General features: G+C 49.9%; 7 protein-coding genes across 7 annotated transcripts; 2 read left to right on the forward strand and 5 right to left on the reverse strand.

The window, feature by feature from the left end:
- Positions 1 to 17017: 17017 nt before the first annotated feature.
- LOC128729224 (neutral alpha-glucosidase AB) lies at positions 17018 to 20137 on the reverse strand. The gene is made up of 3 exons (XM_053822881.1): positions 20031 to 20137; positions 17458 to 19959; positions 17018 to 17387 (listed from the first exon to the last, which is right to left on the reverse strand). Exons 1-3 carry the CDS (start codon positions 20135 to 20137, stop codon positions 17171 to 17173), a joined length of 2826 nt encoding a protein of 941 aa, XP_053678856.1. The 3' UTR covers positions 17018 to 17170.
- Positions 20138 to 21156: 1019 nt separating this feature from the next.
- On the forward strand, positions 21157 to 24147 carry LOC128728480 (pyridoxal-dependent decarboxylase domain-containing protein 1). Its single transcript, XM_053822106.1, has 7 exons — positions 21157 to 21264; positions 21356 to 22246; positions 22306 to 22581; positions 22652 to 22720; positions 22777 to 23396; positions 23466 to 23780; positions 23859 to 24147. Exons 1-7 carry the CDS (start codon positions 21157 to 21159, stop codon positions 24145 to 24147), a joined length of 2568 nt encoding a protein of 855 aa, XP_053678081.1.
- Positions 24148 to 29492: 5345 nt separating this feature from the next.
- Positions 29493 to 30662, reverse strand: LOC128728481 (uncharacterized). The gene has a single exon (XM_053822107.1). The coding sequence runs from the start codon at positions 30660 to 30662 to the stop codon at positions 29493 to 29495; it is 1170 nt and encodes a 389-aa protein (XP_053678082.1).
- Positions 30663 to 30755: 93 nt separating this feature from the next.
- LOC128729225 (protein tweety-like) lies at positions 30756 to 33445 on the reverse strand. Its single transcript, XM_053822882.1, has 6 exons — positions 33302 to 33445; positions 32110 to 32595; positions 31657 to 32039; positions 31314 to 31586; positions 31146 to 31250; positions 30756 to 31068 (listed from the first exon to the last, which is right to left on the reverse strand). Exons 1-6 carry the CDS (start codon positions 33443 to 33445, stop codon positions 30756 to 30758), a joined length of 1704 nt encoding a protein of 567 aa, XP_053678857.1.
- LOC128729226 (segmentation protein paired-like) lies at positions 31871 to 40799 on the forward strand. Its single transcript, XM_053822883.1, has 3 exons — positions 31871 to 31904; positions 38641 to 38668; positions 39107 to 40799. Exons 1-3 carry the CDS (start codon positions 31880 to 31882, stop codon positions 40797 to 40799), a joined length of 1746 nt encoding a protein of 581 aa, XP_053678858.1. The 5' UTR covers positions 31871 to 31879.
- Positions 36124 to 37112, reverse strand: LOC128729227 (uncharacterized). The gene is made up of 3 exons (XM_053822884.1): positions 37101 to 37112; positions 36523 to 37023; positions 36124 to 36446 (listed from the first exon to the last, which is right to left on the reverse strand). The coding sequence occupies exons 1-3, from the start codon at positions 37110 to 37112 to the stop codon at positions 36183 to 36185; spliced, it is 777 nt and encodes a 258-aa protein (XP_053678859.1). The 3' UTR covers positions 36124 to 36182.
- Positions 40800 to 43127: 2328 nt separating the features above from the next.
- LOC128729327 (protein singed) lies at positions 43128 to 45729 on the reverse strand. The gene is made up of 5 exons (XM_053822999.1): positions 45528 to 45729; positions 44420 to 44676; positions 44184 to 44347; positions 43410 to 44116; positions 43128 to 43333 (listed from the first exon to the last, which is right to left on the reverse strand). Exons 1-5 carry the CDS (start codon positions 45727 to 45729, stop codon positions 43128 to 43130), a joined length of 1536 nt encoding a protein of 511 aa, XP_053678974.1.
- Positions 45730 to 69679: the final 23950 nt, after the last annotated feature.

Below are 69679 nucleotides of genomic sequence, written 5' to 3' on the forward strand. Positions count from 1 at the left end.
CACATGTGTGTGTGTGTGTGTGTGTGTGTGTGAGTGTGTCTTCCCGAAAGACGTCCCGAAATTCTTCCAGATGCGAATAAAAGGGCCTGCAAGTACTTCAAGCGCAATGAGAGGGCGAAAAAAAGCGACACACACTCGATGTGGAAATTGTATTCCTTTTCCACACCCTCTGCCGGCATCTTTCGCTTATTGCAGCAACACTGGAGAACATCGTAAAGCTGCATGATGAGGTCGCCAAGTGCCGAATCGCGGGGGCGAGTGATAAATTTCCACTCAAGCAGAAGCAGGAAAAACTCCAACCCATCGGCTGAAGCTCGTGAGTTCTGATTTTGCTTGTTTATTTTTTCGCTTTGTTATTTTATTGTTCAAACGATGCGACTCCACCGCTGATTGAAGTGGGAGACGGATGGGATGTAAGTGGAAAAACAAAGCTACACCGGGCCGGAAAAATCGGCCACTACCAAACCATCTGCCTCGAGCGGCTCGTGGAAAAGCCCGGGAGCTTGGAAAAACGCCCACACGGATGGATACGGAGCTGGTGAGCGTTGGTGGCATCGAGGTGAATGATTTCAAAGTTTTCATCCCCTGCCCACCCACCCACCCCTCAGCGGGACTAAGCGACGAGAGACACATTCGGTTTCGACCTCGGGATGGATGGAGACAATAAAATATTCAATTCCACACCTGGCCTTGTCTGCCTGCCGATTTCACGGGAACTCTGCGGCCAGCGGAAAAACTGAGCGCGGGAAAGAGGGCGGGAAAAAATAACCCCACGAGCACACATACAATCACACATACACGTGGCAGGATGAAAGCGATCCGGTTTCACATTCCAGCCCGACGAAGAATGATTGCCACCGGAAAGCCGAAGCCGGGATGCATACCAATAGAAGATTATGTTTTGATGGTTGAACTTTCACCAACCCCACCCCCATCCCGCCCCCCAGTGGATGGCATTTTCCAGCCCACGTGGCGGGGTGCCGGGGAGTAATTGACTCGACGGTGGGACGATCGAAACGCTGTTACAATCGTCAAAATCGACTCCTCGCGACCGGTGAACATCAGATGGCACCGTTAGGGGTGGGCGCAAAATGAATGCATGAATAACAAACAGGACTCGTGGGTGGGAACGGTTCCGCAACCCCCCCCCCCCCCCCCCTCTTGCACGCGGTGCGCTTGATGGGGTAGTTATTTTTTCATCGCCACCCACTTAACGCCTGTTTCGTGTCTGATTTTGGTTCCGATTGTCGGCGCGTCTGATCAATCGCGGGAAGCGAATCTCCGACGCTGGGAAAGTGAGTCTTAGGGGTGGGGAGAGGGAGGGGGATAGTAAAGGTGGGTGGTAGGACGAGGAGGATGAAGATTTTCCCGACGATTGGTCTGCGTGCGTTGTCTCGCCGTGACCGTTTTGAGCCGTTTTGTGGTTCTAAAATTCGAGAAAGGACCAGCTGATTTTTTGAACAGATTTTCCTCCCTAGTGCGTTGACCTTTGATTGGTTAAATCTGAATTTTATACGTTACTAAAGCGTGCTTTTATAACAAAACAAACATCGAGAAAATACGAAATATCGTATCATTACACAATTTAACAATCTGAGCGTCTAACGAATGATAAATTTAATGTATAAAAGTGTCAAGACCAAAAACAAAGCCAGAAATGTGCAGGAAATATGGGTCATTGTTGTTAAAGCATCGCAAATCAAAATGAAACCCCGCCAAACACGTGCGAGTTTATAAATCAGCACTCTCTCCCCTTGCTGCCGTTTGTCTGGACATAGTTACGATACGGAAATATATGAATCTAAATCATCTTCGTCGATACCAGCATTACTGGAGCACGGAATGGATGTCAATAGTTCAGTAGAGCCGCGATAGGACGCGTTCAACGGTTGCTCAACGGCTGGGCCCAATGATCCACATTCCATTCCCCGGAGAGAAGTTGCTCACTGGAGGCAAGAGGCTTCAGCTTTTCCCCTTTCTAGAAGAAAGCAAACAAACATACACCATCACCTACCTAGACGACCCACTGAAAACTGCTGCTCGGGCTGGTCCATCGCTTTCTAATCTACCCCAATTGATTCTACTCACGCAGCGTCCATAAAACGGGCCCGAACGATTGCCCCGTTGAAATATTTCAGAACCCCCCTGTCTGGGCCTCCTCTGCACGTTCGTTGAACTTCCCAGGATATGAGGCAGCCGAATGGTTCGATTATTTTCGCAAAAACCCAAACCCGAGAAGGTAGCGAACTGCTGCCCTTCTACCAGGGCACAATCACATGGAGAAAGGCCAAATATGTCGCGCCTTCTTCACAGTACACCGGAAGGACGCAAACGAGGCGTTGTCATGCTTTGGCAGTCCGTTTGGTCGAGGTTTTGGAGCTGTCAAACGTGGCGTCAAACGCGGTCCTGAACGTTGTACGAACGAATGGAGTTTGGTGGAACGAGATCGAACCAAGAGGGACTAATAATGATTGTATTAGCAGTGGAGCTCGTTTCCAGTGAGCCTGATTTCATTTGTCACCGACCAATGTGATTGTTTTGTGTGTTCTGATGTGATCCTAAAACGTCAAGTGAAACAGACATCCTCGATTTGGGGACAAACATATTCCTTCTATCGCCCGTACGAGCAATGTTGCGGTCATGTACCCGCTAGAGACGATGGAATCTCAAAGTTCGTCCTGTTTGGAGAGTCAACTTTAACGCCGTTTGACAGTTGGCTCCTCCAGAGAAGAAGAAAAAAAACTAAACAAAAATCAAGATAATCGGCGCGCGTGTGAGGCCAAGAAAAGCCACGAAACGCGGCGCAGCAGGTCTTGATTTACGATCGGGTAGGGGGTGAACCTGGTCAGCCCGAGGCTTACCGAAGGGTGCCGAGGGTGAGCATCCCCTAAACACCCGGCCAAGGATACCACCCTTGTTGCCAGGAGTAGATAATGACCGACGTGCAAACGGGACGAGGAAATGCTGATGACGTGATGACGCCAACGACCACGATCTGGCCGCACGATGGTGCGGTTTTTATCTGCTAGCTGGCCCAGAGTGGCTTTGTCAATTTTGGACTCCCTTCTCTGCTTCCCTCTGCCCTCATTTGTTCCTCTCCCGAGCCGGCGAATCCGTGACTTTATTATTATTTTCCCATGCGCCGGAAACCAAAGGCTGGCCGATTGTGGAGCGCATTTTTTCTTCGTTCTTTCCCGGCCCTTCAAGATTGCGGATCTGAAGCATCCGTAAATGGGCACAAGGGAGACAAAATCAACACATCCACACACAAACCCACACACACATATACAGCATCGACAACGAAATCTCGACCGAAGCGGAAAAACTCGTCACCAGGCGACGTGCCAAGCGGGCGAATCGCTGCCCTCTCTTCCAACAGTCCACTATCCTTTTGGTGTGTGTGTGTGTGTGTGTGGGTGGTTTTTTAGAAGGCCTGGGAACAACCCTCCTCCTCCCCCCCACCCCCAACCCCCTTCCTGTAGCATACCCGGCCCGAGGGACATGATACCAGGGATCTACTTTCCTGTTTGACTTCTGTCGTTACCGCTTTCATGCTTCCAGCTCATCGCGTTTGCCCTTTTTTTTCTCTCTCTCTTTTGTATCGTCCCAGCCGCCATCCTCGCACCCACCCATCCCCACCCCATCCTACTCAGGGGCGAAGTCGGTAGTCACTTCCGGCACCAAGTGGGGCCAATAAAATATATTGTTGTTGTATCAATTCAGCTTCCCAGCGATCCGTTTCAAATTCCGTATGTGAGAAAGCCCTAGGATACGGGGAAGAAGAAGAAGAAGGAAGAGGAGACACGAGGGGGGAGGGGAGGGAGAGGGGGAAAGCGTGAGGTGCTGCTATTTTTCCGCTCTTTTCGTTTGAGCGTTCTATGCTGGATGTGTTTTTCTTTTTTGGCCGTGTGAGTACGTATGTGTACGTGTTTTTTTTTTTGTTATTCATCCGGATTCTTGTATGCCCCCCGACTCCATACCCGTCTCACTTTTCCTCCCTCCACCCACACACACACATACACACAAGGTTTTCCTTTTAGTTCGCCTCCCATTCCAGCTCGGGCGAACGTTTTATGATACCACGCACGTATCCGCATCCCTCCCCAGAGATTGTGTGGAGCGAGAGGTGGGTGCGAGGTGCCACGAAAAACGGAGTGTCAATGAAAGGGGCGCACCAGGCTCGAGAGTGAGAAATGATTGCGCGAGGGCGGTTAGCTTCCGGTTGGAGTTCGCGCGAGCTCCACCAGAACGCCGATGGGCAAACAATCGAGGGGTGAACGCGCGAGAGGGACGATGGAAAGGGGTGAGGGGTGCGTCGTTCGTTAGGGGTGTTTTCGATTGGCATTCGGGCGCCCCATTCCCTCCCACCAACCCCCAATCCCGCTGATTGTTGCTCCGATTCACATAACGAGCGCCGGATCGGATTCTCTAAACGGATTCCTCTCCGCCATATATTGCCACCCTGTTTTTTTTCTTCTCTTACTTCTTTTTTTTTTTGGCCACCCTCTTAGTGCTCCGTCTCGGGGGTTTCCTTTTTTGTTTGCCATTCCCCTTCGCCCTCCACAGCGTGCCGCTCGCTGTCAGGATGCCTTACATTCCCCTGTCGGTTATCCGCTTTACAGAAGGATTATCGGTTCGATCAGCCACGACGCTGGCTTTTGGGGGGGAAGGAAATGTTCAAACGTGAGAAAATATTTGATTTTCCGATCCCAGTGACCCGCCCCCGATACGTTTACACCACGTTCCGTACGAGTGGGAGCCCTTTCCCCACCAGCCATTTGGCTTTTCTTCGGAAAACCCACCATGTGCTCGAGCTTGACGCGTAATTGTTGACTACCGAACTGTCAAACCCGGTTACGTCAATCAGCTGGACGTTTGCCGTTCACGGACTTTGAGCTCGAAATGTGGTATTGATTAAAATATTGCTATTATAATTCCTATTCCTCGGCTTTGTTTTATCTCGCCCTTCTTTCGCCCGAGCACGGTAAAGGGATTTGAGCACGAGTCGGAAAATGAAATCGACCATAAAACGCTACAGTGATGCTCAGCAGGCGCAACGGCAGTCTGATCACGTGTCGGGTTCTGTTCCGTTCCCCAAGGGGGGAAGTACGTCATAGCAACAACAACAAAAACTCAACCTTGACGTAGCTCTTGATGGCGTATGTACGCCTTCTGGAACGGTACATCCGGCAGATCGCTGTGGAAAGATAAAGATTCAATCGAAACCTACCCGAGCTGGTCGCTTGAGGGCTTCTACACCGGAAACAAGCCGCCAACAAACATTTCGCAACATTAACTCGTCCCCGCTCCGATTGATGCTTTAATGTCTGCTCGGTTTCTCTACTTTTTCAGGTTAACCCTCGCTGGCTTTTCCTTCGCCTTGGTCCATTTCTTAGGAAAAAGGGCAACCACGAACACGTCTTGGCCAAGCATTCGTCCTCAACCTACGCCCTTTTCCACGCGCCAAGCGACACGTGGAGGACGTCCGATGCGCCATTCACCACCGAACACCGTCGGCGAAACGGCACCCGGGACTGAAACACATTCCAGCACCCAACTGACAATGGTGCCAGGCGCCAGGAAAATGGATCGCTTGGGCTCACACCACGCGAAACGCGTGGCTTCTTTTACATGCAACCTCAACCTACGGCCCTTTTCGAAGCCGCCAAGTTTACTCGTTTATCTACCCACGCCCGGGGCGGACGATCGCGCGACGAAACCGGACGAGCCAGTAATTCCGCCGAATGGAGTTACCAGCGAGTTTTACGGATTTTAATTTTCCAAACCATCGTGGATTACAAAGTTGTGGAATTTCTGGTAGCTCCAGAGGGGGGTGGATAGGTAGATGGGTGGGTGAGAAGCGCTACCGAAAGCCGCGAAAGTCGATTCACCGAGAATGAGAATGGAATGGGGCTCGGTAAAATGGCGCTGGTCGGGCGTTTGACAGCTGCAGAAGTGCGCCATCTCACGTCAAGTGTGCTGCAACTTTACACGACCTTAAGATGTTCTGAAAAGCGCCGTTGAGCTTAACACCTTAGAAAATTTACCTCGTTTCTTCGGAAAAATGAAACGTTTGTTTCTGCTCACATTGTCAACGTCACCATGGGCAATACTACCACGAATGTCAAACCGTTAGTATCACTTCTTTTCACTCAATTTCACTGCACACTGACCGCAACAAAGTTCTAGAACTCGTTACGTGCAGCTGCGACCGGAACCGGGGGCGCATTTTCCAATTAGCCCCACCCAAGACGTGTCTCAGTTCCACCGGTGTCCTCGGGAAGCTTCACCCTGCACATTAATGAAGTGGGTAGAAGACAACTCGCTAATCCAGATTGGAACGTTCAAGTTAAATCGATCAAATGAACCGATTCCAAAGGGATGGAAACGTGAAACCACGTGGCCGCGTCGTCTTCCAGATGCAACGGCGTTCCAATCTCATTGCAAACTCCATCCTCTAGCTCAGGCAGCGGCTGGAAGATGACGTGCCATGGGCAGAATGTTACGGTGGGTGGTCGCGGGCGAAGTAATAAATAACTTGCGGAGATTAAATTTCCCTTCAAAGGCGCCAAGGCTGGACTATTAGCTCCGTGGATGGGGGCGAGTTTAGCTTGGGTTTTCTTCCCGAAACGTCGATGTTGCAACGTTCACGGCTCTAGTCCTTGCACACCACGTCGAAGACCACGAACGAGATGTCTATTCGCGAGGCTTAGCCGTGCTGCTGAGTGATGAATTTATGTTGCGGAATTTTGCACGAATTATCCCCACGGCACTCGGGACCTGAGTGGGCTGGCTGTTTATTTGCGTATTGTTTTTTGGTCCTTCATTCTTCCCGCGCGCGCGCGTGTGTGTGGGAGGATATCTTTTTTTGTCGCTCCTCCTTGTATTACTTCATCTTCGTACCATGGTTTACCAAATTTTACGACCAAACCACTCCGCCTGAGCAGAAGAATGCCCGGTCCGTTTGAGGTACCGATTACACGCCCAGGCTCTTCACTTAATTCCACCAATATAGGATTCCGTCCGTGCGTTTTTCTCCTCTCTCACCGATCGTTGCCTCACTTACGCAACCGTTGAAGTTACCACGTCACGCTCGGAAGGGCAGCGAACATCTTCAGGATCCTGCGTGATGCTGCAGCTGGACGATCATCCTGTTCCGGACGCCTTCCATCCTGTCTTGTTCGCCAAAAAAGGCCTCAGCACTGGCACTGTATCAATACGGCCGGTCACCCGGACTTCCGGCGGAAAAGCGGCCCAAGAGGGCCTGAAAAGTGGTACGAGGGGTTGGGAAAAATTTCCTCAAGCCCACTAAAAGAATTCAGTTTATTAAATTCTTGTAAAAATGCGCCCAAACCCGGCCCGTTTTCCATTCTTTCTTTGCGTGAGCCGACCGAACGTTCGCGGGATGCGGCTGCTAAAAGGGGCGCGCGGCGTGAAGGGAGAGTAATGAAATGGCAACGAGAAGGGAGCGGAATGTTTGCGTTTTAGCTAGGGATCGTTGATCTTTCGGTGGGGCGAAAAACAGGGGCAGAAAAAAAGGGCAACATCCATCGGTGGGAAGAAACCACGCCACTGTGGAGGCTGGAAAACGCAGCGAAAATGCCGAATGAAGGCGGATAAGGGCGAGCACAGTGAGGCGGGGGAAAAAGTACACATTCTTTGGTTGTATTAGGCGAGCACGAGGAGCGGCAGAAACAACAACAAAATATTAAAAAGCAACACAACCACGGAAAAGCCAACGCGGCCAGTTCGAAAAGAGTGGAAAATGAACGAGTCCTTTTTCGCGGTGGGTTAAGGGCTCGCAGGATGGCGGGTATTTCGAGCTGATGAGGAGTTGAGGCTGGACGCCGAGTTGAACTTGAATCCGTTATGGTCGTGGGGAAAACCGCCCGTCAAAGCAATCAGCAAACGAGAACCGGCTGCCTAGCTGGTTGCATACATTAAGCGGCTCAGTTTCATAGTGCCGGGAGTTTGACGGCTCAAACGGACTGTTACGTGGGAAGGATTCACCGGGGAAGTGTAATTACCATTGGATGCTAGTCTGGGCTATGAACCGACTGCTGAAAATATTTTTCTGCACCTCACTGACACACATAAAGGATGGAGATTGTGTAGCATTTGGAAATCTAGGAAGGATGTGCAGTTAGGTGTAAAGACGAGAGTTTACCACCATCTTTATTGGAAAACCTACCCAAAGAGCGCTATTCGAGCGTTTCTAAACGACATGTATACCCCAAGATCACGGTTCTTCATCATGCAGGTCATACGCTAAGTGCTTACACATTTTACAACCATCCACAAACCTACACGCGACCCTCAGATCGATTCGAATATGCAGCGGGCTAAGTTTGCCGCTCCATTTACGAAAACGCACGCGAACGGAATGGAATGCTCTTTTTGGCAACCGTGTTCCAATCGTTTCTCGCGAGATAAACCCTCCACCGGATCTGGTTGCACTTAATCCGCCGGAAGTGGTCAGATCCGGGACGGCGTACCCAGCAGAACATATGCTGAACCGGCCGGGAAGCTTCCGTGCTCGTCGGCTACAAATCGCCTTCAAAAACGGTTTCCGTTCTATCGAATTGCCTACCCCAAAAGGGCTGCTGCTTGTCCATTTTAGCTACAAGGTTAAGTGGAATGGTGTGATTTACTATTCATTCACCCGCGAGAGCTGTGCGGCCGAGAATGGTAATGAAAATCGCAAAAAACCGCTCAAACAAAACTACCAATTAACCATAAAACTACACCACAATTCTTCATCGAACATTGGTTGCTGTTTGCCACTGGAAATAGTAGCAATTAGATAATACTTTCCACTATCATGAACACCCCCAGAAGGCTCAAATGGCCCAAAATAAAACCTCCATCAATTACGATAAATGCCTGGAAGGTTGCATTCTTTCCGACGCAGTGAAATGAAGAAATAAAAATCGCTCCCAGCTGAAACCACGCACGCACGCATGCCACCGTCGTTTGGCCGTTTTGGGAAACCCACCCACAACAATGGTGAAAAGCGTGGGTGTGAAATGGAAAATGGAAAATGGAAGAAGCAATTTCCAGCCGCTCGCGAAACCGAACACGAAGATGAAAACGTGGACAGCGTTTCCAGCGAACCTGCCCAACCTGGACCACAATGTCTCGGGCGTCAGGGTTGGGTAGGATGGGAAACAATTTATCACCCCTTGCCTTTCGCGCTCCCCTCTCTCAAACCCCTTTTTCCACCCCAATTCCACTACGTCACACCGCTGCACCTTTCAATTTCATCAGCGAAATTAGTGTGCGTCCGAAGCAGGAGCAGACAAAAAAAAACCACCAGGACCCAGGAAATCGCCCAAAACCGATGGGCTTTTCGCGCACACCGGGCTTTGGGTGGCGCTCACCCCACCAAGGGGTGCCAAAGGGAACAAAAAGGGATGAAAACGGGCCGCGTGAAAGAACGCACGAGACAATACTATGTAACAATCGGTACAATCGGCACACGCGTGCAGAGGAAAACCCCGACGGGCTTGGTAGCGCCCGAAATGAGAGGGGCAGGGGGGGGGGAAGGGGGAGTGGTAGGGTGGGGGGTTGGGGCTTTTCATCGCATCGACACCCGGGCCGGGGTGAGAGCATAAATGAAAATTAATTACCGCTCAGCCGTGGAACGGAGATATGTGTGATAGCACACAACACCCACCCTGTGTTATGTGGGTTGGGGGGGGGGGGGGAAAGCGAGGAGGGCATTTGGTAGTGGAACGGACCGAAGGGGGGCAATCGGTTTTGATGGCTTTATTTGTTTGCCCGCCAGGCCGGTGTATGGAGCTGGTGTGAGAGGCTTTTGCGTCTGTTTTTGCTGTCGGAACCATTCTTCAGGACCCCGTCACTTTCAGCCGAGGCGTTCGTCTGCTCGCAGGATGTTACAGGATCGCTTGTTTCGTTCGTTTTTCCGAGGTCCTGTGAATGGATTCCCAAGCTGAGGAGCTTCCCTGTCCACTGCTGCACTGTGATTCCGAGCGATGGTTGCAGTCGGCAACTGGGGCTTTTTTTGGCGAAGAATTAAATCCTCTGTTCAAACTTAAAGCCCTGAACGGGTGACGACACCAGCGGGTCCTTCGAGGAGCGTTTATAGTGTGAAGTTTGCCACTCGACACCAACGGGAACACCCTATCGAAGCCTCTTCAGCTTGGAAACACGTTGAAACGACGCTTTCCGGGTGCCACACGGAGCTACATCACCTTCATGCTCACCTACGTCCGGTAGAAGGCGACCCATCACCCGAAAACCATAACAATAATCTCTTAATCCCCCAGACAAGACGCCAACCGACAACATCCGACTGCTCAACAGCCCACTTAGAGCCACCAACGTCCTCGAACGTTGGGATCTGCCTGTTCGCCTGTTATTGCAAACCATCCGGCAGGTTCGCTTCCCAAACGCCCGAGTGCAAATGGAGCACCGAGAGCTGTTCACTCTGAACGAGCACTTCAGCGAAAGCCTCGCACACCTGTGGAGGTGTGGTGAAGTTCTCCACCGGCACACGAAAGACGCCAATCATCGGAAGAAGCAGTGGCAAACGACATACACACACGTGCTCTAAAGCAAAAAAAACACAAGCAAGTCAAGGATCCGCACGTCCTTCAGGGCGATTATTTCCTGGTTGCAAATGCGTGGAGCAAGCAGGAGGACCTCTGAACACCTGGAACACCTGGAAGCCTGTTGCGGTCGCCAAACACCGGTGGCGTGTGGGTGGTAATAATGGCTGTCAGTGGGCGCCATTAGTGGATCGGGTTGCGACATCACACGCATTGTCGGTTTCCGTGTGCGTTCAGAGAGAACCGCGTTGCCTGAGGTATCAAAGTAACCACAAAAACCTGACGTACAATGTGTGTGTGTGTGTGTGTCACCAGCTTCAGAAGATAGCGAAAGTTGACAGCACTTTTACGCCCCAAAGGACGATGAGTACCCACGCGCCAAGACAGGCTCGGATGTTGGCGCGCTATTTGTAATTGGCGAAATTAAAAGCACCACTTAGGCGTGGTGCCAGCGCCATCTTGTTTCTCGGTCGGCTGCCAAGCGGAAGCACCATTACACGCAGCACGTGCCGAAGCAATCGATGTGTCGATTTCAATTCAATTATCGCTGCCGGGCGGCCACGCTGGCAAATGGTTCGGGTCGCTTCGGGATGAATGGATTTTAATGCGCTTAATTACCCGTGTCAGATGGGGACGCTTCATGTGGGGAGGGGAGAGGGGGATGGCTGGCTCTCTGATTGAATTATTCGCAGGCGGTCGAGCACCCTGTGGCGTGGTACGTCAGATCTTGCACGGCAGCAGGCGAACTTTAAAAATAGACATAATCGGGCAGTAATATGCCTCGCTAAAAGGGCACCAACACACACACACACACACACACACACACGTGCACAGCACTAGATGGGGCTTTTATTTCCCACCAATCCCTGGCAGGCTTCATTTCATTAGCTGCTAATAACTTCATAGCCTTTGCAAACAATTACTCGGCGCACAAATTGAACGCCGGGATCCCGAACGCGTGGGATAATTTATTTATGCCTCCATCAACAAGGCTCATTATGCTCGTATTAATATCATTAGATATTTGTGCGCGCATGATTTTTTATTTCACCTGCCCATTCCCTGCAGCAGGGCAAAAACAAAACGACAAAGCCCCAGTTGAGGGCGGCTCGCACGTATCCTGATTTTCCCGCCCCCCGGGTGGGCTTGCAGGCGGGCTCGCTTACAGTTGGATTTCGGAAGGTGTTCGGCAAAGGAAAAAAACAACGCAAAAAAGCCATCAAGGGCTACTGCTGCGTTTTTCAACCGGAATAATATTTGGCTGGCAAATGCCAAACATTTGCATCCGTACACGTGCGCTCGCGCTCGCAACCATAACCTCAACATTGGTTTCGCGAGGATGTGAAAGTGATGACGGGGAGGGGGGTGCGGGGGGGGGAGGTGAAAATCCTCACCCACCCGCTGCCCTTATTGTGGCGTGCTTTGTCCGGTTTTTCCGATGCCGGAAGCAAACACTGGCACCTTTCCCCATTTTCATCTCACGCGCTCTACGTTTGACGGTTTTAAAATTTGAATTTCATGAAAATTGTTCAAATTAAATTTAATTCCAGCCCAAACCTCCCTGGCCCAACAATGGAAGGATGCGGAAGTAGGGGAGAGAGCTGGCAGCCGAGAATTGGCAACATCATATTAAGGGTTGGCTCAGTCATCGCTGCCTCAAAAAGCCAGAGGCCTCAGTGGGGGTTGTTGCATTATCTTCTCACCTTCACGATATCGTTATTTTTTATTAATTCTCACTTTTTTTTTGATTTCATGCTTTATTGGCTTTTTACTGCTGGAAACCTCTACAGTCAAGTTGGGAGTTTGTAAGGCTATTTTACGCCAATTTAATAACATTCAATGTTATGGTGTTTAAATTTCATTTAATTTCGCACCATTTCTCAATTAAAACGTTGTTTAAAACAGTAAAACATATTTTAGATAGACAAAAAACTCATAGAAATTACACCATTTGATCGTGAAAAACGATCTCACTCTGCTCACGTATTTGCTTCTCATAACGCTCCTAGTGAGAAGTAAATATCATCAATTTTTTGTTTATTTACAACATTTACACAACACACACAGTAATGGAGCAGCACTTCCTTCCCGTAATGCATCATAAAACATTTAAAAAGAGTACATTGCGAGTGCCGCTGGTGATTTATCACAAATTTGAGTCGTCTCGTCTCACTTCTCGCAATTCTACGATTCACCATGGCTGAGAGACGAAGCGTCAGCCTTCAAAGGACACGAAAACGGGACGAAAAAAGCCCAATCTTACAGGGCAGCTCGAAAAAGCTCGCACGGAAAATCTTGAGAACGAAAAAAAAATAGCGAGCCTTTACATGCTGTAGTGATTTCCGTCGAAGTGGATGAGAAAAGAAAACCTCCTCAGCTGCTCTTCTGCAGATGGCTGGGGACACCAGATGTGCTGCGGGGATGTTCCCACGCTCGACAGGAATTAGGTCGATGGTGTTTTTTTTTTCTTCATTCAACACATCCCTTGCACCCGTGCTCCTTGACTTGAAAACCCCAAATGTCGCCGGAAGAAATGTGCGAAGTCGTCGAAGGAAAATTTATCAGCCCACCGCAATGCTGGCCGTCTCAGCCGTTTTTCCGATGGTTTTCCACCGCAAACGACGCGCAGCGAAAGATCGCAACAGAGGCTAAAAAAAAAGGACGAAAACCCGTAAACAACCGAATGGAAATGGAAAATGATCCATCTTCGCCGGAAATAGTGTGTGACACCGGGCGGTGGGATGGCGCAAAGGGTGACTATCTTCAAAAGAAACGCGTCACTGACATCCTTGGCATGTACCCCACCCAGCAAATGTTGGCTTTCCCACCCCTCAGTCCACCCTCCGATTTTCCTCCGGCCCTTTCTGGCCACGGGCGCGATTTCAGTAAAGTGCAGAAAGCGTATAATTTATGATCATGGAATTACGACAGTTTTTGTCCGCTGCTGCTGGTGGTGGATCTGTTTCTTTTTTGCCGCAGTAGTTCCACGACGGCGAGGTGTGCTCTTGCTGGTGCTGTTTGTTTGTTTGTTCCCACCCCAACTGCTGCCTTCGAGCCTCCACTAAACGGCCAGGCCGAACTGGCACCACTCGACAGGGCTATTCATACCGTTTTACGGTCCTTTAGCTTCTCCTTTTTTTTTCTTCAGCTGTCTCATTTCTCGAGGTTGACTTTCTGGTGGCGGTTCTTAGCCGGGTCGTTAGCTCTGTCCAAACTAAAGCCGCGCTCGAGTTCATTTTCCGGCCCTCGGCTCCGAACCCGAACAGCATCGCGCGGTTTTTCCACCGACTTTTCATCTACCTTCTGGCAGAACTGGCTCTCTACAATCGCAAGCTTCTCGAAGCGGCAGGGGATCCTTTTATTTGCGGTAAGTATCTCTCGCGCGCGCACAACCGGAACCGGAAGCGTTCAACAACCGAACATGTGTACCGAGCTCGTTTTGGGAGTTTTGGGAAAACCCCTCTACTTTTTCCTCTTCGTTTGCTCCTAGCCTTTCAAGCTCATAGGAACGGGTAAGAGAAGCACTGGAACATATGTAAACGGGGCTCCAGTTGCCAAGGACGAAACCGACAACTCGCGTCCACATGTTCCCGCGATACGGTTCATATCCCGCTGCGTAGAATTAGAACTAATTTACTGTAATCAAGCGTAAATCATTGGATTTAGGGTTTTTTATTGCATGACATCTTTTTTTGGACTGATTGTTCCTGTTGGATTCATTTTCAATAGCTTTAATTGTAGTGTTGTCGATTTATTGCAAGAGGATGACAACTGCTGACATGAGGAAGCTGTGTTGGTTCGATTGAAATTGAAATCGATTGGATTTAATTGAGAAACGCTGCATTGGGTTCTTGTTTTCTCTTGACCTACTCTAAATATATTTGCATTGCAGTCAACTTTTTTTATTTTATGAATACGTTTATTTTATTTTTCATATAGTGTCGGCCAAAATACTTCAGCCACTGCAGGAATAAAACGTCCATCATTTCAAAATTCAAAAACAACCGACACATGATCCAACTGTATCTTGTAAGGCATAAGTTTTATCCTATGCATACTAATGTTTAGTGAATCTGCCTTTAATTGTTTTATCTCTGCTTTGTGCAAACGAATGATCAAAAGTCGGGACCATTCCAAACGACACCAAGCCCCTGTAAGGTCAACTACTGCGGCCACAACCTCCTGATTTGAGCCCCACAAGAAACTATTGGCAATAAATTACTCAACGCTCGATAGGTTCGCTTTTCTTTGCCCTTCGAAGCTCAGCTGTCAGGAGATTGTTTTACAAGCGACATCAACAACTTGCGCAGTAAACATTTTACAGCACTTCCCATAAACGACTTCCACCGGTCCGTGTGTCAACTCCACACGATAAGTATTAGCCGTGAAGTTTCGCATACACCGATCGGATTTCGGTTTTATTCGCCACAATTATAATGCCTTTTTGATGTGCGTTTTATTGATCAGTGCCATTTGGTTGTTGGTGTTTTTTTTTTTCGGCCAGTGATGGCACGCCTTAATAAACCGTAACCGTAAACCTGTATCCTTTGGGTAGGAGTTGTTGAAGAAGAATGTTACTGAGCGGACATATTTCAAGCTGAAGGCAGTTATGGTTCGCAATGGTAACGACCCATGTCTATATAGAGCTATATAGCGCTTGATCCTGGATGACGAGGACCTTCCGTCCTGGAAGAACCTTTATACAACATTCAACAGAATCGCCCATGATCGCAAAACCTGATATTCCTCTTGCTGACTGTCTGTAATTAAGTGAATGAAACGCAAACGAATGAGTCCATTAGTTTATTCCACCAGGCAACATTGATCATGCGTCCGGTTTTTTCATATCTTCCTCGCTTAACAAACTTATTGTTTTCGTAAACGAGCCCAACCGCGAGTGTGCCGAAATAAATGATAATAAAACCATATCGTACCAGGTTTATCCGAGCTGCGTGGCACTCGAGCATTTTTTTATACGTATTTCCAACGCACCAAAGCTCTACAGGTCAACATGGTGACAGTTTTCCACTTCCCACCCAAGCGAGCAAAAGCACCAAAAGCACACGAAAGAGCGAGTGAAAGAGATAGAGAGAGAGTGAGCAAAAAGCATCATTACGAAGTGATTTATCGGTCCCGAATGAGTTATTAATGAGGAAAATTGATTTATAGCTAGACTGTTGCGAGACATCCATGGCATCGGGCTTGCAAAAATCCACCAAATGCCCGTCCGTTCGTGGCCAAAACCGGCACCAGCGGCAAGGACGAACCCGGGAGGACTCGCGGATAGGTGCAGTAAATTTATTGTCAATCACAAAACACCGTCAAAGCTGGGGGAGGTCGAAGCTGGCAGAGAATACTAATAAAAATGGGCCCACTTCCAGCACCAGCAGCGTGAAGGATAGGAGCGTTATGCGGTACCGACATGTATGTAATCATATCGAAGGGTCGACGTACTATTTTGAGAGGCGTACATCCCTGAAATGAGGTTAGGCTTAGAAAGGAGCGATTTCTATTGCTTTATAGGCCATGCACCCCCAGCTAGGCGAATGGTCGGGGTGCAAAAGGACCCCATCGGGGGGTTATTCGCCCCGGCTGTATGTTTGTACTCCTTCATTGAATGATTGGCTCGGTACGGGTCACAGACACGATTTTGGAGACGCGCCTAGATTGTGAACTGTCAGCGGAAAACTTATCGTCAAATAATTGCCCCACATTTCGATCCGCATCAGAATCCGCGAAATTATTGCCACGATAAAGCACGCGCCATCGGTGCCAACAAACGACGGAGAGGACATTAAAATACCATTGCTTTGAATTCGATCGATTCGAACCTGAATGTGAAGATTGATCATCATGTTGCAGGTCTGGGAATTGTTTTACTGACTGCTGATTACAAAAAATCACAGAAAAAACGTTATATTGTATCTGCGAATCTCTCCTCTAGAGCTCAAGTTGTCGTCAGATGCTTGCCATGCCACTGTCTTATATCTCTTAACAAATACAACTTTGAATAATACTTTTGACAATATCGACATCCAAGCGAGTTGTTTTGTGTAGACATATTAAAGTGGCGATAATATTATCTTGTGTTTTTTCGATCTACGTACAGACACTCCCATCTTCTGATGCGCATTCAAACGAACTCTATCTAGCAGCGATCCTCTATTGAAACCGAGTGGATTCCATAAAACGCAAATAACAAACGCGTCAATCATGGCATCTGAGACTTGATGCACCTTGAGTTGATTAGATAAGCGTTATCAGAGGAAGCTACTTGCAGTTCTAGTCATAATCAACCGCATACATAATGTAATTCCATGCAAGCTCACACAGATAACGGACAATCAATCAAACGATGAAGATTCACCTTCTTTCAACGATTCTCCTTTCGGACGTCTTTCTCCTCTTCCAGCTGAACCTTGATCACATTGATTGGGTGTATTTTTAGATGGAAATCGGTTGTTTTATTGAATGTCTACCGTGTTTATGTGCCTATCGAGCAACAATGGCTCGAAAACATGGCCGTGCCACTATTTATCTATTTTTTCGCCTGGTGCTGGAGTGCGTTGTTCGCAAAGATGAGTACACCTGCTACGGCCCTAAAACTCGAGCTTGATGGACCAGGCATCCAGCATGGAAACGCCCGGTTTGCGCACCGTGACGACCTCACCGGCACGATCCAACTCCAACCGGCCACCGGAAGCCCCAGAGGCATCGATGTAAACCGTCGCAGCTGATGGTGACTTGGCCAGGCCCACAATGACGACGCGCTCAAGCCAGCTGGTGGTTTGGTAGCTTGCTGTGTTGTCGATTTTCCTGTGAAAAAACAACCAATTCAAAATTAGCAAGGACTAGAAAAGGGGGACAAACGTGTGGTGCTACCTACCGGCTGCTAAGCACACCATCACGATACTCAAACTCGAGGTACAGATATTGACCCCGCCGGTACTCGTAGCTCGTCTCATCGTCGATGTAAAGCGTACCCTTAGCGCGTCCGTTTCGATCAAGCGCCACCGTCAGCGTGTACGGATCATGCCGCATGAGAGTCGACGCACGGCGCACTCGCTCCTTCGTCGGCAGGATTGTGCCACCTCGCTGGAACACCGGGATCTTGTAGCTATCGACGGGGATCGTCTCAACACCGGTGCCGGTGTGCTTACGGTAGGTATCACGATCGTACCACCAATCTCCTTCACCATCAGCGCGCACTGGGAAGTACACATCCCGGCGCGATTGCTGCTTCTGATCCAGCACCGGCGCAACCAGCAGCTGATCCCCAAGCATGTACTGGTGATCGATAGCATATGCATTCACATCAGTCGGGTAATGTGCCAGCAACGGTCGCATAATCGGTAGACCACTGCGCTCATGTTCATAGAACAGCGTGTACCAAAACGGCAACAACTGGTAGCGCTTACGGATCGCATCCCGAATCACCAACTTCACGTCCTCCGGGAACAGCCACGGTTCGCGTCGCTTCGTATCGATGTGGGCGTGCGAACGGAAGAATGGCTGGAATGCGCCGGTTTGATACCAACGCGCGAAAAGCTCGCCATCCGGATTACCAAAGAATCCACCAACATCCGCACCACAGAAGCTAATACCGGACACGGCCAGCGAGAGGCACATCTTGATCGATGCCTGCAAGTGACCCCATTCCGCCATATTATCGCCAGTCCAGACAGCGGCATATCGTTGGCTTCCGGCGAAGTGTGAGCGCGTTAGTATGAACGGACGTAGCTTTCCAGCGCCTCGTCGCAACAAACCGTCGAAAGTCGCGATCAGCTGCATGTGGCCGTACAGGTTGTGGACGTCCCGGTGTTCTAACCCTCCATGGTGCACGTTATCCTTCAGCATCGTCACCTCAGGTCCATTGAACACCGACGGTTCGTTCATGTCGTTCCAAATGCCAACCGTTTCCGCCTGCTCTCGGAAGTTCTCCAGTAAGTACTGGTCGGCGTAGTGCCGGCGCGCTTCCGGCTTGAAAAAATCCACATAACTGGCCGATCCGGGCCAGCACCAGCCCTCGTAATCGCCACCATCCTTGTTCTTCACGTACAGACCACGATCGGTGCACTCATTGTGGAAGAAGTAGCCACTATCGCGCTTGATGTGTGGATCAATGATGATCGTCAGATGCCGGCCAAGTTCGGTTAGGTTCTTGATCATCTCGACCGGATGCGGGAACTTATGGTGATCCCAGGTGAAGTAGCGCTTGCCATCCGTGTATTCGATATCGAGCCACATCGTGTCCATCGGGATGTCGTGTTCGTCGAACTTGGCGGATACCATCTCGACGTCGCGCTCATCGTTGTAATTCCATCGGCACTGGTGGTACGCGATGGCGTACAGCTGTGGAAGCGGTCCATGCCCGGTTAGGTCGGTGTACTGACGGAACGCATCGATCGGTGTGGGTCCGAGCAGTACGAAGACGTCCATGATACCGCTTTCGGAGATGAAATTGGCCGCCGGTGGTTCCGCTTGGCTGTTCCACGAGACCAGGTTTACCAGCGATGATACCACATCCGTTTCGCGGTTCGCGCTGAAAATGTCCACCCACGTTTCGGCCGCGTTCAACCAGAACACGCCCGTGGTCGAAGTCTCGCCGTGTCCGTACAGGACCGGTATCGATCCGTAAAGTGCCATGCCGTTGTTGAGCTCGTACTCGAACACATCCAAGTTGTACAGCCGGTACGGATCGGTGCCCTTAGTGGCTGTGTGGCGCAGTGCGAATGAATCAGCATGCTCCGGGATACCGAACAGGACCTTTGCCTGTGGGAAAGTGAAATCGAGCGCCAACCCCTCAGGTCCTTTTGGCTTCGAGTCGTGATGGGATTTGAAATTTTCCTCCCACGCACCGGGATCTTCCGATGGAGCTGATGCCGGTTCGACCTCGTTGGCCGCTTCATCGCCCTCCTTGTGCTCAGCCTGTTCCGGTTGCTGTTGTTCCTCTTCCGGTTGTTGCTCGGACTGTTGCTTCTTGCGCAGGTGCTCAAACCGCATCATGCCCTTCGCATTCGTCGACACCACCAACTTGCCGTCCTGGAAGAAGTCCACTTTGAATGGTGCCACCTGCACCGCGGCCTTTGCCTCGCCTTCTCCGCACGCCACCATGATCAACGTGGCCGAGGTACTTTCCACCTTCGTCGGGCCATACTGCGGCTCACGGACGAGCGCATCCTGGACGCGGTAGCGCACACTCAATGGTTGTTTTTCGTCCACCTGGAAGTGCATCATGCCACCTCCTTTGAGGCAGGCCAGCTTCAGCGTGTACTCATGCTTTGTGCGCTGGTGCACAAGCGTGAGCGTGATATATTGCTTGAACTGCTGCAGTGTCTGCGGAAGTACCTCAAATTCGCTTGTTTGTGGCTCAAGTGACCGGAGTCGACTGAAATTAGTGTAAGAGAAAGGAATGTAAGTGCCCATGGACAACAAACCGCTTCCTACTTATTCACTTACCGGCAAAAACTACTTTGATCGCAAGTTTTGAAATTGTTCCGATCTACAGCAGCCGCTATCGCAAACAGGAAGCATAGCGCAACCAGCAACTTACCTCCCGCTGCCATCATCCTGTGCGTTTAAATGCGCCGTAAAACTTCAGCACGTTTGCTTAGATTAAGCGTTGCCGTATTAATCACAACGCACCTATCACTGCAATGCCACTGCGAATAATGTTGATGGATGCCTCTGATCGATATTTTCTTGCTTCTCGCATACGCCGAGCCCTCGCAAGAGCGATGGCGAAACCGGAGTAGGCTGTAATGTCGACTAAAGCTCCAACAACCTTTGGTACACGTCAGATTCGAAGAACCGCTCGTCGGTTTATACCACCATTATACCAACTTGCCCTTCAAGGTCTTTGACCTCTGTAATTTTTGCAAAAATCGCCTATCAAAGAAAAAGCGGTCGCATTAATTCATAAAATGTTTAGTATTACTCTTAAAAGTTTCGTTGAACAAATGTGTGCTTTATATAGCCGATGCATTTTGCAGGATTTTGTGCATGTTGTTTAAAAGTGACATATTTCGATAGAATCGCTTTCTCGCTCTGGCCTACACATTATAGGCTTATATGAAAGAAAACAGCTGATGTCTGCTGCTTGCTATCTTAACGACGGTAAACGCCCAGTGAAAAGGCTATCATAATCATACGAAATTGGCTGTCGTCGGAGTAATTCAAACTAGTTTTTCTAACATTTCACCATGCTGTAAAATGAATATTACGTGTGAAAAAAATTCAAAATTATTACTTAATGAAAATTGATTGTCTAAATGCGCTACTTTCAATCATTGATCCTCATATTTTCGCTACACCTCGATGTAAACAATCTGCTATGTGAACGTACCACTGTTTGGAAGTCCACGTCAAACTGTTTTGCAGTAAGCCATCTCACTTACGCTTCCCTGCACAGTCTCTCTTTCTCATTCGCACTGCCTCACCCATCGTCGCATAGGATGACGTTTTTGCCACATAATAAATAATGCCCATCATCCGTTAAGTACTCGCCCGTTCAGAGAGCGGATTCAGTGGGAAAAAAAACTTCGACGTAGCGTCAGAATTTAACAGAAAAACAACCCCAGCAACGATGAACGAAGCGGACGTGGACAGTGGCGGTCCCGAGAAACCGCAGGACGCCCCGGTACAGGCGACACGGGAAGTGCAAGCACAGCAGACGGAAATAGCGGCCTCCATCGTAAGCGTCCTCCGGTCTCAGGATACTTCCAAGTGTCCGTAACATTATTATCAGCATAGTGTGCTAAAACGTGTAACGTTTCTGCTTTCAGGTCCGCTCCAGCTTGGCCGAAATCGAGACGCAAGCGTCAGCGATGCTGAACCAGCTTGAATACGTGCGAGCTTCTACAGCCGCGCCACAGCAAAAACATCAGGTGCCGCAATACCGAGATTCATCGGACGTGACACCACCTGCGTCACCACAACCGCCAGCTGCTAGCAGCACCACGGCGGAACCGAATAAAAAAACATCCGCCGAAGTGATGACCACACTCGAGTTTCTACTCGCGGAAGAGCTCACCGACGACGAGCAGGAATTCGTGTTGCCCTCGCTCGACGAAACGTCCCACCTGGCGGTGTTGCAACACTCGACTGCAGCCTATATGGGCTCACTCGAGAGACACCAGCTGACACGGGTTGTATCGCGTCTCGCTTCGCAAACGGCCGGCTGGCTCGGTAGTCTGTTTAAGTTCAATAACTACCAAACGAGCTACTGCCGGGACGATGCAGAGTGCACGTTGCAGGTAATTCGGCTCGCGCTTGTCCACCAGCACCTCGAGGCCAGGCAGGAGGCGCGCCCACCGGCGTCCTCACCTACCATCTACATCGCCGAGCTGAGCCAGCTCTTTACGGTGCAGAGTGCGTGCCGTTACCTCGGGCTACCGCTGACTTGCATACGCGTGGTACCGTGTCAGCGGCCAGACACTGCCGTCGAAGGCATCGTCAACTGTATGGACATGCAGGAGTTCGAGAACATGCTAGAGAAGGACGTGGTAGCCGGTCGAGAGCCGCTGCTACTGATTACCACCGTTGGGAGCCCACTGACGGGTGTATCGGACGATTTACACGTGCTTAGCGACATTTGCGCCTCACACCGCATGTGGTTGCATGCTCAAGGACTTGGTTTAGCCGCTCTCGCGCTTACCAAAAGCTGGATGTTTAAGGTACGTTTGAGAGTTTGAGTCGACAAGAGTACCGCGTACTAATAACCTCACATTTTCAGCCGAAACGACTGCCGAACTCGATGACACTCAGTCTCGGCTGCTGGCTTGGATTGACCGGTGTTCCCTCTGTGCTGGTGCACAAAACGAACACGAACATTCCGAAGACCGTTTTCGACAGCGATCCGATCCTTTCGAACCGTGTCGCCTGCTTGAGCGTTTGGTCGGTGCTGCAGGTCCTTGGAGCCGATGGCGTCATTGAGCGTCTTTTCAACGCTTTCAATTCGTGCCAGACGATGACAAAAATTCTGCTCCAGTATGAAGGCATCAACGTGCTGGTGAGTACGACTGAATGTCCGCTTCCTTCGCTTTCACTTATCGCACTTATTCGTTTTTATCTCCCTTCAGAGCAAGATGGCATTTCAGGATTCGACCGAGCAGTATCGCTACGCGCTAGAAGGGATCCACAGCTACAACGTAAATATCGAAGAATCCGGCCACTAAGGGCACCGACTAACTCTATTCCATTGCAGATGCTGTTCGAACTAGGCGTACCGACGGTGCTATTCCAGTTCGATGGACGTACGAGCGGCCGAAATGGCTCGAAATCGGATCCCAACCCGTCGACGGATACCGAAGCAGCTCAATCCGAGCAGGAAGGAGACGGCACCGAAAAAAACCCATCCAACGCGCAGTACTATGAGCGGCTGAACAGCTGGCTCGGCCAGATTCTGCTGCGGGACTGCAGCCCGCTCAGTCTGGAAATGATCGAACACGAACAGCACGGCATTTGCATCCGGTACTGCCCGTTCGTACCCGGATATGGCGAACAACTGGCCACTCGGGGTCCCGCCATGCTGGACGCGTTTGCCAGCTGCATCGAGACGCAGATTGAAATTCTCCACTCGACCATCCGGCATCGGGCCCGTTTTCAGCAGCTTGTCGCCGAGAGTGGCGTGTTGCGGTTGATCGAACTGCACGATTGGGCCGGACTCGGTGGGGTTTACTACGTTCCCGAGGGCTGGGAAACGCTGCTCACCGAGCAAGCCAAGGGTGAGCTGAACAAGCTCAATTCGGCGCTGGTCGAGGCGCTACAAGCGACCGATAGTGCATTTTCCCACGCCGTAAGCAGCGATGGACTGATCTGTGTCAGGTAAGCATATGGGGAAAGCTGTTGGGTTGGCGTAACGTGGTAATAATTTCGGCTTTTTCAAACGCACAGATTCGGAATGGTGACGAGTGAAACGGACGTCGAGGAGCTGCTTGAGTTGGTTGTCCAGACGGCACGTGTGGTGCAGGAGAACTCGAAGATCCTCGACACGATGTCCGAGATCTTGAAGAAGGGAATCGAGGCGGCCATGATCGATCTGCAGCGCGAGGCGGATGAGAAGCTATGGCAAGAAGGTATCCTGCGACAGGTTCCGTTGGTCGGGCGGGTCGTAAACTGGTGGTCTCCACCGGCCAAGGAAACCGGCATGAAAGGCCGTAGCCTCAACCTCACACAGGGTGTTGTCGAGAGCACGGAGAACATCTACAAGTGAGTACCATACCGCTCTTACCCGTTACCGGAAGTTGATTAATTAATTTTCTTTTTATCGCTCTCGCATTCACGCAGGTACCACATGCAAATGACACCGAAGACGTCACATCAGCTGCCCGGAAATAAGGGTCCACCGGCACCGCTCGTGCAGAAGGCCCTCAGCACCGAAGCAGAAAGATCCGTACAGCACTCGCGTAACGCCAGCTCGAGCAGTGAGCTGTCGGGAGGTACGGGAACTAATGCACCGGGTACCCGTGCCAGTCTGGCCGCACCCGCAAAACCACCACCGACCGAGCCTTCCACGCCTCCGGCCTCGGAACCGCAAGTTGCGAGCTCATCAGACGCCACTGGCACCGAACCGTAACCCGTTCGAGCATCCGCTGTCCGTGCCACGGATGTCCCACATTCCGGGGGCGCCGGAACCAAGCGTGCTCACGTCTACCAAAGTCCTTTAACGTTTTAAGTTTGCACCAGCCAGTTGTTTGCGGTTCCCCCCCATCCCTGTGGACCGCTTTTTGTCACACCCACCCTGGGAGCACCATTCCACTCGTAGTTTGATCGACCGGATGCCGGACAAAGCACCGTGTCATGGGGCTAGTTTTACTGGATAATACTTTTCTTTATTTCTTCACACGATGTGGGATGTCAATTGTATAATCTTTTAAAAAATAGTTGAGCGAAGTTATTAGAATCCGGACATACGCTATTAGTTGTGGCATGTATTACTATTATTACTACCGACACATCCCGCGTTCCAATAACTATTAAATTCCTTGCGGTGAACTATTAAAAAGTAAGCTTCCCTGGGGTACACTCTATTCAGCACCAACTGCTCTGGCCGGCTGTACAAACTTCCCGGAAATGGCACTTAGAGGAGCACACAGGACGAACCAATCCTTTCATTGCCGTCTCAATTCTCGATGGCACAAAGAATGGCTGCTCGAAAGCATTTCCGGGAACTTTACCGGCAGACCAGTTGGTAAGTAGGAAAGAAACAGAAAACACATGACGCTATACATATATCTATCTCTCAACCACCCGCTCGGGACGTGCCCAATTATCCCTTTAAAGTATACCGTACTTTCGGTTATCTTGCGAATTCATGCGGATCGCACCAGTATTTTATTGGTATTATTAATGTTGGCGTAAGGCAGCACCGCAGCACGTGTTGCATTGCTTCGGAGTGTGCCGTAAGGATTGGATTGGGTAGAAATATAGCGTAAGGACTGTAGGGCTAAATGCCTTCACTATCCCGTTTGTCATCGCCCTACGCACAGCACCCCAAGGCACAGCTCTAGCGGCATAGTAAATGGTGCAAAAGTTAGCAAACAAACAAAAAAGGATACGTCGTTTTTCGCGGTAGACGGAACAACAAAAGCAATACACTAAACATGTAGGAAGGGGTTGCACCTTATGTTGCCTCTCTTAAGCTCCCACATCAACCATCTTAAGCTCTTTCCAGTTGGTTGGTGACTATTTGATTTGGAAAAAGAAAAACAAACAAACACAATTCCGATAGTTGTTACTAACCGGCCGTTAGGTTAGCAGTGCGTCCTCCACGTGCACCCTGTTGGAGGATTTTCTTCGCCCTTTAACGCCGTAGGACTAACGATCCGCTATACTTATTATACCCCCTTTCTCCCTCACAAGCAGTTGTTTGTTATACGGTATTTGTAAATAAACGAATTGAGATGATAAAATCACCTACATTTCATTTGTTTCGGCTGAATTTCATTTTCCGCTGCTTTCGATATCTCCTTCACAAAAAAACGTAACCGCTCGCTTTTGCTGAGTTGTCTTTCTTTTTTATTGAAATCATTATGCTTTTCCCCCTTTTGCCGACGAAATCCCTTTCGATCATTAATTCCCATCTACGCTCGCTCGCAATATTGGTTTTTCTTCACATTATCTGCTCGTGGCATTTTAATTAACTGTTTATTGACTTGCCGGGTACAAGGGTTCGCATATTGGAGCGTGTGTGTTTGAGTTTCTCTTTTCGATGTAGCGTTCTCTACTTCATTTTCTACAACTGGATTTATCTTAGGTCCGGCTTTATGATGCTTCGTTTATGTCGTTTTGGTTTACTTTTATTTTCTTCTATTCAAGTCGACTGGAGCTGCAACTTTTTCCTTCGTTTATGTTTTTTTTTGCTTCGTTTTGCTTTATTTATTCTACGCCTCAACCGTCTGCCGGCGAGTGCCCGCTCCAGTCGTTAGTTAACACCTACCAAAGATAATATGTTATACATCGTTTATTATAATGATTTGGGTGTAAGAGGGGTAGCAGTTGTCTCGATTTCATCACCAACACAAGCCAGCTATCTTTTCTTTTCTGTCTGTCCACCTCTCTGGCCATCCTTGTAAACCTGTTCACGTGTTTCCTCTTATTTTCCTACATGAAATCTACCGGAATACCAAACGGGGGTTGGTCAGATGCGAAAAACAAAAAAATGGCTGTTTCTTTCCTCGGTACAGTTTTCCTCTTAATTTGTATACTTATTTATGTATAGCATGTATTTATATACGGTATTTAATATTTATTTATATTAAAGGATGAAAAATGCTGATTTATTTTTACCCCATTCCAGCTCGCATCGCCTCTTTTACACGTGTCGATCATATATCTAGCACTATGCAATCTCGCTGTTGGGAACCACCTGCTGGGTGTGGATAGATAGGGGCGTTTGTCTTGTCTTATCTTTCCGGCGCATGTTTGGATGCTTTTAGTGCAATTACTCAAGTCACGCTCCACGCCAATTCACGTCTGATCACATCATTTCCGGTGCGAACGGAAATACTTGTTTACGGCGCCACTTTTTTACTATAGTATGTTTTCTTCACTACAATATGATACGGCGAACAGAAATGGCACATAATCTGTAAACCGGTCAAGTCGCAAACGTACGGATACAATTTCTCCCTGATCGAATTTGTGCTAAGCCAGTATTATTATTTGATTGAACTTGTTTCTTTTTTTAATTTTTACGCGACTCGGTGCTCTCTTGAGGCATGGTTTTTATTTTGCTCATCTTCGCGAGGCATGTGAAAAAATCTGAATATAAGCAGCAACACTTGCCTAATTATAACACGAAGGGATGAAGCCCCAATCCAACATTGAACTATTTTTTCTGGGCTTCAACGGAACACTTGGTACGTCACAATCTGTCGCAAAAGCGAATTGTTACTTTGCGAGACGGGAACTGAAATAAACTATAATCGGTTAAAGCAAACCATGTGGAAAGCGTGAGCTCATACTATTATGTATATGTTACACGTAAGTCCTCTGTCACACTTAGTTCCTCGTTTGATCGCTGATTATGGCAGCCTTGTTGGTTCGTATTGTGTATATTGGTGCTACCGGTAGAGCGTTCTCGATCCCTCACGCAGATGTCCTGTTAACATCCTTGTTAAGCCGTTCCCTGTGATACGCCACTGCAACTCCACCATCATCGCCACGTGGTAAAACGCTTTCTTTATGTCTATTGATGTGTGCATGAGTGTATAGACGTGGTTGCGTTTCATACGCGGGTGACTAACTCGCTACTACCTAAATGCCACCTTCTTGCGACATATAGGCGATAAAAAAGATCACCAAACATCGTGGTCGTGAGATGTTGAGCAATAAAAGTTTCCGTACGATTCGTTTATCAGCCTTTTACTATTGGTATTTTCGTTAAAAGTGTGTTTCCTAGTTGGTGGTTCTGCCTTACGTTCAAAGAACCGAATTCTTCTTACACCGACCTATACCTAGCTTGCTGCTACTAGTAACAAGAGTACCGTGGGGTGGGAAAGGTAGTTGAACCAACTTAGCTGATGTTGAAATACAACACACTTGAAGCTGTTCTGGGCGTACGATGCGTCTCACAACATCCTTTGCCAAAGAAGGGCCTCCTGTGTCTGTGTTTTACGAATATCCGAGGTAACCATCACCTGATTAGTATGCTCCTTGCGGTTGTCTTGGATTATGTGTCCCGATCGCACATCTAACGTAGCTAGAGAAGCGATCTACATCTTCACCATTATGCACCCTAATACCTAGCGCAAGGTGAGCACTGAAAATTAATACTTCATCGACGGTATCCGGAGTAGAACTAGTAATAGATCGTTCATCAATTAGGCTATGACGCATCGCAACGAAATTAATATCTAGCTCCCTCTGCTCCCAAACGAGCCTCCTAAATCCTAAGTGGCATGTACCTAACCGTCGCTGTTAACCAATTGTTAACTGACACGCGTCTTAGCTACGAGTTAGTTTGCTGAAGTCGTGCCCCTCCAGCTCGGTAACTGCTTTTTCAACGTTGAGCTACGATGGAAGGTGACTAAAACATACATCCTGTGCGAAACGAGACAATCATCGGCAGATCACAAGACGTTACGAATTGGAAAAGAAACAAAATTAACTCAGCAACACCGAGAACAGATCCAAAGCCACTACACAACATTGTCGGGTTCATATCTATCTGTAATTACGGTTGTATATCTCTATAAAACTAACCGCCACCATCCAGGGAGCTCGAGGTTTACCCCAAAAGTGTGCTGCTTTAATGTGTGGAGCCGACGGGGTCTATGTTGACTTCTTCGTTTATTGTTGTAAATTCACGTACGATTTGTTTTCCGCTTATTTCACGACTACCTAACAATAACGCGCTACAATTCCTGGCGTTCTCAATTCGTGTCCAATTCCTTTTCCATTAATACGGTTTGTTGTATGTGTGCGTAATTTCTTATTCTGAAATTTACTTCCTCGCAGTAGTTCTTACTGAGCGGCGCATTCTTGCCGCCTCACATCCTTATGGTATCTAATAGTTACGGTATTTACGATAAATGTTACGTTTGCAATCGCTACATGAATTGGGCTAGTTGTTTGCGTTTCTTGTCAGCCATCGTCGCCTTCGAGAGGAGATAGAGTAAGGCCTGCGCGAAAGATGGGCACAGACACTGAATGATTTGTCTGCTCCTTGCTGTAATTCGTGCTTTTTTTGCAATTTTTCGTCATTCAATCCAGCCAATATGCCGATAGCATCTTAACTTATAAAGAAATAAAAATGAAAAACTAATTCCGCATTTATAGCACACCTGCCGATATCTACTTCTGGGTAGCATTTTGAATCCTAAATTCTCTTCCCAAGAATGCCATTATAAACGAAAAGTTGGCTCAGACGTCGAAGGAAAATTGGATGGATATTTAGCTGTATACTATAAAACGTTAAGGTTAATACGCCCCTTTTAGATCGTAAGTATGAATTCTGGGCGCATGCAAAATCGTTCTGCAGTTTGATGTATTCTGTCATACCCGTATTAACTAGGTAGAATCTACATTGGAATTGTTATAACCTCATCGTTCCTTAACGCTAAACAGCCATACCATTTTCTATAACATAAGGTGAAAATCATTAGTTAGCACTCTTTTGCCACTTTCTACTTCTTCAAAGTTCTTCGTCAGGGTCTGCTTGTTCGTCCAGTTTGATCGTTTAAATCGTGTCCTGATGGTAATTGTCGTGAACCATCCCGCGAGGGTTCGAATAAGGGTTAGTCTTGCCTGTAACAATAGTTGTGTCTTATCTTTGAGCTCACGATTGCACCCCGATGCCGCTGTTGGTGCTATCGCAAGATATAATTCGTTCCATCCGCACACGTTCGTTTGTTTTCTCACTCCGTTTAGACGGAGGTTTTGCTGTGTTTTGCTCGTCCTTTGACAAGCACACCCACCTTAAAGCTCCGTCACCGCATAAAAGCTGTTATCATCGTGACCGTGTGCTGCATTGCTGCCACCAATACCCTTGTCTGAAGCACCAGTGTCACCGTTCTGGGCACCACCCCCTGGGCCGGTTCCGTTCTGATGGCCGCTTCCTTCCATAGCCGACGATCTCAGTTCCTCGCTAGTCGGTGGCGGTGGCAACCGAAGGCTTTGGTCGTCGTGATGATTCTGCTGATGCTGCAGCAGTTCCAGCGGTGGAGGTGGTAACGGTAACGATTGGATTTGGGACGTCGTCAGTCCAGCTGTACCGTACCCAGAAGAACCTCCCGACGAACCCGAAGAACTCGCTGTCACCGGTGGTGGTGGAGGCGGTGGTGGTGGCAATTGCGATGCCAAATCGGCAGGTGTTGCAGGTCCACTGTCCACAGCACCGTTGCTGATCGTTGGATGCTGCTTGCCAGCCCCGTTTAGATGACCTGGTTCGATCTTTGGCACAGGAATCGGCTTCAACGTCGCGAACTTGCTACCGTTGGGGTGGTCCGAGAGTAACTTCCGCTTGACGTAGATGTCGTCCTTGGCCAACACCGTGGTCGGGCCGCTTCCAGCGGTCTTGGGAATATCCGGCAGCGGACAGTTGATGATAGACGGCAGTGGCTTGCTGTTGGAGGCCGGTGTCGAGCTGAATGTGGTGGTGTTGGGGTTCTTACCACCTGCGCTCGTCTTCTCAGGACCTCCATCAACATGCTTGCCTTGCACCGGTGCCGGATGGGGTTGTTGCTGCTGGTGTGCTTGCTGCTGTAGGTGCGTCCTGCCATTCGGGTCGTACTTACCATACTTGGCAGTCGAATAGATGTAGATCTGCTTGTCGGAACCGGCGACAGCGTCACCTGCAGTTGTCTCGCTGCCCGCCACCGTCGAGACAGGTGGGAGCGCTTTTTGTGGGTTGCGCAGTGGTGGCAATGGAGGAGGGTTGTCATCACCGTACACCGGAGGCAACGGAAGACCTCCAAGACCTCCAGTGGGGCCTCCTCCAGCACCGTGCAGCTTTCGATTAATGGTCATCGTCTGAGCGGGATGGACGTGACCAGCTCCTCCAGCATGCGGCTGTTGCTGCTGGTGAAGATGCAGATGATGAGCGGCGGTTGGATCTAGCAGCGCACGTTGCTGCTGCAGCTGTTGCATCTGCAGCTGCTGTTGGTGGCTGTGCGGGTGATAGTGCTGCTGCTGATGTATGGCGGGTGGATGGAACTTTCTATCGTTACAGGCGGCGTAACTTCAGTAGAAGTCGTTGGCGTCGAGCGTCTTGCAGTGCTTACTGAGGGTGGCGTACTTGCCGTTGTTCGGACCGTGCAGGTGTGTTGGGCTGCTGTGGGATGGCAGACGCCCTAGTGTATGTGTACCACCAGCTCGCATCATTGCCTGGTGGTGATGCATCATATGTGCCTGAGCTTGAGCCTGAGCCTGTTGGGCTTGGGCATGTGCTTGCTGATGATGAAGTTGCTGTTGTGCCTGTTGCACCTGATTCATGTCGTGCTTAGCGTTACGACCTGGATGAGCGATCGTGTGTGACCCGCTGATAACAGGTGGCCTGAGGGGAAAAAAGGAAAAAAAAGATGCTCCAGAGAGAATGCTACTCGGGGGAAGCGAAACAATTCGATCACTTACCCTTTTGGATGGTGTGGCAACGTGCGCGTGTTCATGTTCTGATGACTCTGCGGATGCAGCTGATGCGATACGTATGATTGCTCCTCGACCTGTGCGTAGTCATTTCTGCAACAAACACACGAAACATCATTGGTACGGTTCGATTGTGCCGGGGCAGATTCAACGCACCTCTTGCGAATGTAGATCCACGTGTGCGAATCGACCCAAACCATGATGGTAAGCAAGATGGCCGCCATGAAGCTGGCGATCAGCATCAGCACCAATCCGAGTAGGCCACACTCGCACAGGCCCCGTGTGGCGATGAGATAGCTAGAGTGGACAGCTCGACAGTCTACTTGTGCGGTTAGTCCTGTGAGGAGTCGCTCACACAGCTTGATGTCTGCATTAACAGAACCGAGCTTTGGCGCGAGACCAGCGTTCTTGAACAGCACCGGTGAGATCCTGGAGAAGCGGAGTGAAAACCCACATTAGTTAGACGTACGGACTGCTACATCAACAACAGGACACTCACTTCGATACAATGCTCATCGCATTCCTGGCGTTGTTGATGGCGTTCTGCGATTCTCGCAATCGCTGCGTGAAGGGGTTAGAGCGCGAGATGTCACACTGGGTGTAGTAGAGCAGTATGTCAGCGGGCAGCTCATGCGGAGCCTGGTGCACGAGAAAGTCGGCGGGATCATTGCACAGGTCACCGACGGCTACGGAGGTCGAGAGGTACAGGCCGGACATCAGCCATGACCCAGTCACAGCCAGCAGTCCACACACACTGAACAATATGAGAGCACAACGCGAATGGCGGGCAACTCCGACCAGCAGTACTGCGCAGAGTACTAGCAGTAGAGCCAAAATGGCCACCGTGCCTGGCCAGCGGATCAGCTCCCATTGGTCTCCCTTCTGCAAAATGGAAAAAAATCGAGCCTTAGATTAGCTCTACGATCTACTGTATTTCGCAAACAGCTCGTACCGCAAGGAAGTCCGTTATAGTCAACCCGACAAGTGGCCGCCGGATGTCGTTGGCTGCATTCTTCGCAATCGTGATGTTGCCCTTCGCCGTCAAGAGCGCCTGTTGGAGCTGAGCCAGTGCGGTTTGATTGTTCGTCTTCTGGTCGAAAATATCCTCCAACTCAGTCAGCTGCTGCTGGATCTTCATCGTCAGCGTGTTCTCGAGGATGAACGTCTGGTTGCGTACGGACGAAACGACTTCGTCCACCTTTCGGCCAGCCTGCAACACTTCGAGGAGACCATTGTGCAGGTCATCGTTGCCGTATAGTCCAAGTCCAATTGCGGCGCAACACAGGACGGTTACGATTGAGAGCGTTACTTTTAGACTGGTTATCGAATGGGCTGGCCGTGGTTTTCGATCGCAACAGCGTGTCAGTAAGTAAAGAAGTAGCCCGAACAACGACACGATCAGCAGGGCGGCTGGTATCGAGCCCAGAATTCCAAGACTCTGTTGAAGGAAAAATACAACAAAAATATATACATAAAAAATAACATCGAAAAGAATCGCTTCACAAAAAATGAATGAAAATTTTTAGAAAATCTTCTAATCTTATCAATTTGAACACCTAATCAATAGCTTGCTGGCAATTTCAGTCAGTTTTGAATGTATCAAATGCCACAACATTTGAGAGGATGAAAAATCCCCATGATTCACAATGGATAAGCCATGAACCAATCGCTTAAAGCTTCTCCTTCTTCGCACCAACGCCCAATCACACGCGAGTTTCTTGCGGTTATGGCAGGATAAGAGTTTCCGGCCATACTCAGGATGTTTCATATAAATGCACAGCTTTATCGACCTTCGCGTATTTTAAAGAATATGTTAGAATAATCTTCATAAAGTAATCTTCATAAAAACAAATGATGAAATTGACAAAATTCGATCTCTCTAAATTTGATACAATCTCACTCAGGATAATCAGCAAGAAGGAGAGAGAGAAAGCGTGTGCAAGAGAGTGAGAGGATAATCGTGGAAACTGCGCGATAAAAACACAAGAAAGATACAAGAGCCCACTCTCCTTCCCTTCTCCGCTTCTTCCTCATTCACTCTCTCGTCCTTTCCGTCGCTCCGTTCTCCTTTTCTCCCTTTCACTTCACCTATCCTTCATTGCCCTCCCGCACGATGGAGATAAGTTCAATGAAAGTTTAATCACCTCTAGATAGACGTCATTTGATGGGCGAAATGTGTTGTTGATGCGATGGAAGGTGATGTTGTAGTGCGGCAGGGCGTGCAGCAACTTCGCTATCAACGGCACCCGGTATTGATCGTCATCGTCGTTCGTCCCGGGGTACCCCATGGTGGAGGACCGCTGTCAACCGATAAGGACCTCCCTTGTGCCGCAAAGATGCTCTGGCAGCCTCCTGTCAGGGAACGCACGAGTGATGACTCTTACCAGGAGTGGCGATGCGCGCAAATGGACGCCGTCAACCGGTTGATGATGGTTGTTTGAGACGCTGGGAAAGATGACTGTCGCCCTCAGGTTCAGGTTTGAATGCTGCCCGGGGCTGCTGACTGATGACCGGAGTAGCCAACGTTCGCACACCTTCACCGCACAACAGGGAATCCTTTGAGGGGGAGTTGAGTTGAGTAAATTTTGACGACCCAAAACCGAACTCCCGCAGACAGTAACGAATCTCGAACGGACGGACAGCGACTGACGATACGGTTCAATTTCCGCGAGCACCTGTCTGTACTGGGTGTTTGTGCGTCTTCAAGTAATAGAATGGCACTTGCCGCAGACGTTATATCGGGGAGAACAATCGACAAAAAAAAAGCACACACTACTGTTAGACCGATGAGTGTCTATCGTACCGGACCTGAGACGTTTTCCAGAAACTGCACCGAACAGGTGAAGCACCTAGCACACGCTTTTGTAGTAAGATTATCGCAAATCCTTTATTCGCTCTTCTGACGCCAGAAGTTCGGGGCACGGTGCACACTCACTCACCCACATTGTGGGTCTTATTCCGCGTTTGCTACCCTCCACAACCGCTCCAAAAAACAGGCGGAAATTCCACGAAGTCGCGTACAATGCAGCACAATGTCGCGTGCGGTGTTCAGAATCTCCCCCCCCGAGCCGGTTGCCGTCGAAAAGGGTTGAAATGAAGTTGGGCTTGGTGAGCTGCGGATAGGCGTTAACAGGAGGACTTCTGGAAAGCCCGTTTGGTGCCCCAGGAACAATGCTTTACTGGCAGCAGTACCTTGGGATGGTCGTTACCTCGTACGCCTTATTCGCACTACCATTTCGTGACGCGTCGCCGCCTGCACCCTGCGTCGTACCCATCACCCTCAAGTTCCACGATCTGCTGCTGATGACACATTACTGGGCCACTTTCTGCGCCATCGCAACCTCCCTCCCCCTCCTTTCCCCTCTCTCTCCCTCTCTCTCCCAGAAGGATCTCCGCTTCCGGTGGTGAATCGACGGTGTAGAGGGGTGAAAAAAAAAACGCAAAAATCCCAACTCAAAGCCTGACCCGAAACGCAAAAACGCACGCAAACGCACACCCCGTAGTCACCCCCTTGTGAGAGCACATGCACACACCCAGGCCCTTTGTTGTGCGCGCACCCGTGCGCGTCTCTGCCACGGTGCGTCCTTTTTCTTTTCTTTTCTTTTCGTTTTTACTTCGTCCTCCCCGGGTCCTTTTCGTGTGAACGGTGGCGAGTTGGTGGTCGGTTCCGTTGGGGAGCTACAGGACCTCCGGCAAGTGGACTCCGGATCCTGGTGCACGTCCGGAAGGATTCCTTCCCGGGGATTCCTCTCTTCCACTGAGCCCTTTTTCCCCCCTCGGTATCTGCTGATGGCGGTTCTGGGAGCTGGCCTGGCCACAAAACACACACGCAGCCGTTCACTTTTCACAGATATGGGACAACACAACACCCGGGGATGTCCCTGTAGATGGCCCGAAAGGAGTCGGTTCACCGTTCCGTGTTGGTTCGCTTGCCTACTCCGGTGGTCACACCCTTGTTTTCTTTTTTCGTCATCCTCCGACGACGAACGCTGGCTTGGGCCTGGAAGTCTGGATTCGGGCTGCCTGCTGCCTGCTGCCTGCCAGGATACACACCCGCTCGAGAGCCCCGGTTTAACCGAAAGAGAGCGAGAGAGCGCGTGTGTGAGAGAGCGACAGTTTGAGCGGAACTTTCTGCTGCTAGATCGGCACACAAGAGCGAAGTAAGCGAGAGAGAGAGAGAGAGAGCCTGGTGGAAATGAGATCACGAATTGGTAAGGCTTCTGCGAGAGCAGCGGGAATAAAATAGGGGTGATAACACGATAGCGTGCCGTTTCCGGGGGAACTAGGGTAAAGGACCTCTTTCTCGACATGCGTTGTGTGTGTTAATGTGAGAGATGTGAGCTCTCCCGTGCTCTCACTCTCACGTGCGTGCTCACATATCCTCGATGCTGGAAAGAATCTCAAAATTTCCACCAAACAGGACGCAGCTCTCCCGCGGCCATTCTCACGCAAGTGTGTTTTTCCTCCCTTGCCGGGGAGAGGGTGGTTTGGAAAATTTCCCATCTAGCAGAGCTTCTCAACCCTGCTTTTATGATGAAGCTGCCGGGAAAATGAATGACAATGCCACGCATGCAGTACAGCATCCGTCATATTTGACGTGTAACAGTTGTCGGACTGTAAATCCTTGTAAAAAGCTGAGTAGCTCCAATTTATATGACCAAAAGTGAATCAGCTTGTTGGCTTTTTCCCAAACGCATGCACATGTTGAATAGTACGAAAAACATTCAACAGATTTAATGGACAAATGAGCAAACCCAATGACTATTACAATGTAACAAAATCGCATGAGTTGGTCTAAAAAACCACGTAGAAACTCGTGTGAGATTAATCGAACCTCAAGAGAGGACGCCCAATGCCACCGACACAAGCCACATGCAGAAGAAAAACCCACCCTTAACCCGAGTTGAATCATAACACGCTTCCTTGCACAGTGAAAGCAAAGCCAAGAGCTGAAAACATGCGTGTATTTGCCAATGTGAACGACCTGATTTATTCGCCCGACGTCCTCATCCGCAACCTCATCCGTCAGATCGAGCACTGACAGGCGGCAGCAATCGTGACCGTCTTAAAGCGCCAGTACTCGCGCAACGGTTCCGGCAGCAGCGTCGAATGGTGATCCTGTTCGCCCGACTCGTTGTCTGAGCGCTTCGTCAGGACACGCACCTTGTACGGGATCTCCTTGCAGCTTGAACCGCGCCAACACTTGCGGCTGTTGGCGCTTCTGTTCTGGCAGATCGCGTTCACGATGTAGCGCGGAAAGTGCGTGTATCCCAAATCGAGCAGCTCGTACTGGAAGCGAGATAATTTTGGGATGATGAGGGGTGATAGGACCGTCAACGGATATTCTAATGGCGGTTCGACCTACCTTCGTCTGACAGGCGCAAGAGGTAGGATATTGGGCGTATAAGTCCGCTGATTGTTCGCGGTTAAAGTCCGAACGTTTGGATGCTGTTGAACCCAAACGAGGGAACTGCTCAACCATAGCCGTGGATTCAAGTGGACCATTCCGGGAGAGTCCAGCCGCCAGCTGGCGCAGGTAGTACCGTGCCCAGTCATACTTGTGCTGACGGTCGGCTGGTGGGAAGCAGTTGACTGGTAACAGGGTGTTGGACCCTCCATCTGCCGATGGAATGGGCTTGTCTTCCGGCTCATCTGCGAGGGGATCTGGATTACGTACAGCAGCAGCAAACTGCTGGTCAGCAACAGCACCGTCAGCACGTCCAACACCTGCTCCACTCACTACACTGGGGTGCGAGGGCGAGAGGAGTAGGCTCTCGAACGAATCACTCGGCAGGACTTCCGCATACTTGAGCCTGCCATCGATTGGAGCTAGGATCAAACCGAACAGAAAACTACACACGACTAGCTGGAAGAAAAAAAGCGAGACCAATTAAGGACGTTTGGGAGATGTACTAAACATGTCCTTGACTCCAAACAACTCACCGTAAGTCTCATCTTGGACGCAAATCTTAACGATAGCTCTCCGTTGCCATTGAACCAAACGCACCTGATACTTTGAGCGTCTTCTGTACCTTTTTGTGGGAGATGTAGCTACGGGATCTTCCTTCCCAGACGAGATACGCTGCACCAATGACCAGCGAAAGCGAGGGTCGTCTAATCTTTTATAATATCACGCTCTCCCCCAGAAAGTCGGTCGAATTGACTCGGATACCGTCGCTAGGGGCTACTAATGGATGCGTTCCAAGTAGGTAGGAAAGTGATATAGTATTACCGGTGCAGAATCCCCGGGCGTGACATTGATTGGCCTCGATAAAAGCCCAATGACGAAAGGTGACCTCCTAAGCGTACTATTCCCGCTCAACTCCATCCTGGTTGGGTATTTTTCCGCTCCAAACTGTGACATGGGACGTATCCTGCGTCACCAGTGATGTTGATCCCGATCAATTGGTCTGATTGATGAACGTGTACTTCACGTTTGGACATACACGGTAACCTAACCTCACCGGTACTAGGACAACTGCGCCTAGCGCGGGCTGCTGGCTGTACATCCCGTACAGCTGTTTCGAGTAGAACGCATTTACGAAAGGTGTCCAGCGTTCCATCAGCTGGCATTCAGGTCGCCAAATGTTCGCCTCATTTCCGCGAAGCACAATTTTCACGCCCTTTTCCAGCGCGAAAGCTCCACCGGCATTTGGTGATGGGCAAGAAATGGGATACGCACCCCACGCTTCGGGGACTAGACGGGAACTTCGCAAAAGGGAAAAAAAGATTTTCCGCATTTAACGGTGCTGATGGGCGACGAGAAGGCACCGACAGGAAGCGCACGGTTACATCGTTACAACGAGCCAGCAACCCCCGCACAAATGGGGCCCGTTGGATGTCAGAAAACAAAACACACGCAGGAACGTAAAATAATCATCGAGGACACCCGTGGAGTGTAAAAGATTCCCGTGAAACGAGCGCATGGTGAAGGAGACCGCCATGCACATGCACAAGGCAGCCATAATCGCGACACTGACCACGGGGTGTGGAGGGCCGGGTACGTGCAATCGGTGGACGATTTGCGTTCCAACGTCGGCTTACGACAGAACTGGAGCAGGCACACCGCACCGCGGGAGAGGCGCTTATGTCTCGCGACCCACAACCGCCCAAAAAGAAAAAAAGACACACAACGGAAGGGACACTCTGTCCGGTAAGCCCTGGAGGCCCTGGAAGCCCTAGTAATGCTTCTGGCCCCTTTGGTGGGCCTGCTCGCTCGCACACGGGTGGAAACAGTCGCCGACGCGCCGATCGAATCGATCGATCCAGGAGGAAGAAATCCCTTACAGTGCGTGGTGTGTTGGGCCAGGGAGAAGGGGAAAGGGGAATGGTTGAGAACGTGCAACGGAACACCTGCGAGCGTTTGGTTCGATCCGGTGGCACCGAGTGCACGGGCCAGAAACGGTCACTAGACATCGCACCAGCTGGACGCGTGGAGAGAACGCCTGTCCGATATTCTGACGGGTTCTGGCTGCCTCTGTGACAATGAAACGAAAGCAGCGCCGCTACAGGTATGGTGGTGGTGTTGGTGAGGGAAAGGGAAGGGAGGGATAGAGAGAGAGGTGTGGGGGGGGGGGGTTGAATGGTGGTGTGGGGAGTGAGGGTGAGGATTAGGTTAAGGTGGATCGTGATAACCCTTCCCTTGATGAAGTGAGCTTAAAGTCTATTTTCCTGCTAGTGGAGTTGCTAGTTTGCTATCTTGTGTGCCAAATTTGATGCTCCAAAGTGCTCTACTCTAGTGCTCTGAGATTCGATATCCTTATAACCCTCAAACTCCCTTGTGGTATCCACTCTGACACTGCCTGCATAAGTTCTGCAGCCATCCAACGTACGGCGAACGTTCATCCTTTTTCCCACAAAACGAGTGTTAATTATTCCTTCAACGGGTGGAACTACCATGCCTGCAGTACTCATTTCGCATGTCCCTTTTTCGTTACATGCGCTTTCAGAACAACGTTCAACTCGCTTCAGCTGCAGGAGCTCGAACGAGCCTTCCAACGGACGCACTATCCGGACGTGTTTTTTCGTGAAGAACTCGCAGTGCGCATCGACCTGACGGAGGCTCGTGTGCAGGTGTGGTTTCAGAACCGCCGTGCGAAATGGCGAAAAAGCGAAAAGACCACCGGTGGCCCAGGTGGTGAGCTGGATTCGCAACAGGAGCAACAGGACCAACAGTCAACATCGACGACAGTCGCGTCTGGATTGTGTGCGGGAAGTGATGCGACCTGCGAGAACGTCCTGAGTGACGTTGGGATCCTAGTGGTGACGGGTGGTGACGGTGGTGGTGGGAGCAGAATGCTAGTGAACGATGACGACGAAGACGACGACGAGCTGGGGCTTACCGATGAGGTACTACACGGCATGGCTAGTGGACTTAAGCCGCAACACTCGGTATCGTCGGCTTTGGGAGGGCTTGGGAAGAGCACAAGCCTGACAGATGCATCAGGGGACCAGCAAAGTCACCATCACCACCTACACCATCACCTGCAACACCAACCACATGTGGGACCGAGTTCTAGACCAACTCTGCTAGATACTGTAGACGTTGTTCTCCCCGGGAACTCGAGTACCTCGGGCATCACGTTCGATGCGGGTTCACTGCAAAGTATGACACTTGGACTACCAGATGATCCGTCCGGTGGTGGTCCAGTTGGATCATCTAGCTACGGAGTTGTCGATCCAGACCTGCCACGCCTCACCATCGGGTCACTGTCGTCACCTGGTCGGCTTTCGCCCAACCTGTTTCTTAACCTCAACTTCGATCACCTCAACTCGCTGGACGGAAGTCGCTCCAGCAGCCTGACGTTCGAGTGGAACAGTTTCACCGGGGCTAGCACAACCGGTGGGAGTAAGCTGACACCGTCTGGAACGTCGTATGCGTCCATCAACACCAGCACCAGCGATGGGATGGGTTCAGGAAGCTCTGTTACAGATCGATCACTAGAAGGCAGCCAGGAAGTGTCGAGTGTGTGCTGCACACTTCACCCCAATGACGGATCGCCTCAGCAGCATCAGCAATCACACCTACACCATCAGCACACTCATCTGCAGCAGCACCACCATCATCATCACCAGCACCCGGGTTCTGTGTACGATGACGACATGAAGTTCCTGCACGTTGACCATTTCGGTGCGATGGAGAGCTTCAAACACGAGTCGCTTTTCAACCTCGATCAAACGTTGCTCGGTGCGTCCGGGCCTGCTTCTGATCAAACTTCTGCTCTACTGCAGTCCCACCATCAGCAACTACCTCCGCACCATCACCAACATCAGCATCATCAACACCAGCAGCAACATCACCACCACCATCACCATCATCCCCACCACAGCCAGCAGCTGTTGTGTGGGGCTCAGAAGAGCTCGATCCAACAACACCACCAGGCGGCGCCACATCAGCACCATCATCACGGGCATCATCTAGGTGTGCTGGTGGACGAGTTGTCCGGATTTTCCGCTCTAAGCGACCATACAGGTGGACCGGGTGAGGACGAAACAGGAAGCGGCCAGACGGCACCAAGTGCCTGTGTGGAAGACTCCCAGCGAGCCTCGCCATCGGAGCTGCTTGATCTCGAGCGGCCAATCAACATCCACATCAACGTGGACGACAGTCTAGACAATCTCCATTCGGAGGGCAAATACTAACGCGCCAGCACAACGTCACCGGAGCGACCCAGCCGGTAGCTGGGACGAGACTAGGGCCCTGGTTCTGCTAAACCTACAACGCATCTTTCCCCCTTTGCACGGTAAAGCATCATCAGACGAAGGATAGAAGCGCTGGAGATACAGCAGATTGCGAGATATGAAACATTGACGATTCAGACTGCTGGAATCCTCCGGAATATTACCGGAATCGGGATGAAAAAGAATAGTTATCATATGATCGTTTGATCCCGAGTAGCTCCTATCAGATGCAGACCAAACATGACACTTCCATACCTGCCAGTGGTCCTGATCCTGTGCGTCGATCGGATTGCATCAAGTTACCAGCTGCGACGCGGACATCAAGGCGCGTATTTTGTTGTTTTTGTTTCGTTTTAACGTCGTTTTATCTCTAATTCCTTTTAAGGCTATGTTCTAGTAATAACCTTCCCGCGACCACGAGTTATGTTGACGTAGTTTGATCTTAAATAAAACGATTTCTCACGTGCTGCGATAGCATCTCAAAGATAAAGTGCATCTCGAAACGTTTGAAAAGTTTTCTCAATCGTTAACCAGATGAAGTAATTCATATGATGAAGTAATGAGGTGTAACATATTACGACGGCACCTGGATTTAATAGGTGGAAATGGGTGATGATTGTTGCGTGATGCGAAACATGACTGCTTCCCCTTATAATTGATTAAATATCATTAATCATGCTCATTTCTCAGCCCCATAGCGCCCATTTCATCAACTCAGAAAACGAAGCTGTTGTTTTATGGTTTAATTGATTAATGATGATGTTTTTATTGATTCTGTATTGCTGCTCGTCGGCGTCTTCTTAATTAATCCTTGTTCATAAATACACACGAACGCACTCACACACGAGCACGCACACATCCAGTAGATACAGGAGATACATTCCGAGTGAATACTGCGGCTGGGATGGTGCTTGTTTTTCATGAGTTTTCCGCTCCGTCATCGAACTCGAATCTGGTTCTTACCAGCTTCGCCTATTAATAAAATAGGACAACCGCCTGATGTCTATCTTTTATGGTATTTGATGTTCTCTATGTACCTTCAGCATGTCAAAAAGTTCCTCTCTCCTAACGTAAGATGAATTTCATTTCTTCCGTTCCGCATATGCCTTGGTGAGTTTTGAATATGAGTACTGCGCGTGTGTGTGCAATGTGTGAAAATGTTGCGTGGTGTCGCTGGAACTTACATAGAAACACGTTTAGCAAAAATGTTTATCACCTTCTCATCTGCCGGCAAACACCTTTGTTGCGCATCTGCGAATTCCGTAATCATCCCGTTTTCGTCCTTTCTGAGTTCTTTGTTTCTCGCCCTTCTGTGCTCCCTCTATATTTGCGTCATTTTTTCACCTGATTGAACCATTTGGGATCGTTTTCATCTGTTTGAGTGGGTGTATCTGTGTTCTTTTCACTACCACCGTAGCGTGTTACGCTTTCTTTCGTTTACTCAAACCCTACTGGACAGCTTGCCGTTTAGGTAATCATTAAATATATTCGTGTGTGTATATAATATATGTATAGCAATAGGGATATAAAAAAACTAAACGTTCCTCTCATCCTGAGGGTATTTCAATTCTTTCAAATAAATACATACTTCCTTGCGTTATATCTCGTAATTCTTCACACACACCTCGCCCGCCCTAGAGGTGGTGGGGTCTCTATCTTCGTCTTAATCTAGGAGTCACACAATGCAGCCACTCGCGCCTTTATTTAAGGGCATAAGAATGAAGATCGTTACAAGAAAAGGACTCGTTCATGTCCGTGAGTAGTGTGGCGCGTAATATCCACGAATAATATCCGATTTTCTCAACTCGGTTTACTCCAGACGTATGTGTGTGTGCTCCTTTCTCACCGTGGCGTGACTTTTTTGCATTTGATAAATCATACATGTATAATATAATTACTTGGCTAAATGTGTTGTAAGTGTGTGTGTGAGTGTGTGCATGTTGCTCGCTCCCTAGTCTTCCTGCTGTGGAATTACGTGTGTTTCGATAAGAGAGATTGAATTCAGTTACTTAATTCTGTTTTACGTACTACACACACGCACACACATTGCCAGAATAAATATCATAAATCATGATTCTCGCTCGCTTCTAAGTGGCTACGGGCTTCGCAAAAAAAAACAAAATATCGACTGGTGGCCTCTCTCTCCCGGCTGTCCTTGAACGGATCCTTTCCTCTATCGCACTCCACCAGGCCCCGTCCGCAAGCAAAATATCCTGAACCGCAGGTCAGAAGCAAGCACCTCTTCTTTCGCACCTGGAAGAGGATCCAGGAATACTCCCGCCTGTCGACTTAGTACTCCCACTGGGTAGCGGTGTCATAGCCGGTGTCGACGAGCTTGAATGTGCCGTTCTTGGTGGCGCCCAGATAACGGCCGTCGCTCGAACGCAGACAGATGCGTGTCGGTTCGCGTAGTTCGATGAAGAACCCGTCACATGGTACATCCGAATCAGCAGCAATGCCCTCGCCATCCACACGCCAGTACTTGCCGTTCTGACCTGCAAGCAGAAGACGAAAGAAAATCATCAGCATATGTTGCCTTTACTCCTAGAAGTAGGGGAGAAGTTTAAGTACCCTTGAAGTGCACAATGCCCTTCTGGGCGCGCTCGACCAGGATCGTCTCGTAGATGGCCTTATTGCACTCGAGCTTGTTGCTGCCCGGGGCACGATAGCCCACGAATCCTTGCTCACACTTCAACACCAAGATCGGTCGGTTGATCAGATAGAAGTAGAACTTGGTCGTCTCCTCGATCGCTTCGGCCGTTGCGAACAGATGCCCCGAGCGCTTGGTGGCCAGCAGCTTGCCGTTATTGGCACGGAACGATACCGATCCGTCACCGTGCCATTCCAGCTCGAACAGTGCATCAGCCGAGCGGCGATTTCCGGTCGCCTGAATGCCACCTCCGGTCGAAAGACACCAGTATCGATCCTGAGTAGTACGCAGCGCCCACCGATGAGCGGACCAATCGAACTCCAGCTGGAACGTCTCGTTCTCTCCGATCTCATCCTGGTTGGCAGTCACGTCGACACCTTGCTTCACCGAAACGTACTTGCTGTTCAGTGCAGCGATGAATGAGGCCTGCGGCAGTGAGTCCTCCAGCGAGAACAGCTCATCACGTGTGACCGTCTGCGAGCGGGACTTCAGCACCGCCTTCGAGCCAATCGGTGACAGATAGAGTCCGTGTCGATCACGCAACGCCAGGTGACCGCTGTGGTACTCAGCCGAGAACAGGCAGTCGTCGGTGCACTTGTTCTCCAGCTTGCCGTTCGAGTTGAGGTATCTGTCGGAAGATGAAGGAGATGAAGTAAGTGGTTTCATTCAGAAATTTTGGAGGTAGAGGGTCTTACTTGTTGTTGCACGTGTGCAGCGCATAACGGCCATCCTCATCGGCACGGAACTCCAGCGTGAACAGCGTGTCCTCGCCCCACGGGATGTTCGCATCGACGTGGATCTCATCCTGCGTGTCAGAAAGATGGGCGAACCGCTTGCGACCAACGGAACGAAGGTTCACCTGTGTTCGGAAGGATGATTAAGGTTACATTTCTTTTCATTCGTACATCCACAGGTGTTCTCAATATATTACCTGCGGTCTGGCGGCCAGATGCACACTCCACAGCTCGCTCTTTCCTGGAGCCTTCGCCGTACAGGTGAGCTTCTCGGGAGTTCCACCCAGGAAGTATCCACGTTGCTCATTCTTCAACGCCCAACGGCCGGAGTTGTCATCCGTGATGCTGATCTGGAAGCGGCTACCAGCGTCACGTTCCTCCGACTCGCACAACACATTACCGAAGGTGTCCACAGAGAGGTAGCGACCGAGGTGAGACTTCAGATAGATGATACCTGAACACGCGAGAGGACAGACAGAAGGATGTTAGGTTATGTCAACACTAAAACGAGCGCCCCAAAGTTTCCTCAAAAAGCTCTTCTCATTAGAAGAGGGCTCTTTCAAAGCGCATTGTGATGAAAGCTTCCTCGATAGACCGAAACGCTCGCTCAAGAAATGATGAGGCTCGACTTTCTTTTTCCCCCCGGATTGACCAACCGAGGCGCGACCAACTAAAGCCTGGCCATAAAACAAAGAGCCTATATCTTGAGAGGCAACGCACCAGTGCACGCGCGATCATCCAACTACTGCTCTCTGTCCATCAAAAAATGTGCCCCAAAATGCAGGGGGAAGAGAAAAAAACGAGTACACCTCAATTCCGGAGAAAAGCCCACGCATCGATCAGCCTCAAAATCTCAACCCATCAACCGGATGGAGGATCGAGGCAGGCGATCGAAATGACAGTAATTTATGGGAAAATGAAAATTGTACCACTTCAAAGGGAGGCGCGCCCCCGGTCTGGGTGGAAAATCAATCGACCATTCGGGGGTTGGCGCACTAACGGCACGCTAACGGTAACGGAGTGGTGGGATTGTACGCCCTCCTACTACCATCTGAACCAGTGAGCCCTCCTCCTCGTTCTCTCGTTGATGTTTGGAGTTATTAATTATGATACAATTATGTCCGAACGGCGCAACGCTTCGTGAGGCGCCATCGTTGGGAAAAGCTTCGGAAGAAAGCCACCAGCTGGAAAGTGGCAGCTTCAGCTCTCTTCTCGGGTGTGAGAGCACAAGGGCCCGCAACCCTCACCTGAACACCCAGAGGAAACCTCCCCCCGAAGGCGCTTTCTCTCTCCTGTGTCACTTACTATCACCGGTGTTCGATGGTTCGAGCGTCCAGAGTTGCTTCTTCTTCAGGCTCGCACCATTCGCGTTCAGCTTGTAGCCGAACGTCTCCGCCGTCATGTATTTGTACTGGCCATTGATGAGCCCGATCGTCCACCAGCCCTTCTGCTGGTTCTGTAACAGGATGTCACCGTTTGTGTTTATCTCATAGCCGGAACCATTCATGGTGGCGGCGGTCGGTTGGAGATACAGGTTGACTGCTTTAGGCGCTCAACAGAGCCGCGATGGGTCACAGAAGAAATAGGGGGGAGGGGGATTGGATCGAACGCACGGAAAGGGCGCGTAGGTTCCGGGATCTCGGAGTTGCTGCTTTCTGGCTGAGTATGCTTGATGTGCGAGTTTGTTAACGTTCTGTGATCTGTGCGGGAAGAAAACAAAAGCAGAATATGCGAATTTAGCTAACAGCTCACGGGCGTGAGTTGTCATCCTCTTCTTCCTCCACCAGAGAAAGCTCGAGAATGTCGCTGACGTCTTCTTTAGCGCGAATACTATCAAACCACACGAGGCATTGAGTCTGTTCCAGTTCTTTTTTGCACTCGCGTGTGAGGTTGTCTACGCCCTGACGGAATTACCGGTAAGCCACACGATACGAAACACGCGAAACACGTTGCTTTGACTGAGAAGTGTGCTAGGGAGACGGATTTTTTAACATGCACGACACGTACGGCGTCACAGAGCGTCCAACGAGCAGAGAATAAGACGTAAGAATTATTAACATCCTCTATTATTGCAAACACGCTTGATTGGGTGGTGGTCGAGAATCGAGACATTCCCCGGGGAATGCACGATTCGAACGGTTCTGTAAACGACGTTGAAAGTACACTGACACAGGATCTAGGAGATATGCTGCTGAAGACCAAGACCTAACCTCACAATCACTCGGAATGCAGTACTATTTATGCGGAAGAATATGAGTTGCAGTTGCAAGAAGTTGATGGACGTCGAGAATGAGCAGGCAATTCAGATGGATCTTTTTGATAGAGTGAAGGATTAACCATTCGTTGCACATCACCCACACAATGTGCAATCTTTGAAGTGCACACACATGCACACACATTCCACAATTCACCTGTGAGTCAGAATAGATGGTTTAACGCTCAGACGTTTCCGAAACGACTTCAGCCACGCGCGAGTTCCAGCTGCAGACTGCAGAGTCGGCGCCTCATTCGACCAGCAGTTGCTCGCTCTTTGCCACCTTCCCCACTCTTCCCCTTCGAAAAGACCACCCAAAGTACACACCCCCGGCTATAGCCCATGTACCTATCTTGCCCCTTCTCTACCTTCCCACTCCTCACACGCTTTGGTTTCGCTTCGATTGCCGCCAGGAAGCCTCATCTGACTCACCGAACGTTCAAAATTCCGCCGCCACCGTGTTACCATCCGATTGTATGTGTGTGCGGGTGTGTGTGTTTGTGTGTGTCGTACAACAGACTCATTCCTCCCCTTCTGTTTACCTCTAATGCATCCGAGAAGCGATGAGGTGCTAACAATTCGTTTCAGTGACGCATCGGACTACACGTCATACGTCTGATGCATGGAATAATCTCGACCCCAACTCAGCGCTATCGTCAGACCTTTCCGTGACAGAGAGTGTGATACGAGAAGAGGCGAAAGTTCATCTCTCATCGAAGGTGGATTTGTATGTCATGGCCACGTTTCGTCTTCCGAATGCAGTTACTTTCCGATAATGGATTATTGACAGACTGTTTGTCAATAAACGAGTACGAGTCATTCGTGGGATCGAGAAATTCCTATCAGTCGTAGACGAGACGTGCACTTCCTTCAAATCAGAATTCCCAACAGGACAGGCTTACACAGGATGTGCCAGACGATCAGCGCGTCCTATGAAGGGCGTCCAACGCACGACGTGTTGCGTTTTGCTCGACGACATTCGCTACCCTTTCCATTGAATGCTAATTTTAAAAGCGCTTCTTGATCGATGCATCCGGTTTGGCAGAAGAGGTCTCACAGTTGTGAACTCTGGGGATTGCACATGGAAGCAATAATTCTGTCCTCGCAAACGACAAGAAGGAACTGACTCACGGATTTCAAAAATAACACGAAGTTCAAGAAATCGAAAGAGGTAAAAAGGGAGAAGAAGCGCATTTTATGCGTGCTTCTTTGTTAGAAATTCTGCATCTAGAGTTGCGAGGCACAAGAACTTCTTGTCTTTATCCTTGACTAGGTGTGTTATGCTCAGAAGTTTGCGGTGAACTCTGACAATCGAAAGTCGCTCGTCCACACGAAACCAAGGCATGTGAAAGAATCTATCTTCCTTTCTGTCTCACTTAAGAGGTTTTGGGAGGAAAATTCCAACGGTACACCTGTGGGTGATGGTCGAATGACGATCTTGATGAAGTCTGAGGATCTTCGAAAAGAAGTCTGCAATCTCAAGATCCGTCGCGCGTGCGGCTTTTCAATGAGGAGAAATCGCCAACAAGGGAAAACCCACCGTCCAGAGCGGGGTGGAAGCCCACACACGCACACGCTTCACCCACCCACCCCCGCTCTACCCCTGAGAGGAAAATGTGGCTGGAAAATGCGCCGCCTAACACACGCACATATGGCGCGCGCGCGGGCGCGACAACACACGCACGCGTCGCGTGGAGGAGAGCAGGTGAAGGTGAAGAAAATGAAAGCCACCAAGCTCTTCTACTCTTCCTCTTAAACTCACCCCCTCCCCCCCCCTCCTCATACAAACACACACACACATGAACGGCGGTAAAATGATCGCAATCTCGCGGCAAATCGCTTCCATCTTTCGCGCGGATCTTTTTCGCGCCATCCACCTGTCCCGAAGAGAAGCGCAAAAGGAAAAGCACAAGAAGAAGAAGAAGAAGAAGAAGTTGTTTTCCTTCACCATCTTCAGGCCTCTTCCTGTCACGCCACCACCCTTCACTGGGCCTGCTCCTCTTATCTATCGTTCACCTCTAATAATGTAGCGGAGTTTATTTTGCGCTGTTGTGCACAGCTTCTTCATTTACCCTTCGTTGCATTTTCCCACTTTCCATGAGCAGCAGCAGCAGCTCTCTCTCTCTGTCTCTTTCTTTACCCATTTCCCATACGTGTACGCCTCGCTCATTTTCTTGCACCCCCTCTTCTCTCCTCTCGCGCCCTCTAACGTCAATTACACATTTTATTTCAACCCTCTAGCGTTCCCCCCCCCCCCTCCTTCCCTTTCTCTCTTCATCAAGATGCACATGGGGAGGAGGGCCACTAAAACAAAAGGCCGCCCCATGTGCATTCATGAACCACCGGCAAAAGAAGAGGCTCCAAAGCTGCCCCCCCCCCCCCCTACTCTTTCACCTGCATCACCCCCTCTCTTCTTGCGCTTGAAAAAAGCCAACGATCCGCATCGGAACCACACACACACACACATGCGGTGGAAGATCGCAAAGAAAATCGGCCGCCCGGAGCGGAGTGGAATAAAATAAACCTACGAAAAAAAACAATCTCCTCCCAACAAAAACCGTAATGAGGTGGTGGGCCGCGAGGGGGAGGAAATGGGGGGAAGGGGATGGGAGAAGGGCGCGATAAGCGCAATTATTTCGCCGCGCAAACGCGGCCGGCAAAAATAATAATGTAAAATAAAGGAGAAAAAAAAAAGAAACATCCCAATCCCCTCCCCCCTCCCCCAGCATCACCGTTGATGGATGATGACGGTGGGTGGGATTTGGGTAGGGAGGGGGTGAGGGAGGGTAGGGACCGATTTCGAGCAAATAATAATAATAATACCAATAAACAATAAACAAATTCAAAGACTTCGGGATGCTGGGGCGGGGAGAGGGGGGCTAGGGAAAGAGGAGACTAACGAAGCTACTGCGGAAGGGGTGAAGTGGGTAGGAAGAGGAGAGGAGAGGGGGCGGTGTGGAAGAGAAGCTCTAATTGTCGGTGTTGCCAATAAACACCCTTCATTAATGCGCTTCTCGGCCGAAGGGGAAAGAGAAGTGGAAAATTGGACGGGGGTGGTGAGGGTAAATTGAGAGCAGCACCCGCCTCCTCCCCTTCACCAGCCGCACACATCCCCCTCCCTCGATAATAATAAGGGAAGCCGGCGAAAGGCAGCTAAAATCCATCAAAAATCTGACCGAATCCGGAAAAAAGTAAGACATAATGCCGCCCGATCGAAGGCAGCCCCCCTTCTGGTGGATGGAAGAGGCAAGGGGAGGATGGGTATGAAGAGGTGAGGGGTGGGTGGAAAGGTGTCGGAGGAAAATTTGCGGGATTTTGGGCCAATTAATCGCCGACCCGCAACGAAATATCGGACACCACCGGTGAATAGAGGGATCTTGAAGCGGAGGGAGGGGGGCGAAAATGGAGAGAAAGAGAGAGAGAGAGAGAGAGAGAAAGAAGGGGGGGGGGGGGTGAGCAGGTAAAAAGGGGTGGTAAAAATGGTACATCTACCGTTATACACCCCGAACCGCACTGTGGAAGGATTTATGCTGTTTCAGGGGGGTTTATGTTATCTTCTGTTTTGCTTCCCATGCTCTTCCGCATCTTCTCTCTTTCTTTCTCTTATTCTCTTTCCCTTTTTCACAACGCTCCCTTATGATTAGACACATGTTATGATTGATTCCAATCGCTCGCGGTGTCCGTAGGCGTGTAGTTTTTTTTTCTTCGCTTCCAAACGTTACGGGAAACTTTTATGTCGAGCTTTTATTTTATTTGCTCTCCTTTCTCCCTTCCGGACGGCTTAGCCCTCCCCCCCCACCCCCTCTCACACCCCTCTTCAACCAACGAACGAATGCATTGGAAGCCCACATTTATGACCGAGGCAGCGAAAAGATGAGAGGCGACACAGCGGGGAATTTCTCTTTTCCATTTTATTGTTAGTACAAAATAAAATAATATGCCCCGGAAAAAGGTCTCGCGACAAATCCACGCACGGGCTATAATTGCCGTGTCGTTTACAACACGTGTTCGAATCGAGCTCTCTTCACACACACACGTCACACCCTTCTCTCGTCATCAATCAACGAAAAACGTCTTCGTTTGATCAACCGATAGACACACACACACGCATAAGCCCTTCTCTTCTCTTTTTCTCACGACTCAATCTTCGATGTCCTCAAAGCCCCAACGAATTCCGATTTGGATTTCCCTTCTCCGGTTTGCGATTATTTATTTACACTTAATGGCGGTTTCCCTCTGACTCTTTTCTCCCAAAAATAGATCTCCCTCTCCTCCCAACAGCCAACAGAGTGCACCGTTTGCGCGGGGCCTAATTAGATGTAACTGTAACGGGGGGGAGGGGAGGGGGAGAGAAAGAAAAATGATGGAAAACCGAACGAAAGCAACGAAGAAGAAGCCTCCAGGGCGGTCAAAAATTAAAATCCATCGCCACAAGCAACAGGGGGGAAGGTGAGGGAGGAGGGAGGGGAGAAAAAGAAAAAAAGGAAAGGTTGGGAAATCCTGCGCCAATTCCTCTTCGCGCTATTTGCGGCTCTTCTTCTTTTTCTCGCGTTTCGAAAGAAAAATAAATAAAATGGAACGGGATTTATTCGCGAAAACGGTACACGCAAGCAGCACTGAGAAGCTGCGAGAAGACATTACGTGTGCGTGTGTGTGTTCCCGCACACACACACACACGCATGGCTTAAGAAATTGCATTTTCTAACGCCTGAGCAGAGTGGCGAATTATGGGCCTCTTACACATATAGCAGGCCAGACCTCGCCGTAGGGGAGCAGCACTTAAGCGCATTATTTTTTCTCTCAAAAATCATCATTAAACACACGCGTGGGGGCTCTTTCCTTTCTGCTACGATTTTGCACGACAGATGCATCTCTCGAAACGTGCTTCTCGTCTTCTTGCGTGCGTTTGTTAGTGGTGGAAAAAAGGAAAAAAAAAGGGTCGAGAGAGAGAGAGAGAGAATTGGCCAATTTGTGGCTGTTGGCTAACGGAAAGCGGAAAATGGAGCAAACAACAGAAAGAAAAAAGGCACACCCAAGGGGATGGGGGGTCTAACAGAAAGAAGAGGTACGCATTCTTCTTACGAAAGGGGAGAAAAAAAAGCAGACAAGAAAGAGGTAGAACGAGAAGTGGGCAAAAGCGAACGGAGGACCGTGGAGATTCGTCTTCACCTATTTCGGGGGATAAGATTTGTCTTTCGTTCTTTTTTTTCACATGACAGTCCTAAAAAGCGTGCCGAGTACGGAATAAGAACCCGAAGTGGGAGGGGAGAAACATCTGTGCGTCAGAAGAAAGATGAATGAATAAATCGCTCCAAAGAACCGGTCCTCTCGGCTCCATTCTAATAGCTCTGGAAGTCCCAAAGAGCATGTTGCAACACTGTTGAAAGAGAACTTTGCTACCGTCGGCGTCTGGGCAGTTGAGAAAAAAAAACTGCACCAACTCTGGTGAGTCATATATACCTCCAAAGGGCTAGAAGAGAAAGGGAGAACGCCCTCGTCACAGAGGAAGGAACCAAATGTTCACATATTTATTTTTACATCGCCTCAACAACACACATCCGGGAGACGAGTCAGATAAACAGCAGTAAAAGTGCGGGATAAGATAGTACGAAAGGCCTTATCGAGGGGTTGTTGAAGGGGTGTCGAGGGATCCGGCGGTAAGGCAAGAAGAAAAGGGGACCGCGATGCATCCGGCAATGGCCTCTCCATGGAACAACATCTGCACAACACACGTTTGCATGTGGCCGCCTATTTTTGGCCCGCGAGGGATTTTCCGCCGATTCTGCGAGTCCTCAGTGTTTAGGAACGATTCCTCTCAATAGCTGGAATACCTCCTGGAGAGAGAGAGAGAGCAAGAAGGAGACAAAGAATGGCCTCTTCAAGTACACTTTTGGACGACGAAAACCCCACGATATTACACGCAGTGGGATTTCCACAAAAGCGCACTTTGACAAGGGGCGAAAGAAAAGCCCAAAAGGGAGACGGATGTCGACTAAAAAAGGGACAACAAAAACCCGTGACTCCCGCAGTGTGTCTAATTATGTGCCGGAGGTTATAGAGCACGGGAGATCTCGCCGTCAAACAGCAGGCTGGAGGATCTCTAACATTTTACCCATTATTCCGTTGGTCGTCTGGAATCCTTTTCTCCACCACGAGAGAGTGTGTTGGCATGGCAATGAGAAGGTGTTTCTCGACCGTTTATTCTAGAGTAACACGATTGCGCAGTAGATGCCTGGGTCTGGTTCTAAGGACACCGTTAAAGGGCGTCGTCCTGAAACATGAGGATTTCCGGGAAACTTCCCCTTCGACTTCAAGAAACAACCCGAACGGAGAAATCGTGTGCAGCTTATCTCAAAATCGTGCCTCCAAATACAAACAACGTGGTGGGAGTAAACAAATACAGACTAATGTTAGGAGAGACTCCAATCAAATGCAAACAACTGTGACACAGCCGCTCTGTGTTTGGTTTCTTGTGGTTTTCTGATACCGTCTGAAATGTTGAGAATCGATCGATATTCGCAATTCCTTCTCCAACACTACAAGAAATCTAATCAATGCCTAAAACCAGCACCGCTTCTTGACAGTGCGTCATGTCACAGTGGGGGCTTTTCTCCAGCGGCACTGACATTTGTTCAATTTGACACGAACAAGAAGCACGCACAAATGGCGCCTGCTCTTTTTGGCGAATTGTTTCAATTGCCATTTGTTTTTTGGCGCATCCAAAGCACTGTTCTACCTCCCACTCTCCCCCAGCAGTTCGTGAGACTTCCCCCCCTTTTTGCATGAAATGACAGATGAGAGAGCAAACACGCACACGCAATCGCACGCAATCTCACTTGCCGGCGTTAATTTTCTGCCGCTAGAAAGAGAGAGAGACATGAATTTCGACTGCATGAAAGGGGGGACACCTCTTTGCTCACGTCTGCTAACGGTGTTGGGGGGGATTGTTACGCTTCTGCGCTCTCTCGTTCTCTTTGATGTCGTTCATCTCCAGAAGTGCACTGGCCGTTCAACTCCCCCACACATTGCTAGACGTCTACTGTTTCCTATCCTTTTCGCCTACCCTGCGTGATCCCTTGACCATGACCATGGCCCCGTGCACTCCCCTCCTTTCTCTTCATTGTCTATTTCCATTCTAACCCACTCGGAGGCTGCAATTTGATTGTTTAACCAAAACCTCAACACGCCATTGTTGCGCTCTTGCAGCAGACGTCGTTACCATCTGATGTTAAGATAACAATCGCACACACACACGCAAAGGCACCTATCTACACTTCAACACCCCCCCCCCCTCTTCTCTTCTCGGGCATTCAGATGAGGCGTTATATCGAAAGGAAAGCAGACACACCTCGCCAGGGGGGCATAATCAAGCACCGAACGAGGCTCTCTAAACGCGTATGATGCAAAACCCCCAGCCGGATCCTATCGTTGACACAATACGTGTGTGTGTGTGTGTGCGCCCACTAACGAGGTGGGTAAAATGCAATGAGATGCATTTCAAACTGCACTCCACCCCCTCCCTCCCACCGACCCCCCACCCCCTTCAGTAGGGCTCATTCGCTTAATGAGGGAGCAGAAGATCCACCGCCGCACATATCATCATTGCACTAGATTGATCATACCCCCCCCCCCCCCCACATCATCTTCCTCTTGCCTACTCGGGGGGCTTTCTCCGCTGCAAGGCGTAACAGAAAAAAACGAAGAAAAAAGCAGTCGCGTGGCTACCGTTCGTGTGCCTGTGTGTGTGTTGGTGTCTGGGTGCAGTGGTGCATGGGGGAGCTCTCGTGTGGTGTGTGGCCGTGCGCATTAACCAGGTAATAATCAGCCAGGTGAGGAGGAGATGAACACACCCCCGAGTGTGTGTTGGAGAGAGAGAGACAGAGAAAGGGCTCGGGTGGAAATTGGTTCGCTTCTCGAGTCGAAAAAAACACCCATGAAAGCCTACTTAATCAAGACCTATTCCTCAACAGGGCCCTCCACCTCGCCTGCAAAAGGGTGCGGGTGGGGGGGTTGTTGGAAAAGGGAAAATGGAAATGCCCGACGAAAGGAGCGGGGTGGAAAATTGAAAGAAAAACATGAATAAAGCACCCATCCATCCCACGGGCGTGCGTGTTTTTCATGTGGAGGTGAAAATCCCAGACCTTCACTCGGCAGCGTATTCCCCCCCCCCCTTTCTTCCACACCTTCTTCCCCAACGAGATGCTAACTTTATGGAGAGGGGGCGGGAGGAGCTTAACTTTCCAATCCCTCTCATGCACACGCACTCTTCAATCCAACAAACCACCCAAAAGAAAGGCGGATTGCGGCGAGAGAGCGTGTGAGATGGAAAGAAAATGGTGAAAAAGACGAGGAAAGTGAGGAAAGGAAAATTGATAAGAAAAGTGTATGTGTGTGCGTGTGCGTATGAGTGGAAAATCATGGCTGGGATGGGAAGAGCATGCCCATTGAAGAACACGCTGCTGGAAAAGCCAGGTTTCGTTTTCCCCAGCTCTCTCTCATACACACCTGTCGTGGCTCGGAAACTAAAGTGGGATGCGTGGCAAACGATGCATCTGCCCCCTTCTGTAGAAGAGGAGGAAGAAGGAGCTACCCCCTTGGAGGTATGTGGATGTGGGAGCTCTCCACCCGAAGCCTGAAGCGTTACACCAGCTTTGCCAAGCGCGGCTAATTTGAGCGAATAGAGAGATCAATGCCAGATTGGGAATCTCGCCCCATCTTTTCAGCTCTAGCAGGGGGTTTTGCGAGTTCCATAAAGCTCTAGGTAGAGGACGATGTAGTCTCTGGAGGTAGTCTGACACTTCACACACACACACCGCTGTCATTTTCTGCAATAAAGCAACGATTCAGCGAACTAGAAAGCGATCGTGACGGGCAGAGATTAATCCGAGGGTGGTGCCCCGTGGTACATTTGCACCTTCTTGCGTGACTTGCGTGTCCATTGCCGTGTCCAGAGTGGCGTTGAGTCCTGTCAAGCGCGTCCGAACGTGGGGCTAAGACCAGGTGACAGTTGCGGGTCACAAATCGAAAAATGTTTTAAACTAAGCGCAACGGTGGCCCCATCCGCAAAAACAAAAACGAAACGCGACACACAACGGGACTATTCTCCAACGAGAGAGAGAGGGAGAGGGAGAGATGGGTGCAAAACCAACGGGGGGAAAAAAGTAGTAAGAAGAGATGTGTTTCCACTTTGGGCACCGAATAAAATGCAAACCGGTGTGCGCGCCGAACCGGATATGACCGGGCCCGCCGGTCCCGTGCTGCTCTGGATTGAAAATACATATTAATTCCGCTTGGGGCGGTTTATGGCACCCGGCTGAACCCCTCCCCCCGACATTTTGAGGGTTTTTTTTATTTGTTCAGACACGAAACACCGAAACCAGACGATGCGAAAGCGATGAAAAATAAGAGCATAAAGGAGGTGCATTAATAAACACACAACAATCATGAAAAAAAAACTCACGTCTAACTTCGTCCAATCAAGATAAATAAAAAATCAAAAAGAAGGTCCACCAGTTTGGGGGAGGCGGATAGGAAGGTGGCAAAAATGTGAAGGAAAAGCCTCTCGCCACCACCTCAAGTAAACCGGAACCGAGTGAGTAGAAAACAAAACACGCACGGGGACCACAAGTAATCAAGCCTTCCCAGAAAAGTCGATGACATCGGACACACTTCACTCCAGGTGGAAAAGATGAACTAAGAAGAAGCACAGGCGCTCATACGGAAGTAAGAAATCCGAAATCTCGCGAAGGTTAAAAAAAGAAACAAAATGGCACGGTTAGGAGCCGCCAAAAAACACTTTTTTAGAAAGTAAACTTCATTTTGGGCTCTGATAGGTCTTCCGGACCCGTCGGTCGAAGACTTCCACCAGACCACAATGGTTGTACACCTTACCGGCGGTGGTGGAGTACGGTATGGATGCATTAATGTTATCGACATATTTTCACCCCCACCAATCCCTCCAGTTCCACCACCTTTACCCTCCAACCGAGGGGCAACAGCAACAAAAAATGCGAGCTCCACAAAACTCTGACGTTTCTTGCTGACGTACTGACAGCAGCAGGAGGAGCAGCAGAGTCTGTCAGGAGGTGGGGCCTGAGAGTTCCGTAGCCTGGAACGCACCGAAATTCAAAACCGTTGTTTCGTTGTGCTTCATTATTCGGTGTTATTATTAACCAGCTCTCTCGTCGAGCTTGCTTGGGGGGTTCACTCTTTAGCAGTAGGTTCGAAAGAAAAATGAAGAAAATAACAGAACGACGGGTTCCTTCGGGCGCTGGTTGCAACAGCCACACATATGCCGAGACTCTCGCATACTACTGCGTATATCTAACGAGCGCCTGTGTCCCGCATGTGGACGCCAGATTTTCAGCTGAGCAGAAGAATGGATAATTGGACGGTCAAAAGATGCGATGGGGTACCATTTCCGATGTACCGGTTGCGCGAAGCCTCGCTGAACCCACAGAGGATGGTACTATCGTGGATAATTATCCTTGCCAAGTCTGTGTTTACGTCCAGAAGTGGTGGTGATGTCCTCCCTCCGTTGGTGTTCTCAATCTCTGAGAACTTGTGGGAGGATTGAATACATCCGGACATGTCAAAATTACTTGACACAATGTCGCAAGTCCTTCCGACGTCAAGTTAAACAGAAACCCTAGTTCCTCCTATCATTTATGGACGTTTAGAGGAAAAGTAACACATCAGGTTGGAGCCTAACGAAGGTATAACTCTCTGATATGAGGAACTTCCAAAAATTTATGCGCTAATGGTTCGTGAAAATGCTTTACCTTCCTCCCAACTACATTTTCCAGTTAATAGCCGTTAATGCTGTTTGCCAATCGCGTCCCGGACCGTCTGGAAAGCTAGAGGCTCTGGACCAAAACTGCCCAACATTCCCCCTGCTACTTCCTTTCATATCTCTCTCTAATATCAGCATTCGTTTCGTTCGAACTTTTGCCAATTTTAACGTACCTGCTGTACCTTCTCTGCAGCCCTCCTTCGTCTGGGTGCCAAGGTTCGTGCTAAAACCCAATTAAAGAACCTCGCCGATTGGATCATCGTAGGGTGGATGCATTGGTTGGAAGAAGCAGAAGAAGAAAGGCCTCCCCTACCGGGCATTTTCCTCCATCCTACTGCTTCTCTTCGCCAGCAAAAAAAAACGAGCAACCAACAGAAAATTTGCGCAAAAACCATCGGGAGGAGAAGATTATGCTTGCCTTATTACTGTGCTTTTTGCATCGCCTTTTTTGCTCCCTCGGCTCGATATGATTTGCCACTGGATGGAGTCTTCCCTTCCTCTGCCCACTGCCCTTCATACATAAACTGCCCCACTTCGCTTTGCGCAACATAAAAAGAGCATGTTGCGCTTATCGCTTCGCGCTCGTGTTGGAACCGTTTTCAGCGGTTCCTTTCCTTCGGGTGCATGGTTTGCCCACGCCATGTTCCTATTTGCATCGCCTTTTACACGCTGTTTGTTTGGCCTCAGACCATGTGGAGGAGCAGCAGCAGCATTGGAATGGTGTCTCACCAGCAAAAGGTATGTTGTTGGAAGTGAACCACGGGACATGACGGCGGTTGGAAGAGAAAAATGAAAACACGAAACATACGGGGAGCCCAAATATCGCCGCCACGTGTTTGACTTCACCCCGAGAGCACGTGGTTGTGGCACGGGTGTTGTTTTTTGAGCGATTTTTTTCTCCTCAATTCTGCCACAAAAAAGAGCCATCACACGGGGTGGTTTTAAACGCACAACAAAGGCCCGGGAGAAGAGATTTTTTTTGCTCTTTTGGTAAGCCGAGGCTTGTGTGAGGATGTGGCACAATAAAAGGAGAATGAATGGGCTTCAGAATATACATACAAAAAACATAGCAGCAAACAAGCTGATCCGAAATTGCTGCCCCGGAACCGACCCGAGACTGGGAGGAGGAGCATTTTCTTCTCATTCACCTGGTCAGGGGTTTGTACACCCGCCGCTAACCAGACTACACCTAGCCTCCACCCCGCCAGTCAGCCTGCCCGCAACCGTGTTTCCTTCGAACGGACGGAAAGGAATAATTAGCGAACGAAACGAGCAGAAATCCCCGTCCGGATGCGGTTCAAGACTCGTTCAAAGAAGTAAAGCAACAAGGAGCAAGAGAAAGAAAGAGAGAGAGAGAGAGAGAGAGAGAGAATGAGAAAAAAAGAAACTAACTAACCCTCCCTCTCCCACCCCCTCTTTTCCCAACCCAACAACCGATCGAAACGCACAAATTCAAACGGTGCGCACGCACACACGCTTGCAAACGCATCTCTTCCTTTTACGGGGGAGGAAATGCAGACACAATGCTGGGATGAAGAGCTACCGCAATTGCTTGCGCTGCGGGAATAACAACACGAGCGAACAAAAAAAAACAAGAGTAAATAAAGACCCATAAGCGCGTCTAACGGAGAATTTTCATGCGGCGAGCCTCCAGTAAAAAGACGCTTATTTTTCATTCCCTTCAAACGGTGGGCAAATGCCCGAGAAAAGCCGCTTTCATTTCGCAACACTTTTCACGGGCTTTTATGACATAAAAAAGGAAAAAAAAATTAACGAACCACCGATAACAAGAGCTCCCCGGCAGGGTTACGGAACTGCAGCTGACGGCTCGCCTGTCAACCGTGACTCACAATTCACCGATCGTAGGCTGTCTCACTGCGCTTTCTCACTATAGTGAGCGATCAGTTCTCATCAGCTCATCAGCGTTGTTTGTTTATTCTCGGAAATGAAAGGTAATGCCGTTTTGCAGGTAAAATGGGAAGGAAAAAAACCCTTCTAGTGGTGTGACATGCGCGAGGGATTAACCAATGTGGCTCGAATTCTCGTTATTACTGCGACATATTCAAATCCCCGATCTCGGGGGTAGAGCAAATAAAAAAGAAATATTCTTCGAGCCGCTTTAAGCTGTCGTTCGTCGTTACGCTCGTTACCCGGAATTGCGCGCACGCCGGCAAAAAAAAGGTTCATTGCACGAGGGTTTACCTTTTATGCGCAGTGCGCCCACCCCCATCTCCAAACCCACCCCAAACCTCTCTCCTGCTTCTCTTTCCACGGCTATCGAACTCCTTCAGCTCTAGCCCGGCATGGTTCGGCAGGTTCGTGTGGTTTGCCTGTGCAAATTTAATCAAATAGCAATCTAATAAAGGGCAACGAAGGAAATGGGCGCATAAGGAATGGAACTGTTCGGGAAACAACGCGCGCACACACGCACACGTTCCAGTTCCTTTGTCCACGCAGGGGCGTTGGTGTGTCCCTTTTGGGGTGTGCATTGTCTAGGGCGTGAGTCAAGGGCTTTTTCGTGGGGAGTGCCGGGCGTGGACTCATACACAGGGATTAAAATATCCCTGGAAAGAGCGACACTGAGAAGCAAATGAAGATTTATTGCACGACACGCCAGTGGACTGAAGAGGAATGTTCCTCGGAATACTCAGAAGAAGAAAAAAGCGAATCCTCTAAAAGAATTGACATTTTGATCTATGCACGAATGCATCTCGACAAAGGGCGTGTGCTCGAAAAAGCGGAAGAAACATGTGCCGCTAACGGTGCTTAGAAATTCCGCTTCCTGCAAACATTCGTCCAACAACCGTTAATCTCCGGGTTACGTCCCAGACGAGCTCAAAGGACGAACGGAAGAAGCGAAGGGTCAGGATAACACACCCACCAACGCACACCAATCTCACTGGACACGTCATTTACACAGAAACACATGCACGCACAAGCACATCCCTTTCGTTTACCCACAAAGGACTCTCACAATGCGCAGTCGCTTGCCGTATTTATCCGAGCTGTTTTCTCTGTGTATGAGGCGATGAAAAAGCAAAAGGATGCGAATCCCCGGCACGACAACCGGCCGGTCTGGCGCCCCGGGAAAAAAACAGGAGCCCAACGCTTTTCTCAACCCCTCCTCCAAACCGGAGCCGGGTGGAAAATGCGTGAAAAACCATCGAAAATGGATGCTGCCAAAACAAAACAAAAAAAAAGGACAAGAATGTTGTGTTGCCTACCGCACGGACCGATAATCGGGCTGGAACCAAGTGGAAGGTGTTGCTGGACGAAGTAGTAGTACTAGAAGAGGGAGTTGCTAGTAGTCAAGCTGCTGAACGGTTGAGCTACGTAAACGTTTCTTTTTCCGGCACAATACACTTTTTGCGTTTTGCACACTTCTGCGAGAGCCAGCAGCCCTTCTTTCTTTCTCGCGCACCGGGGACCGTAACAGGAAAAAAACAATTATTACACGACCCTACCGAGGGAATCACGGCGACCGCCAGGGGAGCGAGCGAAGGGAGCCGGCAATAAATGGGGGGTTGGGGGAAATAACACGCACGGATTTTCCGGCACCGGTTCCGCAAAAGATGGGAAAAACGCAACGCAAACGAAGGAAACAATTTCACGAACGCGCAGGGACGGGGGTGATTAAGGATTAAACGAAAAATAAACCGCGCACTTGCTAAAAGAGGAGTTGAGTGTTTCTTTTTTCTTATCTTCACCTTCTTCGCCTCCTTTTTGCCTAATCCTGCCCAAAACACGCCTGACGCCCTGTCAAAACGCGTCCTCGCGGTTTTGAAAGCGGCTTGAGTTTTGTGGGTTTGATTGTAAACGCGCTGCTGGACGACGCTTTTCCCGGAGGAGGGGGCCGGTGCTGGTTGTGGGGGAGGAAAACTGCTCGTACCTTTTCTCGATGCGTGTGTGTGTGTGTTTTGTTTTAATCGCGCAACAAAAAACACAACTTTGTGGGGGGCGCTTTTATCGACGCTTGTGGCTTTTTTTCGCTGCTGCGGTTGGCTTTTTGAAGACGCGTGGCGCACGATTCGACTGACGGAGCAAAAATGAAGCTGCTCGTTGGGCTGCTCACACAGTTATTAGGCTACGCACCGCACGCACACCAGCGCGCGGTGGATGAGCTGGCGAGAGCGGGAGCGAGTGTGCGTGATGTGGCTCTCTCGCCGTTTGTTGCACCGGATTGCTGGAGAAACTGCGCCGAAGCAGCGAAGAAGGAGGAGATCATGAACGATCGGTGTTCTTCTTTAGGGCACACCGAGATTGTTATGGGGCCCTTTCGGAAACAAAGCGAATCATTCAAACGATCAATAAGGGCGGGCAGGTAGGAATTATGTCATGTTGCTTGGCCATTAGTCACGTTAATTTTCAGGTGTCTCGGTGCAGGTTGTTTGATTTTTTGACAGCCTAATGGCTTTTGACAAGCAATGCATACGAAATGTGCTACTATGAGGTATAATAATTGAAGAATGTTATGCACAAGTAGCAGTCGGAAAGTGCATCACTTTTGAGTGATCATTTACTCATTCCCACGTCGCTTTAAAATACCTACAACAGATCACAAATTCCCATACAAATTGAAGCCGTTGAAGTTTGAATAATGTTACCAAACGAACACAGCTTAAGCGATATCTGACTATTGTTAGTTTGTTCTTCGAATGTTGCCTCGATAGCAAGCCAGAATCGTGTTCAATATAGGACGTTCAACGGTTTTGTTCTCAACATGAACACCATCTACTTCTTGGATTTATTTCCATGACCGGTGTTCAATCAAATCTCGTCCGTTGGAGAATTATCAAGAATCCAATGACACCTCGTTTGCTGCTGGTTGAATTCCTGCCTTCTAGGAACTGCATCGGCTGGAGAACGAGAGCGAGAGAGAAAGAGAGAACGAGAGCCCGTTCTGCGAATCGTTCCTTCTTCAGCATCTTCTCGCCGGTGGAACGAGAACCAGAAAGCCACCCGTGCGCATGCGAGCGTGCGAGCGTGACAGCACGAAGGTGAACACAACGTGTGAGAGCGAGAGAGCGGTACATCGAGTGAACCCGGTACGGTACCCGGGTTACGTTCTCCCGGGCTCCCAAACCCCGGCGAGGTCGATGCGCTTCCGGAGTGGCCGCGAGGTTGAGCTTTTCCGTTGCTTTTTCTTCTTTTTTGTTTTTCCTTCGTGAAAGGTGTGATAAAACTTACTGCTCACTCGCCCCCCCCCCCCCGGTGCCCGCCCGACCGCAACGAACCGCCCGGACGTGTGTGTGTTGATTGGGGAGACGAGGATTTCGCGAAAAAAAAACCCTGCCCCAGGGCGGGAAAATCGAAGGAAAATACACGCCAATTCCGTCGCGTGTGCGTTCGGCGCTCGAAAAATGCAAATGGCACCTGCTTTCGCACCACCGCACGAACGTGACCGGCCAACAGTGGAGGGTGGGGGCAGGAGAGCGCGACGGGGGATTGTTGGAAAGCTCATGAAATTTTATGGCGCTCTCGGGGTGTGTTTTCGAAAATCGGTGAAACGCGAGACCCGCGTGGAAAACGCCATCGACGGTAGGGCTCATAAATCACCTGTCCATGCTATTGGTGGCTAGGTGGATAGGCCGGTAAAGGACGGGATAAAGCAGGGTGGAAGAGGGAATGGGAGGGGGGAGGGCAGTGGGCAAACGCAAGCTTCCTGAAGCATGGCCTCGAGGCAGCTTCGAGGCGCTCTTTCTCATCCCAAATTGCCGGTTATTGATTTTCGTCTTCATTCGATCCCTTCGGACGGCGTTTTCGCGCCATCTTGGAATGGTAAGTCGAAAAGGCCCAAGGGAAGGGTGAGAAGAGGGCTTTCTCGTTTAACAATCGCCGGAAAATCAGCGATCGCGTTGCTCGAGGCTTTTTTCCGAGACTCTCGGTGATAAAACACGCGCCACGTTCGCCGGTGTGTGCGAGTTTTCATTTGCTTCCTGGTTTTCCTTTTCATCCCCCTCCAACCAGAGGGGCGCGGCTGGGGAGGGTACTGACGAAGAGGGATGCTGCAGAGTTACGGATCCTTGTGCCGTTATTGTGCGTCATTACCATCTGGCAGGTGCAATTACGAACCGCTGTGCGTGCGAGGATTTGCTCTCGCTCTCCTTCTCGCTCTCCTTTTCTCTCTCGCGCTCGTTTCCATTTGTTTTGATTTTTGACAGACCAACAGGGAGGGGTGAGATGCGGCAGCACGCTCTCCTGATCAGCAATTTCGGTGCAAATCGTTAATTTTATAGCCCTTTTTTCCCTGATTTGCCTATCCTTCTTGCGAGCTTAAAGTTAGTTCGTTTTATCTGCTGACAGGTTTTCAGCTCAGAAATCAAACCGTTTGGGTTTCGAACTCATCAGGGGATTTGTTTACGAGAGCACAACCTTCTGCGCACTTCTTTGCGGCTTTGTGGGAAGGGAGGGGGGTCCCTCCAAACGTCCCTTCCCCTTTTCAAACGCCGGGAGATAGCATAGAATGATACACGGCTCGAAGTAACGCGATCCAGAGCCACTCCAAACACCGGCAGATTACGTCCCTTTCTGCGGTCGCGCATCAATCATCTGCGGTCGTGCACTTCTAGGGCGTATATGTGTGGCGTGCCAGCCGCTGTGTGTGTGCGCTTTCATATATGGTTGCGATCGTTTCGGATGAGCAGCTTCCGGGCGATCGCCACTGCGTGCCGCCACTGTACGGCCATCGATCACCCGGAGAGTCCCGTTCGCTTCCAACACTCAGCGATCAATCCGACGCTCTCTAATGACAATTTGATTGCGGAATGTTTTGGCACGGCATGTCAACCCTTTTGGTGTGCCGTTCCCGAAGTTGCGAACCGTACGATCATCATGCTTCCCAGCAGACGACGATCGGTGCGACACTCAAGGGTTAATCCAGCACGATCGATCCACTCGTGGATTGACGATCGAACAAAAAAAGCGAACAGCAAGACAACGAATTAACCCTTCTGGCTCGCTCGTTTTTTTTGCGCTATGAGATGGCACAAAAATGAGTGTTTAATTAGCACCCTTAGAACCGTTAAGACATCACAAGTCATGGTTCGTAACCCGCGTGTGTTCGCATTTATCATTGGCGGCGAGTCATCGATCCTGAGGCTTAGCAACCTGGAACACCTCACGATAACCGGTGTGGGGCGCAAAAAAGGGTTTGATTGATAGAAACGATTTAGTAGGACGCCCTCCACCAGGACGCCAGTAATTACGGTTAATGTGACGTTCCTCATGATGCCGACGAACGCAAGAACAAACGTGCAACCCCACAAATGCGCTTCGCAAGCGAGCAAAGTGCGAAAATCGAAACCAACAGCTGCGGTTTTTGTCTCCGAAACGGAAGCCGCGTGCGTAGGTGGGTTGGCTCTTTGAGTCACTTTAGCCTCCACCGCTTACTTATATAAATCGCGCTCATCCGTGTGATCGTGTGTCACGCGCTTTTGTCGCTGCCTTCCTCCCTGACAGCTGCAGAACGTGCCGGTTCTCCATCGTGAAGTGACAGGAACAGTAGAAGCGCACGCTTCTTGCATCAATTAGTCACTTCCTCACACTCGACCTACACGATCAGACGTCCAGGAACGGGCGGTGTTCGTTAGGGTAGGTTTATGACTGGTCTCTTCCGTCTCTGGCTGGCTGGTCGGCATCCAGTGGCATGATTTGCATCTTAAATCAGTATTCGGGAGACCCTGAAGATGAATGCACCGCATTGTGCACAGGGAAGATGTTGAAAGGGGCAAGAGAGACGGGTCATCGGTGTGCTACCGCATGTGGACAGTATGGAAGGGCCGGAACGTTGAGAAATGATGCTTGTGTGATATATGTGCCCCTGTGTGCGTTCCCCCACCCCATTTGCTTTGTTCTATCCCCCAAGTTCAGTAGGTTTTCGGATCTTCTCGATTATTCGCGAAATGGGGACGGTTCTACTAGCCACGGCTACACATCTCTGCCGCAGATTGGTCCCGATTACTGATCGCCGGGCTGGGGTATGATTTATTAGGGCTAAAAGTAGAGGAACCCCTCGGCGCATTGTCGTCCATGAGTAAGGGGCGTCCATCCCCTAATCTCGCCAGCGCACCGAAGCGAATGTGATCTCGATCTAGCCCTTACTACTCACACCGCAGGCGCTATAAAGCTGCGTTAGATTACGGCGTTTGATTTAGTACGCTTCGTCGCGCTTCATCGGACGCCTTACCTGGAGCGTTGGAGTCCGGTTTTTGCTCCTGTTTCGGTCTACGATCAACCGTGGCTGATACGGCCACGATCGTCCGTCTCAGACGTGACAGGAGGAAGGAACTGACATTAGCTTATCGGCGGTAACAGCAGCAGGATGCTGGCGCACCATTTGTTGGCGCTCGTTTACGTTGCTTTGTCGGTTGCTTGGCCGGTTTGGGCCGAAGATCCACTGGAGGTGTTGGAGGGTGCGTCCTCACCTACTCCGGGCACAAGCTGGCAGTGTCAGAGACCGGGGCGTTTCATTAACCCAGAAGATTCAAGTTGCCGGACGTATTTCACCTGCATCCCTGATGGTCCGAGCAGGTTTACACTGCGTCAGGACGAGTGTGGAGCGAGCGCGTTGTTTAGTGGACGATACCAACGTTGTATCACCGGCAGTGACTGTGCCACGTTGGAGGACTTCTACGCGATCGAGTATGAGTGCAACGAGTGTGGCAAGTTCTTGCTGCCAGGGACTACCGATTGCCGACAGTTCGTGAACTGTCTCAAGACCAAAGATCCTGGGGTATTCATACCGATCCGACAGAGTTGTCCTGTAGGTCGGTTGTTCTCGATCGAGGCACATAGCTGCATACCTGAGGAGGAGTTTGAGTGTCCTCCAACCACGATTGCCACCACCACGGAGATGCCGGTGACACCTATTGGCATGTTGGCGCTTACGGAAGATGGTGGACATTTGTCGGAATTCGTTTGCCTTGGTCCAGGTCGATTTCCAGATGAGTCTGTGCCACATTGTCGCGGGTATCGTTTGTGTCAGGAATCAGATGTACCACGCGAGACGCGGCTTGTGTCACGCAGCTTTCTCTGCAATCCAGAGCAGGTGTTTTCTGAACCTGAACAACGGTGTGTACCAGCCGGCAGTTATCAATGTCCTGACGATGACGCAGCTGAGCGTTTTCGGTGTGAGGATGTGGGTAGATTCCCGGATAGAAGTGCACTTGGTTGTGAGCGGTACTTTCACTGCCAGAGAACGGCAACTGGCACCTTGCGAGCTACCTTAGTGCAATGTCCAATTCCAGGAACCGTTTTCTCCTGGCTGACAACTCGCTGCGTGCCAAGTGCCGAGTATGTCTGCCCGGTGGCGGCGATCGGTGGTGTAGAAGTACCCGCAGAAGTACCGTCTGTGGAGGTAGAAGAGCAGGTGATCGTTGTCCGTAATCGAACACACCGGACGAGTCGCTGTTCTAACTCTGGTCGCTTTGCCAACGACGCCGATCCACTCTGCAGGACGTACTTTCTGTGCACACGTGACGTACGTGGAGCATGGGAGCGAGTGTTGTTGCAATGTCCTGTAGGAAGCTTGTTCTCTCGTACGGTTGGCAACTGCGTCGGAAGTGAGACTGAACCTGGACGTGCGGAACAATGTACGCCCCAAACACGAACGACTACTGTGGAACCGGCTGTAAAGTTGAGCTTGGAACCTGACGAAAGCTACGATGACAGTGATGAGGAGTCAGAGATGGAGTGTGACGACCCCTCACAGACACTCCCAAACCCGTCTGATCGCACTTGTCAGTCGTACTTCAAGTGTCGACGTGACGATCAGGGTCACCATCGTTTGAGGTTACTACGATGTCCTGAAGGAACGCGCTTCCTTACCAGTGCCTCCCATTGTGTCGTAGTTACGAATGCAGACGTTCAGGAGTATACTCTGTATGACGGTTCGGGCGAACCATCCTTCTGCGCAGAATCCTCCCTAGATCCTGGGTCTGGAGAATCGTTAGAATCTGCCGATCAACTGCTGCTTGTCACGTCAACCGTGTCAGCCATAACACGGCAAGTGAAATCATCGACTGAACTACCGGTGACGAGGACGCACACTCCAGAAAGGGCAAAAACACCTGAAACAACGGCAGACGAAGAAACGGGAGGTAGCTTTAGCTACACCGGACCCGTCCCGGAGTATCCCTGCAGTGCGACAGGACGATTCGCGGACATCAACTCGGTGGACTGCCGGTCATACTTCCTTTGCAGACTTCAGCAACCTTCCGGATCGCTCGTTTCAGTTCATCTCACCTGCCCGGATGGGATGGTGTTTTCACGCAACGTCAACAAGTGCATCGTCTCCAACCGGCATGTCTGCTGATCGGGTGGGGTAGACAAAGGGCGGTCATCGTCAATGATTGGAATAAATTGTCTCGTCAACCCCTAACCTCAACAGTGTCGCGTTTAAATGGAACCGGAGCGGAAAATAGTGGGATGCGGTACTTCCGCATCTGGCAATAGGTTGCAATAGGTTGCAGCTCACGTGTCGCGTACTTGTTGGAGGGGACTTATTGGGAGCTGTTGTCACGTTTAATCTTCCAAAAAAACGCGCGAGTCCCTTGCACTCGAAATAAACTACCCGTCATCTGCTATTAGCAAATTAATTTCGATATTACCGGCCACTTTAAAAATGATTGAACCTGCATAATGCATAATCAAGTGTTAAGCAGGAAATTACTAAGCCGCTACTAGAGCTCTTAAGCGCGTCTAGTGATTTGCACCTTCCGTTTTCGGCCATTCTTGAAATTTAATAATTAAACACTCCTTCACTGCCAGGTCTTGGAAGTGTCACATTCGAGTTAAGCTAAGTCTCTGACCAAGAGGAAGAGTAGAAGATATTCAGGGAAGGTCAAATGCTTTGCCACTTCTTCCGATTGCCTGCAGCACGTGGGAAGGCCTCGGAACGCCTCGCAAGTCCGTGGGCAACGAAAAACGAAGTCAAACGCCAGCGAGTAAATGGTACCGCGTGCTGCACCGGTGCTTTATCTAAATATTTATAAAGTGGCTTGATTAGAACTTGGCAGTAAAAACAGCACACGAAGAGGTAGAAACCTCGCACCAGACTAGACGAAGAAGACGGGGTCTAGTCTAACGGCAGCGTGAAGTGAAGCAATCAGGTATCAGGCAAGCGTAACCGAGCTCGAGCCTGGCTTTCCAAACACTTTGGTAGGAGTAGTTGGCGGATTGGGTAGAGTGTTATAGAGGAGTGATATAGTTACGGCGTCTCTCGCACCCACGCTCTACGTGGTCGTAAAATTGAATCAAATTGTGAACTGGCTGAAGCGAAGGCTGAGTAGTTGGGAAGTTTGTTAGAATTTTCTACATACGACACGGCAAATGGCGACCGTGGCGTTCAATGCCAAAGCCAAAGTGTCCCTCTCGATGCTTTTCTTTTTCTCATTACGCTCCGAGTCCCTCGTGCAGCTCAGTAGCATCGGTGGGGAAAGCGAAAGTGCTCACTGTTGTTTGAAGAGCATCCAGAACGGCCACTTTTGGAAGTCCTGACTGATGGCACAAACGTTCAGATCGTGGGACAATCGTGTTTGGCCTCGTTAGAAGAATCCTATGAACCTGTTAAGCTGTCCGTCGGAGGAGTTTTCGCGTTAGACATACATAGGTAACGAAATTCATCGATGAAATCACCATAAAATGGAATGGCACCTTCCATACTGCGGTACGCTTGTGAGGGAAAATCTGATCGACATTCGCCTGCTGGTGATAACGAAACAAAAAATCCCCTGCAAAGACAAGCGCCTTACAAACGAGCCGAGATAAATTAATCTTCCAAAATTTCACGTCCAATCGCGACTTAAAGGAAAGAAAAAACCGGGCACCGGGAAAATCGATAACGTGTGTGTGACCGCAGCAGGCTTCATTTCGGTGGCTCAGTGTCCCAAGAAGAGGAGAAAGAGAGAGAGAGAGAGAGAGAGTACCTGATGCAAGGTGGCTCAAACGGAACCAAGCGAATGGAGTGAGGGCGAAGAAAGGCGTCATGTTCCGATGGTGGAGAATTAATAAGCGAACGGACCGTGGAGCCTGACCTGATGGGGCGCGAAAACTGGGCCGCATCCCCTAGCCGCTGGAGTTTTTCAGCCCTCGTGCTCCAAAGTTTCGGCCCTACACCTGAGGCATGCAGTCACCGTGAGGGAGAAAGAAATGGGGAGAAGAAAAAAAAACGTGGGGCCAAAAACCCTCGCGGACCGGAATATAAATGCAAGATGGTGAGAGATTAGCGCGTGGATGGCTTAGAGGTGGTTTTGGGGGGGAGGGGGGGGGGGGGGGGTGAGAGGGCCTGAGGGCACACGGGAAAGGGAAAAACTTTCGGCCATGGTCGGCGAGCGCCCAATAAAGTGAAAATCATAAACCGAAGCCACGAACTGATCAAAACTTGCTAGCGTCGATCAGAGGGAGCCTTCTGCC

The sequence above is a fragment of the Anopheles nili genome, chromosome X, assembly GCF_943737925.1.
Source record: "Anopheles nili chromosome X, idAnoNiliSN_F5_01, whole genome shotgun sequence".
Lineage (NCBI taxonomy): Eukaryota > Metazoa > Arthropoda > Insecta > Diptera > Culicidae > Anopheles > Anopheles nili.

Coding starts and splice junctions, on each gene's coding strand:
- LOC128729224 (XM_053822881.1), bottom strand. CDS start 20,137: ATGGCAGCGGGAGGTAAGTTGCTGGTTGCGCTATGCTTCCTGTTTGCG. Junction 19,960..20,030: donor GATCAAAGTAGTTTTTGCCG/GTAAGTGAATAA, acceptor CACTAATTTCAG/TCGACTCCGGTCACTTGAGC. Junction 17,388..17,457: donor GATGGTGTGCTTAGCAGCCG/GTAGGTAGCACC, acceptor GTTTTTTCACAG/GAAAATCGACAACACAGCAA.
- LOC128729227 (XM_053822884.1), bottom strand. Junction 36,447..36,522: donor CTTGCGCCTGTCAGACGAAG/GTAGGTCGAACC, acceptor TCTCGCTTCCAG/TACGAGCTGCTCGATTTGGG.
- LOC128729225 (XM_053822882.1), bottom strand. CDS start 33,445: ATGGGGTACCCCGGGACGAACGACGATGACGATCAATACCGGGTGCCG. Junction 31,251..31,313: donor TGGATCTACATTCGCAAGAG/GTGCGTTGAATC, acceptor TGTTTGTTGCAG/AAATGACTACGCACAGGTCG. Junction 31,069..31,145: donor TTGCCACACCATCCAAAAGG/GTAAGTGATCGA, acceptor TTTTCCCCTCAG/GCCACCTGTTATCAGCGGGT.
- LOC128729327 (XM_053822999.1), bottom strand. CDS start 45,729: ATGAATGGTTCCGGCTATGAGATAAACACAAACGGTGACATCCTGTTA. Junction 44,117..44,183: donor CTGCACACGTGCAACAACAA/GTAAGACCCTCT, acceptor ATCTTCCGACAG/ATACCTCAACTCGAACGGCA. Junction 43,334..43,409: donor GGGCATTGTGCACTTCAAGG/GTACTTAAACTT, acceptor TTCTGCTTGCAG/GTCAGAACGGCAAGTACTGG.
- LOC128728481 (XM_053822107.1), bottom strand. CDS start 30,662: ATGCAACAGCTGCAGCAGCAACGTGCGCTGCTAGATCCAACCGCCGCT.
- LOC128728480 (XM_053822106.1), top strand. CDS start 21,157: ATGAACGAAGCGGACGTGGACAGTGGCGGTCCCGAGAAACCGCAGGAC. Junction 22,582..22,651: donor ATGAAGGCATCAACGTGCTG/GTGAGTACGACT, acceptor ATCTCCCTTCAG/AGCAAGATGGCATTTCAGGA. Junction 22,721..22,776: donor AAGGGATCCACAGCTACAAC/GTAAATATCGAA, acceptor ATTCCATTGCAG/ATGCTGTTCGAACTAGGCGT.
- LOC128729226 (XM_053822883.1), top strand. CDS start 31,880: ATGACCCAGTCACAGCCAGCAGTCC. Junction 31,905..38,640: donor CCAGTCACAGCCAGCAGTCC/ACACACACTGAA, acceptor CTGCCTCTGTGA/CAATGAAACGAAAGCAGCGC. Junction 38,669..39,106: donor CGAAAGCAGCGCCGCTACAG/GTATGGTGGTGG, acceptor ATGCGCTTTCAG/AACAACGTTCAACTCGCTTC.